We start from the raw sequence: 72,089 nt of genomic DNA, 5'->3' as shown, positions 1-72,089 counted from the left end.
CTCTTTCAGAGAGCAATAATGGGCTCCTCTTCTTCTTCTTCATGAGAGAGACCCAAGAAATTTCGGACCCTCCCCTTCTAACCTAGAGCAGCACCATTTATGGCTCTGAATCTTCACAAAAGAAGACCAAAAAGTAGAAGTCATTCCTCACTTTCCTTTCATTTTTTTAATCACTAGAGTCAATCTCTGATTTGAGGTTAGAAGACAAAAACAAAACTCCCAAAAAACAAAAGAAAAATTTTAAAAAGTAAAAAATAAAAGGAAGAATCCAAAGCTGGTTTTGGGTTTTCATTCAATTGTTGCACGTTTCTGGGATTTCTCAAAGCGGTTTGAGCTGTGGAAGTTGATGAATTTGTTGAATCTACCTGTTTCTGGATTTGCTGGACTTCACCTTCTATTTTCGGACAATCGTTTGATCATTTTCTGATATTTTCTTGCTAATTAGATATGTGTACACACACCTTTTATTCCCGTTTGAATTCTACATGAAAATCCATCTATTCATCTTTTAATGCGGTTCAATTGTTTGGATCTATCGTACGCAACTGTTGAGTCTGTTTGGAATGGTTTTCTCTGTTAAACTATAAAATTGTCACTCTCTAATCATATTCAGATGTTGAGATCTAGCATGTACAATTGCTGAATTGTTTTTAGAAAAATACTATCTCTGTTAAGCTTTGAAAGTATCAGTGGATTAAAGTTAGATATTCGAATTGCTAGATCTTAAGAGATAATGTGATGTTTACTGTTGATAGTCATTCGAATTCCAAGTTAATGAAATCCTGTTATCCATGTCTGATTAGTAGAATGTATAATTGATTACCAGTTTCTTTTAGTTGTGTACATAACTGAAACAATAAACTACATTTGTTTGTATTCTGATTTTGACATTTATGGGCTTTTTGGGAAGCCCCGGATCTGCTAAAGCCTTGAAGATGGACTCAACTTGTTATGAGTCTAGTCGGGTCTGGTACGACTAATTGATTAAGCCTATCCTCATTTAGCCCTGTTAGATTTTTCTTTAATACTTTTCTTAATTAATTTGAGCTTTCAACACCATTTTCCAAGTAGTAATCAATGACAGGTTAAGAATTATTAGTCAAAGTCATCTTGCTAATTACATGTGCTTTAGACGTGAGTTCCAAATGAACTTCAGTACCCTATGTTTTTTTCCAATTTAAGGTCCACACTTTTTCTTATTTCATGTTTAATATCCAACTGAGTAATTTCCCTAACTCTGGTCTCTTCCACTAACAATCTTTTACTTCAGATCAATAACCACTCATGAACACTGTAGTTTGCTTTAGGCACGTAATTAAATCATTACAACTACGGGTATGGTTTCCATGGCGTAGTTGTGATACCTAATTTCAAATTAGATTAAAGTAGGAGCATCTTTAATTTGCCTAAAAAAAATATACAAATCTTTTCTATTAAAAATAATTTGAGGTGTGCCATACACAAATAAAATCCATAATCTATGGCCCTCACATTAATAATAACTTAGTATAGAAAACCCCCTTTGTAAACATCCGTAGTTTACTTTAGGTGCGTTTATAATAAAATCACCATAGCTAAGGGTACGGTTCCCATGACGTAGTCATGGTACCTAATTCTCAAATTCGGGGGTACATTTATGTGACCCGGTCATAACTTTTAATAACTTTAATAAATTAAACAAGTTGTAGATTGTGGGTATGGTTCCCGTGACATGATTCGCAATATATAACAATAATTAATTAAAAGCGGTTATAAAGTTAAAAATACACAATAGGTTTAAAACGTGTAGTAAATCATATAATATGTCAATTATTAATAGTTTAAGTGACCGTGCTAGAACCACGGAACCCGGGAATACCTAACACCTTTTCCCGGGTTAACAGAATTCCTTACTTAGAATTTCTAGTTTGCAGACTTTTAAGTAAAGTCAAAAAATTTCCTCGATTTGGGATTTAAAAATAAACCGGTGAGTTGGAACACCAAATAAACTATTCCAAGTGGCGACTCTGATTAAATAAATAAAATAATCTCATTTCGATTAATGTCACTTTAATTGGAAAAACTCCTTTATATACCCTCTCGGGTGGTAAAAAGAAGGTGTGACAACTGGCGATCCTGTCTATCAATAATGGCAACTGACTCCTCCTCATAACTCAGACTCTCATCCAGCTGAATAGTACTGAAGTCTAACACATGGGACAAGTCGGCATGATACCTCCAAAGCATAGACACATGAAAAACTGGATGAGCTCCCAATAAATTGGGGGGTAAGGCAAGCTCGTAAGCAACCTCCCCAACTCGCCTCAACACCTCAAATGGGCCAATAAACCTTGGGCTCAGCTTGCCCTTCTTCCCAAACCTCATAACACCCTTCATTGGCGAGACTTTCAAGAGGACCTTCTCGCCAACCATGAATGATACATCATGCGCCTTCTGATCCGCGTAACTCTTCTGTCTGGACTGAGCTGTGCGAAGCCTCTCCTGAATCAACTCTACCTTGTCTAAGGCATCTTGCACCAAGTCTGTAAAGTATAACTTAGCCTCACCAAGATCAAACCACCCAATAGGAGAACGACATCGCCGACCATACAAAGCCTTGAATGGAGCCATCTCTATGCTGGACTGATTGCTGTTGTTGTAAGAAAACTCTACCAAGGGCAAGAACTGATCCCACTGTACTCCAAAATCAATCACACATGCTCTAAGCATGTCCTCCAAGATCTGAACTGTCCGCTCCGACTGCCCGTCGGTCTGAGGATGGAATGTTGTGCTAAGCTCTACACGGGTCCCCAATTCACTCTGAATGGCTCTCCGGAAATGGGAAGTGAACTAAGGGCCTCTATCTGATATGATGGAAACAAGCACACCGTGCAACCGGACTATCTACCGAATGTAAATCTGAGCCAATCTCTCTGAAGTGTAAGTAGTCACAACCAAAATAAAGTGTGCCAACTTGGTCAACCTGCCAATTATGACCCACACTGCATCAAACTTCTGCAAAGTCCGGGGCAACCCAACTACGAGGTCTATAGTAATGTGCTCCCACTTTCACTCTGGTATAGGCACCTGCTGAAGTAGGACACCCGGCCTCTGGTGCTCATACTTAACCTGCTGACAATTCAAACACCTAGCCACATACTTCACTATGTCCTTCTTCATCCTTCGCCACCAATAATGTTGTCTCAAGTCACGATACATCTTCGTCGAAACTGAATGAATGGAATACCGCAAACTGTGTTCCTTCTCTAGTATCCTCTCCCTCAGACCATTAACATTAGGAACACATAGGCAACCCTGGAGTCGCAAAACACCATCCTCGCCAATAGAAATCTCCTTGGCACCTCTCTGCAGCACTGTCTCTCTGAGAACCGCCAAATATGGATCATCAAACTACCAGGCCTTGATCTGCCCCAATAATGAAGACTGAGCAACCATGTACACAAGAACTCGGCTGGGCTCTGAAATATCCAACCTCACAAGTTTGTTATCCAAGGACTGAATGTCCAAAGCTAGTGGTCTCTCCTTTGCTGGAATGAATGCCAAGCTACCCATACTCTCTGCTTTCCTGCTTAAGGCATCCGCGACCACATTTGCCTTGCCCGGATGATAAAGAATGGTGATGTCATAATCCTTCAGTAACTCAAGCCATCTATGATGCCTCAAATTGAGATCCATCTGCTTGAACAAATGCTATAAGCTACGATGATCAGTATAAACCTCACATGACACCCTATACAGATAATGCCTCAATATCTTAAGAGCATAAACAATCGCGGCCAACTCTAGATCGTGCGCAGGGTAATTCTTCTCATGAATCTTCAGCTGACGTGAAGCATATGAAATAACTTGCCCCTCCTGCATCAATACACATCCCAATCCAACGCGCGAAGAGACATAATATACCGTATACATCCATGAACCGGAAGGCAACACAAGAACTGGTGTTGTAGTCAGAGCTGTCTTAAGCTTCTGAAAGCTCGCCTCACAATTATCGGACCAACGGAAAGGAGCACCCTTCTAGGTCAATCTAGTCAGAGGTGATTCAATAGATGAAAAGCCATGTACGAATCGTCTGTAATAACCTGCTAACCCTAGGAAACTCCTGATCTCGGACACTCAAGTAGGACGTGGACAACTCTGAACTGCCTCAATTTTCTTAGGATCCACCTTAATACCCTCTCCTGACACAACATGCCCCAAGAATGCCACTAACTCTAGCCAAAACTCACACTTGGAAAACTTAGCATATTGCTTCTGCTCTCGCAAGTTCTGAAGCACTACTCTCAAATGCTGCTCGTGCTCCCCTAGGCTACATGAGTAATCAAGATGTCGTCAATGAAGATGATGACAAAGGAATCAATATAAGGCTTGAACACCCTATTCATCAAGTCCACAAATGTTGCTCGGGCATTAGTCAAGCCAAAGAACATTACCAAAAACTCATAATGGTCATATCTAGTCCGGAATGCAGTCTTTGGGACATCCGAATCCCGAATCTTCAACTGATGATACCCTGACCTCAAATCAATCTTAGAGAACACCCTAACACCCTGCAACTGGTCAAAAAAATCATCGATATGAGGCAACAGATACTTGTTCTTGATGGTGACTTTGTTCAACTGGCGGTAATCAATGCACATCCACATAGTCTCATCCTTCTTCTTCACAAATAACACTGGTGAACCCCAAGGTGATACACTGGGTCTAACAAACCCCTTTGCTAACAACTCCTCAAGCTGCTCCTTCAATTACTTCAGCTCTTTCAGAGCCATATGGTACGGTGGGATAGATATAGGCCAGGTGCTAGAGCCAAATCAATACAGAAATCAACACGATCCGGTGGCATGCCGGGAAGATCAGAAGGAAACACATCGGCAAACTCCCGGACTACTGGAACTGAATCAATCGTCGAAGACTCTACTGTGGTGTCCCGAACATAAGCCAAATAAGCCAAACAACCCTTCTCAACCATATGCCGAGCCTTCAGGAAAGAGACAACCCGATTAGATATATCAACTGTGGAACCCTTCCACTCCAACCTTGGCAAACCTGGCATTGCTAATGTAACAGTCTTGGCATCGCAATCTAGGACGACATGATATGGAGATAACCAATCCATGCCCAGGATGATCTCAAAGTCGATCATATCAAGCAACAGGAGATCCGCTCTAGTCCTGAAATCACAGAATGTGACCACACAGGACCGGTAGATCTGATCCACAACCACAGAATCTCCCATAGGAGTGGACACACGAATAGGGGTGCCTAAGGGCTCAGGAGAAATAACCAGGAAACGAGCAAATAGAAATGATACATATGAATATGTATACCCTGGATCAAATAATACTGAAGCATCTCTACCGGAAACAGAAATAATACCAGTGATGACGGCATCTGAGGCCAATGCATCTGGCCTAGCTGGAGCGCCAGCTGACTGGCCTCCACCTGACTGAGCAGTAGCTAGCTAGCCTCTACCTATCTGGCCTCCACCTCTAGGACGGCCTCTACCAGTCTGCCCCCACCTCTAGACGACTGGGCAACTGGTGCTGAAATCATAGGCTGCTGACCTTGTTGTACTACCTTGCCCCGAAGCCTGGGGCAAGTCCTCTTCATGTGACCCGGATCTCCACACTCATAGCAACCTCTTGGCACCATAGCCTGCTGCCATGAAGTCTGAGCCTGCAGACCCGAATATCCATTAGAAGAACCCTGAATGGCTGGTGGGCGATATGAACTCTCTGGCATGACACTAAAGTAAGTACTGGAAGAACCCCGATGACCAGAATACCCGCCGGAGGAACCCTGAATAGCTGGTGGACGGTAAGAACTCTCCGGCATCGCACTGAAATATGGCCTCACTGGAACACCTCGGGAAGGTGGTGATGGTGCTGCATACGGGGGCCTGCTGGGATGACCCCTCCCAAAGTGCCCCTACCTCTACCTGGGGCACCTCTGAACTCTCCAGAAAACCGGGCCCTCTTGTCCTACTGAATCTGCTCTCTACCTCTCTGGCAATAACCCTCAATCCTGCGAGCAATCTTCACCACTAGATGATACTTAGTACCCATCTCCACCTCGCGGGCCATGCTAGCTCGAATACCCTGGGTGCAACCCTACAACAAATCTCTGCACTCTCTCTGCATCCGTGGGAAGTATCATGAGTACATGGCGAGACAACTCAAAAAACCTCGCCTCATAATCGGTCACGGACATCTGACCCTGCTCAAGCTTCTCAAACTGATACTGCAGCTCTTCCCTCTCAGAGGGTGGAATATACCTGTCGAAGAATAACTGTGTGAACTGACCCTAAGTGATAGGAGGAGAACCTGTTGGCCTGCCAAGAACATAAGACTGTCACCATCTACGGGCCCTGCCCTCCAGCTGAAAAGTAGTGAAGTCAACCCCATGCAACTCTAATATCCTCATGTTGTGCAGTTTGTCCCTGCACCTATCTATGAAGTCCTGGGCATCCTCATGATGCTCGCCCCCGAATATAGGAGGGTGAAGTCTAGTCCATCTATCCAATAACTTCTGCGAATCACCATCCGCAACTGGTCTGGGCTCGGGCACCACTACAGCAACTGGCTGAGCCCCATCTACGGGTAGTGCACCCGGAGTCTGATACACTGCAGTTGCATGACCAGGAGCCTGAGCAGTAGGGATCTGTGCTCCCCCTCCTGCCTGTGATGTAGCTGGATCCGCTAGAAATAAACCAGCCTGAGTCATGGTGTCCATGAACCGCAACATACAGCCCATGACCTCCTGGAAACCCGGTGCTGTCATAAAGTCCGCCGAGGTAGGCTCAGCTACGGGCACCTCTCCCTGCTCCTCAATTATAGGATCTCCCAGAGGATCTGCTAGTGGTGCTACTAGGACAACTCTGGGATGCCCTCGTCCCCTACCTCGGGCCGGTGCTCTCCCCCAGTCTCTGCCTCGGCCTCTAGCAACAGGGGGAGCAGCTCCTCCAGGGTCTGGAACATCAGCCGTGCATGTCCTCACCAACTGTGAGAGAATAGAAGAAGGAAATTTAGTATACCAACCACTACACGATAGGAAATGAATAAAGAGTAGTTTTCCTAACACCTTATAGCCTCTTGAAGATAAATACAGACGTCTCCGTATCAATCCGCAAGACTCTATTAGGTTTTCCCAGGACTTGTGAGACCTACGTAAACCTAGTGCTCTGATACCATGGTATCACGATCCAATTCCATTATAGGTCATGATGGCGCCCAACACCCTTGTCAGGAAAGCCAACGCGGAAGTATTAATAAGTTCTCGTTTTCACTTTACTAAAACAAGTACAGAAATTTCTAAATTTGAAGTTAAAAGCATGTGATAATTAGTAACGTACAAGAATAGTTATACAATCCCCAAAAGAATAGTCTACCAATGTGTATGCCAAGACCTGGTGTCACAAGTTTATGGGCAACTAGTAGAATATACAAAAGAATAAATCTATCTTACTATCTGAAATAGAATAGACAACCAAAATAAAGAGAGACTCTATCATGCTACTGAACGGCATAGGAAGGGAGCAGCTCACCGTGGAAGTCTCGGACACTGATCAAGAATGCGCACCAGACTGGTAACCAGATGTACCTGTCTCAGATCCTGTACAATTAAGTGCAGAAGTGTAGTATGAGTACATAAACAATATGTACCCAATAAGTATGAACCCAATCTCGAAGAAGTAGAGACGAGGGGTCGACTTGACACTTACTAGGGTCAAATAATATGAGAAATGAATTATACTAAGCATAGATAGTACAAATAATTAACAGTTTATAGCAAGAAATAACATGTCCTTTCCTAGGTAATATCACATTTGGCCACTTACATTTCAGGGCATATAAAAAGGCTCAATCACAAAAAAATACTGAGTAAAAGCATGTGCAAGTAATGCCGAGGTCGTATGACCCGATCCAACATAAAAGTAAATTGTGCACTGCCGAGGGTCGAACGGTGCGAACCATAGATGAATCTATTACCCCGCTCTTGAATCAGACATGCGACGCGGTCAAATGTAATTAAACACAACAACAAGCAGACAAGAATATATATCTGGGGAGCAATTACTCACAAAAATATCAACTTCTCTTTAAAAGGCAAAGAAAGATAATGTTCTTCTTAATAGTCTCATTTACCATAATCAACATGTTTTAAATAATCCAAATTAAACATAAAGTTACAAAAATATCACATACAACATGTTTTTGGGTCCTAGACTACCCGGACTTAGCATAATAGTAGCTACGCACGGACTCTCATCACCTAGTGCGTAAGTAGCGCCCGCATGTAATGGCAAATTATTTAATTATATCACCTATGGGGACAGTTCCCTCTTACAAGGTTATATAGGAGACTCACCTCACTCCAAAGTGTACTTTCAATACCAAGAACGTGCTCAAAACCCTCAATTTGAAGTTGAACTATCCAAAACTAATTAAACGAGGTAGGAACTAGTCAATACAAGCTTAAAAGTTGGCATTTTAATTACGAAAGTAATTTCCCAACCTTAAACACAAGTATCCTAAAATCCGACCACAGGCCCACGTGCCGGATTCCGAAATTTTTCGAAAAAAGTTGTTCTTTATAACCTAAGTATCAATAATATATGATTTCTACTTCATTTCATAACAAATTTCGTGGTTAAATCCAACTTTTACCAAAACCCTAGGTTTTGCTCTAACCCCATGATTTTTTCCTTAATCTTTGTGTGTTAATCTACCCAAGACTCAAGTATTAAACTAGAAATATGTAGGATAAACTTACCTCAAGATGCTAGGTGAAAGTCCTCTCTCAAGAGCTCCAAAATCGCCCAATGGGTGAGTGAAAAATAGCCAAAATGGCTTAGAGCCCGTATTAAATGAATCTCACTACTTCAGTGATTTCCGCATCTGCGATCAGGGGATCGCATCTGCGAGGAAAGCCGCATCTGCGGAATTGGCCAAGCGAGCTGGGACCGCTTCTGCAGCTTTGGCTTGGCCTGCCTTGGCCGCATCCGCGAGAAAACGACTGCTTCTGTGGTCCCGCACCTGTGGCTGACCAACCGTAGGTGCGGTTATGACAGCAACCTGAAGCTTCAGCTCTTCTCAAATTTTCCAACTTCACTCGAGCCTTGTCTGATTGACGCTCGGGGCTCCCAGGCCCCGCCCGAATATACCGACAAGTTTGAAATCATGAAACAGACTCATTCGAACCTTCAGAATGCCCGAAACAACGCTAAATCTAAGAATCACCCCCTAAAACCAATTGAATCAAACTTATGAACTTCAGGTTCTTCAATTCACTCCTAACGCGTCGAAACATACTATACTACTCGGATTGACACTAAATTTTGCGGGCAAGTCTTAAATGTTATATTGGACCTGTACTAGGCTCCGGAACCAACATACGAGCCCGATACCAATGTGATCAATCATTATTTAGTTTCTTTAAATCCTTAGAATTTCAATTTTAGAATTTCTAATAAAAATTCATTACTCGGGCAAGAGACCTCGAAATTCGATTTTGGGCATACGACTTGGTCCCATATTTTCCTACGGACCCTCCGGGGCTATCAAAACACATGTCTGGATCCATTTGCTAAAGATATTGACCAAAGTCAAACTTAGCCTTTTAAGAAAATCTTAGGGAATCAAGTGATCCTATTTCAAACCAAACTCTTCCAAATCCCGAACCAACTATCCCTGCAGGTCGTAAATTAGTTAAAGCAAGCGCGGGAAGTTTTATTTAGGGGGCGGGGTTCTAAAAAGCAAAACAACCAGTCGGGTCGTTACAGACAATATTTGAAGAGGTAAAGCGCGGTTCATTAAGGCGTTTTATGTTAACGTCCTTTTGAACCGCGTTTTAAGTAAACGTTCATTCAGCTTCCAGTTAAAATGCGTTTACAAAAAGCATTTTATATAAAAGGCATTAATGAACCTCGTTTTACCTTAACGTCCCAAACGGACGTTAATGTAATACGTGGTTCAAAACTGCGATTTAAATATTTTGGTCACTAAGGGTTATTTTTCACCTATTTATGTATTTTGAGTCCAAAAACACAATATTTAGGTTCTGGATCCTTTTGCCCATAAAGATAAAGGAACATGTCCTCAAACAAATTTTTTCGTTTACATAATTGAGAATTATAATGCAATGGATGGACCTTTTTTAAATAACTGTTTATATTTGGACACCATAAAAGAAGAATTTGGAAAATAAGCTCTGTGATAGAAATTTAAAACACTCTCGTCGGAATTTTGAAGTGCTAAAACTTCTAACGGTCATCCAAATTTTTAGCACCAGAATTTTGAAGCACCAGAAATTGTGACGATCATCACAACAGTAATGTATGGGATATGGCGAGCAAGGAATGAAGCATTATGGAATCAGAAAGTACCATTGCCAACAAAGATGTGGAAAAGCATAAATGAGGATGGCAAATATAGACTACAACTCATAAAAGCCAACAGAAAGAATAGGAAAGAAATAGAGTGGATCAATCAATTGTACAAATAGAGAAATAGCAATAACTATGTAATACTGTAGGACTAGCTTCTAACTAAGCATACCTACCTAGTAGGGATGCTCAAGGAGAAGAGAATAACGATATAGTTTTGATATTGAGCTAGATAGGATAGCTTATAGATTATGGATTGGAAATATCACTTGTAAGTAACTTTGTTTGGTGGGGATCAATAAAAATTTTATTTCACTAAAAAAAGAATTGTGACGATCACCAGAATTTTTACCCATGATATTTAAAAGTTCCGGTGATCCATCAAGATTTATGACAAAATCTTTACCATCACCATAACTGATGCAAACTTTAAAATTCTGTTCATCGCGCTTTAAGTTCTGGCGATCGAGAAAAATCATGTCGAGCGAACTTCAAAATTCTCACATAAGGCTTTTTTTTCTTCCAAAACGTCTGTTACTAGGGTCTAAAACTCAATAGTGGCACTGAATTATCTTGTTTCTGTCATTCGATGAGGTACTATCGATTCAATTAAGGGTCCTTTGGTATGAGGTATAAGAATGTATAAGGGTGAGATAAGTTACAAGTTATCCGGTGTTAATTTTGACACTGGGATAACTTATACTCCCTCCGTTTCAATTTATATGAACATGTTTGACTGGGCACAGAGTTTAAGAAAAAATAAAGATTTTTGGAATTTGTGGTCCTAAACAAGTCAAAAAGGGGCCCAGAGTATTTGTGTGCTTATAAAAGCTTCTCATTAAGGGTAGAATTGTAAGTTTAAGTTAAATTGTTACCAAATTTAGAAAGGGGTCATTCTTTTTGGAACGGACCAAGAAGGAAATAAGTTCACATAAACTGGAACAGAGGGAGTACCTTATAGAAGGTGGGGTAATTAGCACCGGTATAACTTATACCTTCTTAGAAATTATGCAATTGTCATTCTTAATACAATATATCAAACAATGAATAAACAATAATCCCAGCATAACTAATCTCAGCATAACTTATCCCAATATAATTTATACGGTCATAAGTTATACTGGTATAAATCATATTCCAACCAAACGACCCCTTATTTTAGATCAAAGTACTTGGTGATATTTTTAACGACGGAGAAGAGTGTTATCTTACTAAGCTCGAGATGCTTAGTTATCTCAATATTTAGAAAGAGCGTATTTAAAACTTGACATTAAATAAAATAAAAGTAGGTCACTGAATAAACTAGCGACCTACTGTTATATCCTGATGCAACAAATTACCTATACTTGGTACTCCCTCGGTTTTATTTTACGTGACAGTGTTTCCTTTTTAAGTCATTCTAAGTAGAATGATACCTTTCTAAATTTGAAAACAATTGAATTTACACTTTTCATCATTTCCCACACAAATGTTATGGATGGAATATTTAAAAACACAAGTTTCAAAAGTCTTTACATCCAAATATTTTGATATGTATAAAATCACAACTTTCAAAAGTTTCGTTTCTTTCTTAAACTTCATACCCACTCAAACTTTGCTACACAAACGAAAAAGATGAGAGTATTTATACCGAACCAAGGACTAAGTAACATATTAACATAAAGATCTACATTAAGTATATGTACGAAAATATCTTATGTTTATTAGTTTGATATAAACATTGAGTGTCACTAAATTCTTTTGCTGCAGTCTGCAGATGCTGGCTAACACATGAAAAAAGAGATAATTATCAATCGGCTTGAAATTGAACTGATATGAAAATCATAAAAGTACCGCAGGAGAAATGTAAACTTTAACAGCATTGTCATTAAAACAAGTAACAAAAAAATATCTTAAATACGTAGGACTAAGTTTTTTGGTAATAAAAACTTATAAGAAATTGATAATCTACTCGTCGAAAAGACCGAAAATAGCATCATCCTCAGATTCTTCAGCTTCATCTTCCTTCTTATCCTGTTTAGTCTCAACAACAGGACCATCACCTTGAGAAGCAGCAGATTCAGCAGCTGCTGCAATTGCAACTGTAAACTTACTAGGATCCTGCAATAGTTAAAAAGAGCTTTAGTATTTATAGAACAAATAGCAACAACTGGAAGAAAAAATGACTTAGTGGATATTAAATAACATAAAATATTGTATCATAGTCACATCAATATACGATAGGATTTGCCATTTAAGATCAGCCTCTTTAGAAAGACAAAATCAAAAAGGGTCCAAAAAGATAGACCACACTGCAACATTATTATACATTAAAATTGTCAAAGTTTTGTACTACAAGAAATATGTTACTACCTTCACTCTGATTTGTTAGAAAACTTCCAAAGGACATGTATATATACACACACTAAAAACAAGATTTCGAGAATAAATATAATATAATAATTCGTAGTAAGTTATATGTAGTATAAACTCAGCCTTTGGCTACAAAAATAGAGAACATGAACAAGATATATACAAGGGGTACTAAACAAGTTTAAAATATTCGTGCCAAAATCATATACTATGTTTTAATCTCTATAAAAACACAAATACATGTTTCCATTTCAAGACTTTATACTACAAGAAATATACTACCAGATGTTTTTTTAACGAGAGTACACCAATATAAAAAGTATTTATGTGAAAAATAGAATAAGGTCAGTTATAAGGTAACTACAAGTAAATTAATTAGTAAGCTTAATGAAAATCATACCTAATTAGCATGATATCATATGTTAAAATTTATTTACACACAAAAGTGGAGCTAGCTGGTCTATAGATAAACTGAAACACTTTTGCTTAAATATTGTATTTATACTAGTAAATTTATTAAATATGTATAAATATTTAATTCCATAAACTTCAAATTTTGGGCTGTCACTGTATAACTTGAGTTTATATAAAAAGGAGTTAAGTAATTACCTTGAGATACTCTTTCACTTGATCAGCTTGTGGATAAGAATAGTCAGTTTCAACAGCAACAGCCAAAACATTCTCGTAACCTTTGACAAACATGTAAGGAGCAGCTGCAAGTGTAGGGTAAGAAACAGCCAAAGACAAAGTAGTAACCATTGAAACTCCAGTAGCAAACTTCTCCATAAGATCATCTTCAGTCAATTCAAGAACTTCTGGGCTAAACACTGATCCATTGTCATAGACAGAAACCATAACAAGACCATAAGAGAATGGCCTTATTCCAAGCTTAGCTAGTAAAGCTGCTTCTGATGATCCAACTTTGTCACCTTTCTTGATTAGCTCCACTGGTGTCATAATTTCAACTGTTCCCTTGTTGATCTTGGTGGGAATGTTTAGAACCTATACAGTAACAAAAATTGTACAAATTATTGACATTTTATTCTTAAAAAATTGCTCTATAAGAATTTTATATATCTAATGTTACTCTTGAATCTATTGTTAATGGAGGTGCAACTAATTAATATCTTGGTTGAATATCGACGACTTTTGAATCTTGTGCTTTGCTTGTAAATATGCTACGATATTGTGTGGCTTTAAAATGTTTCACAAAGGGTAAATAGAAAACATAAAGTTAAATTGTTTTCAAATATATAAATGATGTGTCTTCTTTATGAAAGAGGCTTAAAAGGGAATAGTTTCATGTAAAATGGAACAAAAGGAGTACTATTTAATAGTTGACTATAAGCTATATTGCTCGAACTCTCCGAAAATAGTTTCGGATCTATGTCGGATGCTCCTAAAGCTGTGTATTTTGAAGAAAAAATGAACTTCTAACTACAACTTGCACGTATATATACAAGGACGGTTATTAATTCGTTTTCATCAAGTAATTTTCAAATAATACCTAACTAAAATTACATAATGAGAGCGTATGAGATAAAAAACTACCTGGAAGAAGGAAGTTTGAGAAGGATCAAGTCCAGTATTGCCAGTCGGGACAATGACATCAACTGGAGCAACTAAGCCAACACGTGCTGGAGCTCCAACCTGTTTGTAATGACAACAATTAATAAAAGGACCATAGAATAAATGCGTACTATGCAATTTAAATTTAATGGGTTGAAATTGCAAAATTTTAGATTTATACTCATACTTTCTACGGTATAAACAAAAAGATGGATCAAGGTAGAATTTTATGAAATACAAAACATCAACGTATAATCAAATCTAGACATCATGAAATTGAAAAGCTACTTATTATGATGTTTAGCATAATAATAAGTAGGAACCATAAGAAAAACATGAGGGATTGATGGGATAAATAATGTAACCTACCGCAATGATATCTGATATCACATATGAAATCAAGTCTAAATATGTAGGAACCATAAAAATACATACATAGTTAGGAGAAAACCATCAAATATAGAAGAATGTAATACCTTGTACTTTGCGACTTCTTCCTTTATTTCCTTCAGATCACCCTTTGTAAAGATCAAACCAACGTTGCCCTAATATCCGACAAACAACAAAAAGTTAATACCTTAACTATAAATCAAGAAATTCAATGGATCAGAACCAAAAGTTGATACTGGAAATAATAGAGAGCATAAAACCGAATTTGTTTCTCAGATTTAGAACATGTCATCTTCTTCTATAATTAGTACTATTAAAATCTTACTAATAAATATTAGATCTGAACCCCAAAATTTTATCACAACAATAAGTTCAATACTAAAAGTCTTAAAGTTAAAATATTAAATTTAAATCTCGAATGCGCCTTAGACTCTGTGTTAAAGAGAACTCAAGAAACAAATCATGAACTTTAGTGCAAGTTTCCAGGCACTTACAACAAGGAGAGGGATGAGATTAAGAAAACCCTCATTGCCAGTTTTTTCTGCATGAATCCTTACAGATCTTTTCATCATAGTATTTTTCCCCATAAGAACAACAGATTCTCCTCGTAAACCTTTACGAATATTCTGCAACTGTGTCGACCCAACATTATCAGCGTTAACGATCAAAATCTGGTTGTACAAATCAAGATATTTGCACAGTTTTTGGTCGTAAGCAACTTTCTTCTGCGTCTTTGTTTGTTTCACGGCCATTGCTAAAACTCTGAGAGAAAAATCCTAAAGAAACTTTTGTAGAAGAAAAAGAAATATGGGGTTCCTTGAGGATGGAACCCTAATATAGTAGCGCAACCGTGAAGTATGGAAACCCTAAAACTATATGTGAGTTTATATAATATTTTGGTTGGGGGTGGGGAGGGGGATAGGGGACGTAACCGCCCTAAAGAATACTTTCAATGCTTTTTCTTTCTTTTTTCTACGACTTGTCAATTCTTTCTTTAGTAAGTTTTTTCTCTCCTTATTTTTTGGCAATTTGTACAAGTCATTGCAGTTACAAAATAGGATTCTCAATTAAAAAGTCAAATAAATGAAATCCTTTTTCCTCTTTTACTCGGAATGCTCTTCTCCTTCAATAATTTTTATTTTGTTTCGGAAAAGAGGTAGGTTTATTAGCTTGATTTGTATTATTAGCATAAAATATGGAGTATTTCTCATGTTAGGAAAACATATATAAAACATAAATGGTCTTAATTGTATATAATGGTAACAATAAGTATTATAAAAGGATTCGATTTTTTAAATTTATGGTAATCATCTAATACCTTTCCCATATCAAATAGAACTCTAATAAATCTACAAGGTCTAAATTAGGCAAATTTTTGTTCTCTAAACATATATATCTCGGGTAAAATAGTGTGGCTTATTCCACCGAGAATTAAACAAAAAAAAATCATAAATTGCACTAGCTTTCACCCTACTATATATGTAAGTTATATTCATTTTTTTTCAAATAATTTAACTTACATCTAGTGCTGGCAAACTGAAGACAAAAAAGTTCATCCTCTTCTTCTCCTCCTAATTTTACTTAATTCCTAAGAGTTCATCCATGGTCGGGTATGTGAAATCAATTGTATTTCATCAATCCTTAATTCGTTTAATTTATTATTTCTGATTTGTGATTCTTAATTTTTTTTATTCCTACTGTTTAGGCTGAGGGTAATAATATTGCTTGTGTCTCAGTAGATGTGTTTTACGAGCAAGTTTTCCTTATAGAATAAATTAAAGTAGTAATTACAACAATTATTTTGAACCAATGTCTGAAGTTGGAGCTCAAACTTCAACTTTAGAAGTTGTTAGACATAGAAGGACGAGAGCTGTGCTATTCTTAAGGAAACCTCGTCCTCCATTCAAGAATGATCCTCCGCTTGAATTCCCAAAGTTGAATCTGCAGCTGAAGAATAACGTGATCACAAATACTACAGAATCTACAGCTACTGAATTTAGTAGCGCCGATGATGATGAACGTGTCTTGTTCAATTTTGGGAATGATTATGGATTTCAACAAGTCCTTCAAATATTGGATCAAAAGATTCCATCACATTGTCCATATAGAGACTCGTTACAAGAAGATATGACCAATGAGTTTCTGCAAAACAACCTTTTTGATTAATTCTTGATACCTATAAGCTAGTATCAGAAATTAATTGTTTATGTTTTCAATTTTATTATGAATGTACATGAGTTATTCCTTTTTCATAATTCCTAGATGCTTTATAAAATGTTGGAAAGACTGCAATCAAGATACACAAGCGAAGTTAGTCTTTGTCATGTCCTTCATACCGATATGGTGAACTTTTTCGCGAGTTGATTTTAAAGTAGCTAAACTTGCAAAAAAAATTCAAATTCTGGTTATGTCTTAATAAAGGTCCCAAAAACTAGTGTGGTGCACTTGCCCCCACAGATGAGAAAATAGTAAAGACTAAAGAGAGACTTTATAATTATAAGCTTGTCTTTCCTTGATTTTTTATTTTTTTTTATAAAAAGGGAAATAAAATTGATAGGCAATCAATTTTTTTCAGTTTATATATTATAATCTGCTAGGCCAAATTTTTAGAAAATTAAAACTCCTTTTTGAAGAAAAAAAACTTGCTTATTTGAAGAATAAGTATTTTTGAGTAGTAGCTTGTTATTATGAGAAGGCTGAACTTAAAGTGATAATTATGCAATCACAGAATTAAAGTTAGATAGAACAAAATAACCAAAAGAAGGAGAAGGAAAGAGAAAGAAATTCAGTTCTTTGATTAAACAGTTCACATTACAAATTTCATTATTTGCAAGATGAAATAGCAAAATAGAGCAAATACATTCATTAAAAACAAAATAAATTCAACCCCAAGAAACAAAATAAACAATTATAGTACTTAAAATCTTCCCACAATATAAGCCCAGCCCACTAAGTAGCAACACTGTGAAGGACAACAGTCTCAACTGTAAGCCCAGGCCCAAATCCAAAAAGCACACCCCATTCAAGCCCTTCACCAGTAGTTCCTAAACCTTCTTTTGCAGAGGCTTTCCTCATTTCATCCAAAATAAACAACACACAAGCACTTGACATATTGCCATAGTTACTTAATACATTTCTTGTAGCCTTAAGTTTCTCTTGCTTTAGGCCCAATTTTAGTTCAACTTGGTCCAAAATGGCAGGCCCACCAGGGTGAGCAATCCAAAATAAAGAGTTCCAATCAGAAATTCCCAAAGGTTGGAATGCTTCCACAAGGCTTTTCTCAATGTTTTTCGAGATAAGCCCAGGAACATCTTTGAGTAAGTGGAATGTAAGCCCAACTTCACGGAGATGACCGTCGATAGCGCCTTCGCTATCGGGGAGTAGGGTTTGGGCTGCGGAAACAAGCTCGAACAAAGGCCTCTCGACATCTGGAATTGGATCAGAACCTACAATGACCGCGGCTGCCCCATCACCAAAAAGGGCTTGCCCAACCAAACTATCCAAGTGGGTGTCATTGGGCCCACGGAACGTGACAGCGGTGATCTCTGAGCAAACAACAAGGACTCGAGCGCCCTTGTTGTTTTCGGCCAAGTCCTTAGCCATCCGGAGTACCGTCCCACCGGCAAAGCAACCTTGTTGGTACATCATGAACCGCTTGACCGAAGGACGGAGCCCGAGTAGCTTAGTGAGTTGGTAGTCACACCCGGGCATGTCTACACCACTAGTTGTACAAAAGACCAAATGACTAATTTTGGACTTGGGCTGGCCCCATTCTTTGATGGCCTTTTGGGCTGCCTCTTTGCCAAGTTTTGGCACTTCAACTACCACTATGTCTTGTCTAGCATCAAGGGAAGGTGCCATGTATGCACAAATATTAGGATTCTCTTTCAAGATTTCCTCTGTTAAGTGCATGTACCTTTTCTTAATCATTGATTTTTCACCTGCAAATTTACCGAAAGATACGTTAGCAAATCACTAAATCATAAACTCAAAGGTTATACGAATCAAACTTCGAAAAAAAAAATAAAGGGCAAATATTCACCGAAATTATTTACATTGCAAAAGTGTATAAAATTTATACATTTTTTGTGTATAATATATATATATATATATATATATATATATATATATATATATATATATAGAACGGCAATACAATTTCATTTTCCCAAGGTAAACCGTAGAACGTGTCCAGTTTCAAATTATCCATCCTAACAGATTATTTTCTCCCAGCCACGTATTGTCTTTTGTTTCGAATATATTAAAACTTTGCTAGGCTTCCAGGTGTTTTAAAGTACTCGAATTGAATACTCTGTGCTGATTCTAGTGAAAGCGTTCTCCTTTTTGGCTGAAAGTTAATGCTAACTGAAGTCCAAAGTTGGATACTCATCCCTATATTTAAGTTAAGGTAACTAATCCTGTAGAAAAGCAAAATTTATGCCAAATTATCATGCCCTTGTTTTTATCAAGGTCAGTTTCCCTCTTGTTGGAGGGAGAAAAAGGAAATAGATAAGAAACTAGGCATAAAATATATCAGAAATTCCAAACCATTTGGACAAATTATATTTAAAATTGTCTATATAAGCTCAATGTTAAGAAAGATTAACATGCATGTGTTGTATCTCAACTTAAAGGAAAAGTAACATAGTAGAATTTAGTCAAATATCCTGGAAAGCATCTCACATGGGATGCTATATTTAAGGAACCTACTAACAAATCCGAAATAGAGAACAAAAGGTTGAGTTAATAATATTTCCTGAACATTATCTAAAACTACCTCTAGTTATCAAAATTCAATCTAGGATAGAGTTGAAACAATTAGTCTACAACTCCAACATAAAAGTAAGTAATACTGATGAAAGAAATGAAAAAAAGATCGAGTATTGTCAAATTTCAATTAAGTAGGAAAAAATTCAACATAAAATTGAATGAATAATGAAAGGCAAGAGAACTTTATATCTTACACATGCGCTTAAATTTCTCCTTAAGCTCAGTCTTATGCTCGCTATTAGTGATACGAAAATAGTAATCGGGGTAAGTGCTTTGATCAACACAGTTGGAAGGTGTGGCTGTTCCGATGGCCATGACCGTGGCCGGACCCTCGGCACGTTGTGCCCTACGAAACTCCTCGACCGTCACCATTTTCGCCGGAAAAAATGGTGGATTTACTAGGGTTTTTTCAAGTGATAAGCTTAAAGATAGTAGTACGTGACTAGTGATAAGTGTCTATGGTTTGCATGGGGGTTGTTAACTTGTGTCATTTATTTATATGAGAAGCTCAAGAGGAGAAGGGTAGATAGAGATCACGTGCGTCAACAATAAGAGCACGTGACCATCCTTTTTTTTTTTTTTTTTTTTTTTGCCTTTTCAACTCCTCTTAGCAAACCTTCTACACAAATAATGGTGGTTTTTTCCAGTCAAAAAAAAAAAGGTGGTTTTTTGAATTAGTTAGCTACCTACTTCTCAAGATCAAAGGTCTTAGATTGTTTGTCGATCTATGGAATCAAATGAACGGTGTTGATCATTCTTACGTAAGATTTCTGTTACTTGTAACCATATGTAGAAATTGAAGCTTTGGACAGAAGTTTGACACGTAACACAAAATCAAGAGCTTAGGTTAAAACATTGATATTTGAGAAATCAAATATATCTTCTTATTACGATTTTTAAAAGTATAAAATATTTATGTATAACAACATACAATACATTTTAGAGTACTTTTGGAGATACATATAAATTATCTTAGAACAAATTAAATAGTCAATATTTAAATTTACACTATAACTAATTAGATGTATTGCTCTTCGTCGTACTTTAAACTAACTCACATTCTTTTTAGTACTGAAAGATAGTGACACAAAGTGTCAAAACAATGAATGCATCACGAGCGTCATATTATGTGTTTTAACATTTTTAGTCATACATTCTTTCTACGCAAATTTAAACCAGAGAGTTCTTTCCTTTTCCTTTTTGTAAAGCTTTTGGTCTTAGAGATGAGGTAGGGATTGGGGTTAGGATGGTAGCCACGTACACAAAAAGGGGTATTATTAGCAGCAATGTTAGATGCATGAATAAAATTAAATTTGATGAATGTATGTGGAATGCTAAAGGTTCATCTACCTTAATAAGAGGTTTTGGATTTGAGCTCTGAGAATGGAATTTTCTATGGCGTTTATTTGAATTAGTTGGGTCAGTGAGTTTCGAACCCCGAATAATTATATAATTTTTTATTTAAATTAAAAAAATATTTGAGGAAGGTGGGTGTTTGGTAAAAGGAAAGGTAGTTAAGATGGCAAACAGCTAATGAGATTTGAGTCTAAAGATTGTTCTTTAGGGAAAAGGGATTGTTTTGATTGTTAAGTAGGTAAAATGTGTGGTGTGGGAAGATCGGCTTAACGTGTGGAGGACAAGACTATAACGTCGAACCCATTCCTCTTCAATTTTAGTAATTTTCCTTTTTTCTGGACAGACACAGAAATAAATATATAATTTACTATACATGTGATCCTCCTATTTATAAGGTCTTCATATTTGCGTAAATTCATTAATTGTTTTATAATATTTTCAGTAACTTTGATTTGTACACGTACGTGATCTTGCATGCATAACGGAGAATAGTTATAGTAGGTTGACTATATACAAACAATCAAATTATGATAAACTCTTTTTAACACTAAATTTTATAGGGATATGTTTATTACATATTACGTTGAAATAAACGAACTGAGTCCTAATAGAGACTCACAAATACAAATCATATAGTCGTGGTGTAAGATTAAAGCAAGTTGATTGATTGATACGGTTCGGTAATTTTATCATGTAAACTAAGTTATTTACGAAGCAGATTGTGACGACGCGGCCGGTCGTCTTAAGAATTAACGCCCCGATCTCCTATTAACTACTTTCCCCGAGTCTATTTCTGCTATTTTGATTCGCCGGGATGTCCGGTTTTGAGTTTCGGAGAGTTTTGGGACACTTAGTCCCTAAATGAGAGCTTAAGTGTTGGAAAGTTGACCGTAGTCGGAACAGTGTGAAGACGGCCTCGGAATGGAAATCTGATGGTTCTGTTAGCTCCGTAGGATGATTTTGGGTTTAGGAGCGTGTTCGGATTGTGTTTTGGAGGTCCGTAGCTAATTTAGGTTTGAAATGCCGAAAGTTGAATTTTTGAAGTTTCCGGTCCGATAGTGAGATTTTGATCCGAGGGTCGGAATGGAATTCCGGAAGTTGGAGTAGTTCCGTAGTGTTGAATGTGACGTGTGTGCAAATTTTAGGTCATTCGGACGAGGTTTGGTAGACTTTTTGATCGAAAGCGTATTTTGAGAATTTTGGAGTTCTTAGGCTTGAATCCATGGTTAATTCGAGGTTTCGATGTTGTTTTAGGTGTTCTAAGGATTGGTACAAGTTTGGATAGTTGTTTGTGACTTGTTGGTGCCTTTGGTTGAGGTCCCGGAGGCCTCGGGATGATTTCGGATGATTAACGGAGAGTTTGAAATTTTTGAGGAAAGCTTCAGATTTTCTGCTTCTGGTGTTTCCGCACCTGCGGATTGGGGACTGCAGGTGCGATGCCGTAGATGCGGGGAAAAGGAGCGCAGAAGCGGAAAGGGCCTGGGAAGGCTGGAACCGCAGAACCGGCTTAGGGGTCGCATCTGCGATGCCGCACATGCGGAAAAATGGATCGCAGAAGCGAAAATTGGGACTTAAGTGAAAAACCGCAGATGCGGTTCAAGGACCGCAAATGCGGTACCACAGAAGCGTAAATTGGGCCGCAGATGCGAAAATGCCTGGGCCAGAACATATAAATAGTTGCCTTCGCAAACTTGAGCTATTCTTTCATTATTTTCATCTGGGTTTGAAGCTTTTGAGAGAAATTTTTGAGGAAAACAAAGGGTAATCACTTGGAGGTAACATCCTTGACTTCATAACTCGTTTTTATGTGATTACAGATCTAATTAGTGGTGAATAATTTGGGAAAAATGGGTAATTAGGGCTTGAGTTTAAGAGACTTTTAAATGAGGATTTGAGGGGCCATTTGGACTCCGATTTCAGTGTTCTTATTATGTATAGACTCGTGAGAGTACGAAATTTCTGAAAATGTAAATTTTACTCGATTCCGAGACGTGAGCCCGAGGGGCATTTTGGTCATTTTATATAATTTCGCGTATTAGCTTAGACTTTAATTGTAGAATCAGATACTTGAAGTGTTATTTACATTATGCAATTGAATTGAATAGATTTGGGTATTTGGAGTCGAGTACTCGTGGCAAGAACGTGGTTTCGGGTTGATTTTTGAGACGATTCAAGGTAAGTGGCTTGTCTAACCTTGTGTGGGGGACCTTCCCCTTAGGATTGGTATATTTGGTAATTGAAATGCCTTGTATGTGAGGTGACGAGTGCGTACTTGTGCTAAGTGTTGGAAATCCGGTTTTCTTTAAGTAATTACTAGCATGTTTCCTTTCATGTTTCTATTGCTTGCACTATTAAGCCTGTTGTTAGCTTAGGAAAGTATTTCTAAGTGACTTAATTGCTTTATTTGTTCAACCTGCCTTACTTGAATTCTATGCAGCATGCTAGGCTAGAATCACTTGTTGCCTTAATATGAAATATTGCCATTTCTGTATATTTTCCTGTTGCTGATGTGTATTTATTTTGGGACTACGATGTGGGATTCGGGTAGATCCCCCTTGTCTGTTTATTTTGGGACTACAGATGTGGGATTCCGGTAGCTCTCCCTTTCCTGTTTATTTTGGGACTACGGATGTGGGATTCCGGTAGATCCCCCTGCATAGTTATATGGAACTACGGAAATGCACCCGGTAGATTCCTCCAGTACTGGGTATTTATATTTGGGACTATGGAACGGGATTCCGGTAGATCCCCGCGCACTATGAGTTGGACTACGGGACGGGATCCTGGGAGATCCATTGGATGTGTACATATAGGACTATAGGACGGTATCCTGGGAGATCCCCGATCGTTATCATTGGTGCTGAGCTGTATTTCCTTTCCGTGTTTACCTTGTTTCTGTATGGTCGTTGTTGTCATGTACATCCTGTGTTATTTCACTGCTGTACTTATTTATACTGCAGACCTTATTATTTTATTTAACCTCAGTAGGGCCCTGACCTTCCTCGTCGCTATCCAACCGAGGTTAGGCTTGGCATTTACTGAATACCGCTATGGTGTACTCATGCCTCTCCTGCGCATGTTTTTCATGTGCAGATCCAGGTATCGCTACTCTGGACGCATTCTCCGTACCATGCAGGATCGAGCAGGGTTTATTTCACTACCTTCCCGCTTCAAGGAGCTGCCTATGAGTGGTGGCGCACATATGAGTTAGACAGTCCGTATGAGGCTGCTTCACTGACTTGGACTCAGTTTTCAGATTTGTTCCTGAGAGAGTATGTTCCTCAGAGCCTTAGGGACACATGGCGCACAGAGTTTGAGTATTTGCACCAGGGTGCTATGACTGTCTCAGAGTATGCTGTTTGTTACACCAGTTTTGCTAGGCATGCACCAGCCTTGGTTTCTACTGTTCGTGAGAGGGTTCGCCGGTTTATTAAGGGCCTTATTCCCAGCATCAGATCTAGCATAGCTCGTGAGTTGGAGATGGATATTTCTTATCAGCAGGCGGTGAGCATTGCTAAGAGGATTGAGGGCATGCATGCTAGGGAGAGAGAGGAGAGGGGGGCCAAGAGGTCTCAAGGCCAAGAGAATTGACGGCCATTATTCTGGTGCCCGTACCCCAGCTGCAGGTCATCATGGTAGGGGTTATATGAGTCGCTCTGTTCATTCAGCTCTTCCAGCAGCCAGTAGTGCTCCAGCTCCTCCTAGGCCTCAGGAGCCTTATTATGCACCTCCGGTTTCTAGTGTGCCTCTTGCGCGGGGTGCTTTCAGAGGTCAGTCCAGCAGACCTGGCCCGAGCCAGTCACACCCACCACGTCCTCCAAGAGCTTGTTTTGAGTGTGGTGACACGCGTCATATGGTGAGGGATTGCCCCAGACTTGGGAGGGGTGCACCTCCATAGACTTCTTAGCCACAGCGTGCCCCGCAGAGTTCTTAGGCTATGGTTACAGCTCCAGTTGCTACCCCACCTGCTCAGCTAGCTAGAGGTGGAGGTTAGGGAGGTAAAGGTTGCCCTAAAGGGGGAGGCCAGGCAAGATACTATGCCCTTCCTACCCATACTGAGGTTGTTGCCTCTGATTCAGTCATCACAGGTATTATACTGGTTTGTTACAGAGATGCATCGGTTCTATTCGATCTCGGCTCCACTTACTCTTATGTGTCTTCTTATTTTCCTCCGCATTTGGGGGTACCTCGGGATTCTTTGAGTTTCCCTATTTATGTTTCTACTCCTGTGGGAGATTCTCTTATTGTGGACCGCGTCTATCGGTCGTGTTTGGTTGCTCTTAGTGGTTTTGAGACCAGAGCTGATTTATTGTTGCTCAGCATGGTAGATTTTGAGATTATCTTGGGCATGGACTAGTTGTCGCCCCATTATGCTATTCTTGATTGTCACGCCAAAACCGTGACACTGGCTATGCCAGGTATACCGCGTGTTGAGTGGAGGGGTACTTTAGATCACACTCCCAGTAGAGTTATTTCTTTTCTTAAAGCTCAGCATATATTTGAGAAGGGGTGTGACGCGTACTTAGCTTATGTGAGAGATATCAGTATTGATACCCCTTCAGTTGATTCAGTCCCAGTAGTACGGGATTTTCCCGATGTGTTTCTAGCTGATCTTCCAAGTATGTCGCCTGATAGAGATATTGATTTTGGCATTGATCTATTGCCGGGCACTCAGCCCATTTCTATTCCCCCGTATCGTATGGCTCCTCCTGAGTTGAAGGAGTTGAAGGATCAATTACAGGAATTACTTGATAAGAGTTTTATTTGACCCAGTATATCACCTGGGGTGCTTATGTCTTGTTTGTGAAGAAAAAAGATGGTTCCATGCGTATGTGCATTGATTATGCCAGTTGAACAAGGTTACAATGAAGAACTGTTATCCTTTGCCTCGTATTGATGATCTGTTTAACCAGCTTCAGGGCGCAAGGGTGTTTTCTAAGATTGATTTGCACCCAAGTTACCATCAGTTGAAGATTTGGGAGCCAGATATCCCAAAGACTACTTTCAGGACTCGGTATGGTCATTATAAGTTCCATGTTATGTCATTTGGGTTGACCAATGCCCCAGCAGCCTTTATGCATTTGATGCACAGTGTGTTCCGGCCGTATCTTGACGCGTTCGTCATTGTCTTTATTGATGATATTGTGGTGTATTCCCGGAGTCGGAAAGATCATGAGCAGCACCTGAGGACTGTGCTTCAGACTCTAAGAGAGAAGAAGTTATATGTTAAGTTCTCGAAATGTGAGTTTTAGTTGGATTCAGTGGCATTCTTAAGCCACGTGGTATTGAGTGAGGGTATTCAGGTGGATTCGAAGAAGATAGAGGTCGTGCAGAGTTGGACCAGACCATCCTCAGCAATCGAGATCCGCAGTTTCCTTGGTTTAGAGGGCTACTACCGTCGTTTTGTGGAGGGGTTTTCATCAATTGCAGCCCCTATGACCAGGTTGACCCAGAAGGGTGCTTTGTTCCAGTGGACGGAGGAGTGTGAGGTAAGCTTTCAGGAGCTCAAGACAACTTTGACCACAGCCCCAATTTTGATATTGCCTATAGGTTTGGGGTCTTATACGGTCTATTGTGATGCCTCGAGGGTTGGACTCGGAGCGGTGTTGATGCAGGACGGTAGGGTGATTGCCTACGCATCCAGACAATTGAAGATACATGAGAAAAACTACCATGTTCATGACCTTGAGTTAGCTGTCATTGTTCACGCCCTGAAGATTTGTCGCCGTTACTTATAAGGTGTTCCTTGTGAGATTTATACTGACCATCGGAGCTTGCAGCACCTGTTCAAGCAAAAGGATCTAAATTTGCACCAGATGAGGTGGTTGGAGTTGTTGAAGGACTATGACATCACTATTCTATATCACCTAGGCAAGGCCAATGTGGTGGCCGATGCCTTGAGTCGCCGGGCGGAGAGTTTGGGAGTTTGGCATATTTACCAGCATCGGAGAGGCCTATGGCAATGGATGTTCAAGCCTTAGCCAGCCAGTTTGTGAGATTGGATCTTTTAGAGCCCAGTCGGGTTCTAGCTTGCGTGGTTTCTCGGTCTTCCTTATTTGATCATATCAGGGAGCGGCAATATGATGACCCTCATTTGCTTGTCCTTAAGGACAAGGTTCAGCATGGTGACGCCAGAGATATAACTATTGGTAATGATGGGGTATTGAGGATGTAGAGTCGGATTTGTGTACCCAATGTTGATGGGCTGCGAGAGTTGGTTCTAAAGGAGGCCCATAGTTTGCGGTATTCCATCCATCTGGGTGCCGCGAAGATGTATCAGGATTTGAGGCAGCACTATTGGTGGAGGCGGATGAAGAAAGATATAGTTGGATTCGTAGCTTGGTGTCTCAGTTGTCAACAGGTAAATATGAGCACCAGAAACCGGGTGGGTTGCTTCAGCAGATAGAGATTCTAGAGTGGAAGTGGGAGCGAATCACCATGGACTTTGTAGTTGGACTCCCACAGACTTTAAGGAAGTTTGATGCTATTTGGGTGATTGTGGATCGGCTGACAAAGTTCGCTCATTTCATTCCTGTGTGTACTACTTATTTTTCGGAGCGGTTGGCGGAGATTTATATCTGGGAGATTGTTCGCCTGCATGGTATTTCAGTGTCCATCATTTCAGATAGAGGTACTGAGTTCACATCACGATTCTGGAGGGTCGTTCAGCATAAGTTGGGTACTCATGTGGAGTTGAGTACAACATTTTACCCCCAGATGGACGGGTAGTCCGAGCGCACTATTCAGATTCTTGAGGATATGCTTCGTACGTGTGTGATTCAGTTTAGAGGGTCTTGGGATTAGTTCTTGCCATTGGCGGAGTTTGCTTACAACAACAGCTATCAGTACATCATTCAGATGGCACCATATGAGGCTCTATATGGGAGATGGTGTAGATCCCCGGTGGGTTGGTTTGAGCTGGGTGAGGTCAGATAATTGGGCACAGACTTAGTTCAGGATGCTTTGGAGAAGGTTAAGGTGATTCAGGATAGACTCCGCATAGCCCAGTCCCGACAGAAGAGTTACACAGATCGGAAGGTTCGTGATGTTTCCTATATGGTTGGAGAGCGGGTTCTGCTTCGGATTTCGCCTATGAAGGGCGTTATGAGATTTGGGAAGAAAGGGAAGTTGAGTCTGAGGTTTATTAGCCTTTTTGAGATATTGAGGCATGTTGGGGAGGTTTCTTATGAGCTTGCTTTACCTCCCAGCTTGGCAGGGGTTCATCCGGTATTTCATGTTTCGATGCTCCAGAGGTACCACGGTGACTCGTCGCACGTGTTGGATTTTAGTTCAGTCCAGTTGGACAAGGATCTATCTTATGTTGAGGAGCCAGTGGCAATATTGGACATGAAGGTCCGAAAGCTGAGGTCAAAGAACATTGCATCAGTGAAGGTTCAGTGGCGGGGTCAGCCGGTCGAGGAGGTGACCTGGGAGACCGAGCAGGATATGCGCAATCGTTACCCTCATCTTTTCACTACTTCAGGTATGTCTCTATGGTCGTTCGAGGACGAACGAATGTTTAAGTGTCGGAGGATGTGATGACCCGGCCGGTCGTCTTAAGAATTAACACCCCAATCCCCTATTAACTACTTTCTCCGAGTCTATTTCTGCTATTTTGTTTCGCCGGGATGTCCGGTTTTGAGTTTCGGAGAGTTTTGGAACACTTAGTCCCTAAATGAGAGCTTAAGTGTTGGAAAGTTGACCGTAGTCAAAACAATGTGAAGATGGCCTCAGAATGGAAATTTGATGGCTTCGTTATCTCCATTGGGTGATTTTGGGTTTAGGAGCGTGTTCGGATTGTGTTTTGGAGGTCCGTAGCTAATTTAGGTTTGAAATGCCAAAAGTTGAATTTTTGAAGTTTCCCGTCCGATAGTGAGATTTTGATCTGGGGGTCGGAATGGAATTTCGAAAGTTGGAGTAGTTCCGTAGTGTTGAATGTGATGTGTGTGCAAAATTTCATATTATTCGGACGAGGTTTGGTAGACTTTTTGATTAAAAGCGTATTTTGAGAATTTTGGAGTTCTTAGGCTTGAATTCATGGTTAATTCGAGGTTTCGATGTTGTTTTAGGTGTTCTAAGGATTGGTACAAGTTTGGATAGTTGTTTGTGACTTGTTGGTGCCTTTGGTTGAGGTCCCGGAGGCCTCGGGATGATTTCAGATGGTTAACGGAGAGTTTGGAATTTTTGAAGAAAGCTTCAGATTTTCTGCTTCTGGTGTTTCCGCACCTGCGGATTAGGGACCGCAGGTGCAATGCCGCAGATGCGGGGAAAAAGAGCGCAGAAGCGGAAAGGGCCTGAGAAGGCTGGAACCGCAGAAGCGGCTTAGGGGTCGCATCTGCGATGCCGCAGATGCGGAAAAAGGGATCGCAGAAGCGAAAATTAGGACTTAAGTGAAAAACTGCAGATGCGGTACAAGGACTGCAAATGCGGCACCGCAGAAGTGGAAATTGGGCCGCAGATGCGAAAATGCCTGGGCCAGAACATATAAATAGTTGCCTTCGCGAATTTGAGCTATTCTTTCACCATTTTCATCCGGGTTTGAAGCTTTTGAGAGAGATTCTTGAGGAAAACAAAGGGTAATCACTTGGAGGTAACATCCTTGACTTCATAACTTGTTTTTATGTGATTACAGACCTAATTAGTGGTGAAAAATGGGTAATTAGGACTTGAGTTTAAGCGACATTTAAATGAGGATTTGAGGGGCCATTTGGACTCTGATTTCAGTGTTCTTGTTATGTATAGACTCGTGAGAGTACGAGGTTTCTGAAAATGTAAATTTCACCTGATTCCGATACATGAGCCCGATGGGCATTTTGGTCATTTTAAATAATATCGCGTATTAGCTTAGACTTTAATTGTAGAATCAGATACTTGAAGTGTTATTTACATTATACAATTGAATTGAATAGATTTGGGCCATTTGGAGTCAAGTACTCGTGGCAAGAACGTGGTCTCGGGTTGATTTTTGAGCCGGTTCGAGGTAAGTGGCTTGCATAACCTTGTGGGGGGGACCTTCCCCTTAGGATTGGTATATTTGGTAATTGAAATGCCTTGTACGTGAGGTGTTGAGGTTGTACTTGTGCTAATTATTGAAAATTCGATTTTCTTTAAGTAATTACTAGCATGTTTCCTTTCCTGTTTCTGTTACTTGCACTATTAAGTCTGTTGTTAGCTTAGGAAAGCATGTCTAAGTGACTTAATTGCTTTATTTGTTCAACCTGCCTTACTTGAATTCTTTGCAACATGCTAGGCTAGAATCACTTGTTGCCTTAATATGAAATATTGCCATTTCTATATATTTTCCTGTTGCTGCTGTGTATTTATTTTGGAACTACGGATGTGGGATTCCGGTAGCTCCCCCTTGTCTATTTATTTTAGGACTACGGATGTGGGATTCCGGTAGCCCCCCCTTGCCTGTTTATTTTGGGACTACGGATGTGGGATTCCGGTAGATCCCCCTGCACAGTTATATGGAACTACGGGAATGCACCCGGTAGATTCCCCCAGTACTGGATATTTATATTTGGGACTACGGGACGTGATTCCGGTAGATTCCTGCGCACTATGAGTTGGACTACGGGACGGGATCCCGGGATATCCATTGGATATGTACATATGGGACTACAGGACGGTATCCTGGGACATCCCCGATCGTTATCATTGGTGCTCAGCTGTATTTCCTTTCCATGTTTACCTTGTTTCTGTATGGTCGTTGCTGTCATGTACATCCTGTGTTATTTCACTGTTGTACTTATTTATATTGTTTTGTTTTATACTGTGTACCTTATTAATTTATTTAACCTCAGTAGGGCCCTGACCTTCCTCGTCGCTACCCAACCGAGGTTAGGCTTGACACTTACTAAGTACCGATGTGGCGTACTCATGCCTCTCTTGCGCATGTTTTTCATGTGCATCCATGTATCGCTACTCAGGCCTATCATCCTTGAGGAGGCGACTGCTCTAGAGACTTCTAGGTATATTTACCGCGTCCGCAGACAGAGAAGTCCATTTCTATTCCTGCTTTTTGTATTTAGCCCTTCTGTATTTTTCTGTTCTTATTAGAGATTCTAGAGTTAGAGCTATGTAGTATTGATCTTAGCTTGTGATTCGTGGATTTCCGGGTCTTGGATTTACGTATTGGTATTGAGAGTTAAATATGGTGCATGCCGAGTGACACATTTAAACACTGTTACTACTTTATTTTTGTTTTAAATTATTTTACTTCCACAAATTTTGGGTTTTTCTTCCGCAAATTAGGCTTACCTAGTCGTAGAGACTAGGTGCCGTCATGATGGTTCACGGAGGGCGAACCGAGGTTGTGACACAAATTCAGAGATACCTCATTACTATAAAGTCAAGTTTAGTAAGATATATTTCATACAGTATAAGATGTTAAAGATTCTTTTTAAAAGTTATGGAGTAGGTAGCAACACGCATTTAACTTGTACCGTCTTTGTTTAAGTTACACATACTAGACGGTCAAGAGGGGTTGCTCTGATGGTAAGCAACCCCCACTTCCAACCGAGAGGTTGTGAGTTCGAGTCTCCCCAAGAGCAAGGTGGGAAGTTCTTGGAGGGAAGGATGTCGGGGGTCTATTTGGAAACAGTCTCTCTACCCTAGGGTAGGGGTAAGGTCTGCGTACACACTACCCTCCCCAGACCCCACTAAGTGGGATTATACTAGGTTGTTGTTGTTGTTGTATACTAGACGGTCAACAGAAAGCTGAAATGATGAACAAATTACATGAGCAAGAGAGCCTACGACAAACGAAAAATGAATTGGTAATAAACTGTAGAAGTGTAGAACGTGTAAGCAAAGGAAAAATCAAGCTGGATTGTAGCTTATTTCCTGTGCAGGATAACTACTAACTCTTCCGATTAATTAAGATATAGGGTCAGGAAAGGTCTAACGCGTCAAAGTAAAGTCGGGTTAAACAATCGACATAACTAGTTCAAATACCAAAAACTAGGTTATAAAAGGTAGATTAGATCAATAATCTTAAGTAGTGAAGTCGGCCCTTTGCCGAAATACGATATGTCAACTAATCGCTAGCTTTTTCTAGACTAATATTGTAAAGTTGGAGGGGAAGAAGAATACTATCATTATGGGTGTCAAAGGGGAGGGCGGGTTAAAATGGTCTGGGTCAGTAAATGGGCGGGTCAATGACCCACCAAAAGTTACTTGGGCTGAGATGGGTTGGGTCAAGATATATGGTAAAAATTGCATGGGGCGCCCTATTTGGTCGCCCCCATTTAACCTATACCCATTTTTTTTAAAACTTTTAACTTGTACCCACTTTTTAAATAATTTCAGCCCCCTTTCTCCTCCTCCTTCTCCTCCTTCGTTTTCTTCTTTCTTCTTCTACAACGATGAGTTCAACATTTCTTTCTTTGATTAATGAAGCTAAAGCAAATATACTGAGGACTTCTACTTGGATTATTATAACATTAAAAATCCCAAACCAAGAGACAATAAAAGTTCTTTGAAATTTCACTGTCTCCCACTTGAGTTGCTTTTGAATGATTCTGCCTCATGACTTCTTTTGAGACCACCAGTGTGCCACCTTTTCCAGTAATTTAGTTTGGGCCTCTGAATATATTTAGTACGATTGGATCAGATAGCATAAAATATGAGAGCCTAAAACATGCTGAAGTTAATCAAATATAGAACAAAAACTTCAGTTCTAGAGCTGAGTTCCCCAGTTACAAAGATAAAAACTTTAGCTCTAGAGATGAAGTTCCCCAGTTACAAAACAAAAACTTCAGCTCTAGAGCTGAAGTTTCCCAATTACAAATTAAACAAAAACTTCAGCTCTGGAGCTGAAGTTCGCCAGTTACAAAACAAAAACTTCAGATTTAGAGCTGAAGTTCGCCAGTTACAAAACAAAAACTTCAGCTCTAGAGCTGAACTTCAGGCCCGGCTACTAGAATGCTGAAGTTTAGCATGATTGTCTTTGCTACTTCAGCCCTGTATGCTGAAGTTATGCGAAAAAAGCGGGTACGCTTGCAATTTTTATTGCAGAGGGGCACAAGTTAAAATATGACACAAAAAGCGGGTGCCCCAGATATATGAGCTAAATATGGGTTATAACCAATTTATAGCCAATCCCCCCCTCCCCAACTCTTATTAAGCTTTAATTAAGGTATGTTATTTTCTTATGACTTATTTAATTATCAAATAAGACTTTTTTTTTATCAAACAAAAAGAATTATTTTTAAAGATATTTTAGCAAAGGTATTTATGGATCAATTTGGGCTAGAAATTAGCCCAACTTTAAATATGCTGGTCAAGATGGACTAAGTTAAATAAATGGGCGAGTCAATGACCAATCCAATCTTGGGCGGGTTAAATGATTAGGGTCCAAATTTCTACCCCTAACTATCATAAAACGATCAAAAACTTGAAGAGTTAGGCCGTTAGGAAACTCCTTTAGCTCAATAATGAAAGTTAAGATGGATCGGAATTCGGAGGAGGCTTTACCTCTTAGATGGCCAAAGCACTGCAATTTTTTTGCTTGCTTGGTGCTCAACAAAATTATTAGTTACCAAAAAATAATTTAAATTTGAACACGTGAGGAACTTATAAGAAGCGGTTTCCTAGCATTAGCAAGAGGGAAATGTTGCATCTCAAGGGGGAATCTTTCCAAGGTCTTGAAAAATTGCAAGACATTAATGCTTAAAAATTGGACTAATTAATTACGCAGTTGTATCAAATAAGTGTTAGAATTATTTTAATTTGATGTTAATGAATTAATTTGTATCCTTTTAATTAGTGTTAGATGATGCAAATTTACAGCTTGTTTGGATTGTTGTTACTTATTGTATCGTATTATATTGTTATTCCAAAACAACAATTGTTTTGATTGTTTCATTAAAATTGGTTGTATTGTATTGTTAAATCCGTTGTTCTCGAACAATGAAAAGTCTCTTTTTTTTAAACAACCGATTTGATGTGATGGGATTGTTTTCTATTTTTCTTTCCAATTATGTCCTAACTTATTACTCTATAATTCTATTTTATCCTTTACCTTTTTTTATGTTAACTCCAAATCTCCCATCTATAGCCTACTTTATCTTCATCCCTTTTTTTCCCAGAACTTCTGCCGCTTTCAACTCCAACGTAAAATTGCTAATTGTGTTAGAATTTGTATGAATTTAATTACTTAATCTATTTATAAAACATATTTGGTGATAAATTAGTAGAAAAGGGTTCTCTTAAATTATTTTATGTGTAATTCTTGATAAATTTAATATTTAAACAATTGAGGGTGTTTTAATAAACTTATATGTTATAGTACAGTACGATATAATCAAACCAAACAGTAAAATATTATTTAACAACAACAAACAATACAATCTATCCAAACGTTATATTTATAAAACGATACAATATAATATAACACAATACAATGCATTATAAAATGATAGGTAATTCTTTTAGAAAAGGAGAATGATGGAATTTGAGAGAATAAGAACTCCATACCGAAAATGTTAAAGAAATTCATGACAATATCTTATGCCTGTTATGTTTAGAATTTTAATAATGTTCAATAATCCTAAAGAAGCTTTGACTAATGATATATTCTTGTATGCAGATTCTCGTGAGCAACAATGTTGCTAAAAGGAAAGAAGATGCACTCAACTGCTATGTATTTTAAACCTTGTTTTACATGAAAAATAAATCAATTAGCCTAAGAACAAAGAAGGAAATCCAATCAATCAGCATTGTCCAAGATCTTTAAGTGTGCAAGAATGGGAAGAGAGCAAATCATGGCCAGCGATCAAATCTAGAAGATTCTGCAGAAGCTCAAGTCAAGAAGGAATGAAGGAAGCAATCCGCCAAGATTATCTCAAATCAAGGAAGAATGAAGGAAGCAATTCATCAAGAATAAGGATGAATCTAGCTACCATTTCAAGCTGGATTCATGAGACTATCCTTGGGTATTTTACTTAGATGTATATGCCTCACAAGGAAAGGACTCCTAGAATAGCTGCAATACAATCCTAAAAGACAAGGAAGCAGAAAACTCATAAAGCTATAAAGGAAGAAGTAGAAGAACATTGAAAGGCGTGCAACTACATCATCTGTTTCTAAGCCTTTCTATTTCTTAGTACAAACATTGTGTTCTTGAGTCTACAAGTGTCACAAAAGATAGGAAGAATTAGAACACAAATGAGAGTTGTGTCAACGTCGCAAAAATCACTGTTGTTGTATATCTTTAGTTGTAAACGTACTAAAACCATCACTGTTGTAAACATTTATCCAAGATCTAAGAGAACCCTTGTGACCCAAAGGAACTGGACATAGGTACCATACCGGTAATGAACCAGTATAAAAATTATTGTGTATTCTTTACTTTTCTGCTCTTTCAGTTCACTTCCACTGAAATCATTCACCGTGCAAAGTCTAGATGACTAAACTTACATTTAGTCAACTAAGATTTTTAAATCGATTACAATTCACTTCCTCTTGTGCTTTTAATTGCTATCTGACACGGCTCACAAACTTTGCTTAACAGCAAGTGAGAGAAAGATCATGGGATCAAATATAGTTGTTGGAACATTATTTCAAGAAGGAACCTCTCATGTATGACCCCCATACTTCAACGGTCAGCACTTTTCTCACTGGTAAGTGCGCATAGAGACCCATACCATGTCATATGACATTAAAGTTTGGCACATGATCAAAAAGGAAAATCTTCCAATTCCGCCAAAGAAAGATGAAAATAGTCAAGTCATAGTATCATCTGATCCTCTTAATTTAGATGACTACACTGAATAACAATTAGCTGTTATAACAGTGAATGCTATGGCAAAAAATATGGTGTATAATGCTATTAATAGAGAAGAATATGAGAAGATATCAAGCCGTGAAACTGCAAAGGAAATGTGGGATAAATTAGAGGTCACATATGAAGGAACCAACAAAGTGAAAGAAACAAGGATTAATCTCCTAGTTCGAGACTATGAATTATTTCAAATGAAGGATGGAGAATCAATAGAGGAAATGTTCTCCAGGTTCAAAAAAATCCTTGGAGACTTAAAATCTTTTGGTAGACAAATCAAAAGCGGAGAACAAGTCAGAAAAATTTTGAGAGGTCTTCCCACAATTTGGCAACCCAAAGTCATTGTCTTGGAATGTCAGGATCTTGACAAAATATCAAATGATGAACTTAGAGGTGATCTAATTGTATTTGAGAAAACACGCTTAGACAGGCAGATTCAACAAGAAAAGAAGAAGACATTTGATTTCAAAGCAACTATGACCAAACCAGAAAATGAGGAAGAAGAGGAAAGAGGAGAACAAGATGAAAACATAGCTATGCTCTCAAAAGTTGTAACAAATATGATGAGGAAGAAGAGAAATAGCAGGAGAGGTAAATCAAACTTTAGAAAAAGTAGGATGAACAATGATAATGATAAAAATGATGGAAGTTTCTATGAATGTGGAAAACATAGACACACTCAAGCCGAATGCCCTGAACTGAAGAAGAAACTAAGTAAGAATTTTCAAAAGAAGAAGTCCTTTGGAGCTTGGAGTGATGAAGAAGAATATGATCATCAAGAAATTACAAATATGTATTTCATGGCCATAAAAGAAGACAACAATGAGGACTTATGGGATCTTGGACTCATGGCAGACGAAGGAATAGGTGAGGAAGAGGACTTAGGTGAACTTGGTCTTATGACAGACGAAGGAACTAGTGAGGTACGTCTTCCTACATGTCTTAATTATTATGAACTCCAAGAATTTGTTGATATTGCTCTCGTAGATATTCAGAGAGTTCTAAATGAACCCAAAAAAATCAAAAGAGAAAAGACAGACTGGGCTTTGAAGTTGGAAATCTGTGAAATTGAGCGAGATATGCTTCAAGATAAAATTGATGAACTTCAACTTCAATTGAAAGGATTGCGAAAATCCACCAGTCATAGTTCTATTAGATCAAATCAGATTACTCCTCATACACCTTTGATTAGAACTAGAAATTCTACTACATGTACTTCTTGTGATAAAATAATTACAACACTAACCAATGCAGGAATAGAATCAGAGCAGAAAAAGACTCTGAAAATCCCAATAATCTTTCTTGTTTTTATTGTGGACAACTTGGCCACACTTCTAACCATTGCAGGTTCAAGAACAACAGGAGATGGGTTTGGCGACCTAAATCTTCTAGTTAAGATAATACTCAGAGCTCTAACCATTCAGGACCCAAGCAGACTTGGGTTGGGTACATAAAAATAAGTAGTCCTTTTTTGCAGGAACACCGCAAGAAGAATCGAAAAGAAAAATAGTATCTTGACAATGCGTGTTCCAGACATATGATTGGTGATGAACAATTATTCAAAACAGTCACCAAACTAGATGGAGGAATAGTTACCTTTGGAGATAAATCAAAAGGAAATGTAAATGGAGTTGGAAGGGTTCCTCTTACCTCAACATATGATGTAGATGAAGTGTATCTGGTTGATGAACTTGATTACAATCTTCTCAGTATCAGTCAACTATGTAATAATGACTACGAGGTTCATTTCAAAAAATATGGTTGGTTTACTGAAAATGAATCAGGTAAAGTTATTCTCTCTAGAAATAGGGATAGAAATGTCTATACTATCAGTAACTTAGATAGTTTTGGTAATCAAATCTGTCTAGCTTCTATAATTGATGACCTTTGGGTATGGCATAGAAAACTTGGTCATGCCAGCATGCATACTATTCATAAACGTTTCAAAAATGATCTTGTCATTGGTCTTCCAAAAGTAGATTTTTCAAAAGATCAAATTTGTGATGCATGTCAACTAGGAAAACAAACCAGGTCCTCTTTTAAAGCCAAAGATATTGTTTCTACTACAAAGCCTCTTCAAATCCTGCATATGGATCTTTTTGGGCCTACTAGAACTGCTAGCATAGGTTGTAGAAAGTATGCCTTCGTTAGAGTAGATGATTTTTCTCGATTCATCAGAGTTATTTTTCTAAGTCACAAGGATGAGGCATTAAGGAACTTTGAAGTCTTCAGCAAGAAAGTGCAGTTAGAAAAGGTTACTACATATCCTCCATAAAAAGTGATCATAGAGGAGAATTTGAAAGCAAAGCATTTGAGAACTTCTGCAATGATCAAGGGATCTCTCATAATTTTTCATCTCCAAAATCACCACAACAAAAGAGTACGGTGCAATCTTCGACAAGAATATTATACAAAGTTTTCCCTACTCCAGGTATGTTAAGGTAATCCCTTCTTTCTTTTGGCACGGTCCAAATTATATAGAAGAAACGAGCAAATGCGCAGTTTCCATAAATTATTATATCCATAGAAATACTAGGGGTATCTATATTCTTGATTCCCCATGTGAATTATTATTATCTTCTGCCCATGGGTCTCAAAATAATACGTAGTTTAAAGTTTATCCGGAAGGAACATTGAGATTTTTATGTATTTTTCATGCATTTCACCCATTTATACATGTGTATTGACCTATGACCAGATGGAGTTATATACACACACACACATATATATATATATATATATATAAATATATGTATATGGGATATGGGAAAAGGTTACGGTGTTATATAAGCACCACCACCTGATCAGTTGGTATATGTTGATAATGTTGCCCATAGTGGACGAAATGATATGATGGGATGCCCTCAAGTGGCTTGATGATATTATGTACGCCCATACCTATGCATGACATGACATTTATACGCACGTGCATGATATTATAAATGTTTCAAAATTTACAAAGTTATTCAGATTTACAGATGGATTTCTTTTATTCCATGTTTCTTCTATGTCTTTTACGTAGTAATTTTCATACCTTACATACTCAGTACATTATTCATACTGATGCCTTATTTTACAGGGTCTGCGTTTCATGCTCACAGGTGCAGGTAAGCAAGCTGACGTTCCCCCTTCTTAGGATCCTTGCTCAGCGAGAGTTGGTGTGCTCCACTTGATCCGGAGCTGCTTTTGATTTTGGTACGATATGTTTGTATATATATAGGTATGATGTGGCTCAACCCCGTATTTGTACAATTATATTTCTATTAGAGGTCTATAGATAGTATGTGTAGTTGGGTTGTATGTGGCCTTGTCGGCTTTCAGTTTTGGGTGTATAGTTGTCTATATCAGCCTTGCCGGCTCGCCCACTATATTCTACATGTATACGTACATATGTCTTTCTGGCAGGTTTCCTTCATGTATGTTATTTTCGTAATTCAACAGATGTTATTCAGGTTTATATCTTAAGATGCATGCTTAGGGGTGTTTGACAGGTAGGACTCAAGCACCCTGTAGACGCCCTCTTTTTCTATGGGTCGAAATTGGGTATACGACATTGGGAGGACAACTCTATTCCCTTTCGATAATTGGGTCTTAGAAGTTGAAGATTCGCCACCTAATGATTATAGTGCATTAAGACACTTTTAAGAAAGGTTTGAGATGAAGAGACCAGAGATTAGGGTAAGGGCTAGAAATTATCCCGAGGGAAAGGTGTTAGGCACCCCTCAGGATCCACAAGTGTGGTTCCCGGCCATGCTACAATTGTGACTTTAAGAAGACAAGTAGAAAAATAAAGTAAAGGGCTTCACATAGTTTTGCAAACAAGTTTAAGAGTTGAAGAAGTAGAGAGTTTAGAAAATTAGTTTACAAGAAAACTTAAAAAAATTAACAAGTAAAAGGGAAAGGGGTCCTAGGTTTACCGATAATATAGATCACATCAATGCAATATCCAGCAATCACTCCTTAGAAGAGGGGTCGCACGTGATATTAGCGCACCGGTCATCATATCCATATTTTACCCTTCCCACCCCGTTAAGGTATTAAAGCACAGAAAGTTTCGTTACTTATTTCATGCTAGTACCCATCCCAATCCTATCAGTCCCGGAGGCATTTAGGACTACTAATCCTAAAGGGAAAGGGATTTGGGGCCTTTTGAGAGTTTCAAAGGATAAAATACAAAGGCGTCAACCAAAAACACATAATACAAGTAGAGGGGAAAGCAAATAAGCGGGTAAGGCTCAAGTAAACCTCCATAAATCAGATAAGCCATGGAGTTTAGCATGTCTTGCATGTACTGGTTTGGTCTTTAAAAATTAAAGCAATAAGCGGACTGATTCAACACATATTTTTAGACAGGAAGTCCGCATTAGGCTCACTCGAATGCAGTTGTCAAACACTGAGCCACTTTAATTAGTCAACTTTACCTTAAGTGTGAGACAGAACTACTGATTGTAAAGGAGTTGTAGAATAATATAAGTTTCAAAAAAGATTGCAGACTTAATACAAAGAAAATGGTTTAAAACGAGGTTCAGAAAACATACTTGTTTAAGAAAAAGAGTTGCCGAGTTTTAACAAAAGAACTGAATTGCAGACTGATTCAAAAGGTTTATCAGATAAGTATAAAGAAGTGAATTCAGATTGATTTGAAAAAATGTTTGTCAAATTATCAGGAAAGCAGTAAGTTTTCAGAAAATATGCATTGATTTGAGAATATTTATCAAGAAGGAAAAAGATGCACTGATTTGGTTGCAAGAAAAGTTTTAAGGGTTCAGAAAACGTGCAGAAAGTCGCTTGTTTTAGCAAAAAGGGTCAGTACTATTTTAGACGAGTGGAGCAATTCTGATTTGAAGTTCCTATAGGCATGATCTCTACGAGTTACTGATTTTAATACCTTTCAAATGTTAATAGCCTTATAAACATGATATCTATATGCTGATTTATCATTAAACCTAACGGTTTGTCTAATGTCATTATAAATGCAGAAATGCAAATCCCTATAGGCATGGTATCTATATGCATAGTTGCAGAAATCAGAAAGTTAGATCCTATAGGCATGGTTTCTACTTGTGAGATTGCATAGATTAACAGTAAAAGTCCTATAGGCATGGTTTCTACCCTTTTGTGCATAAAAGTAAATTCCCTCCCCTTTTCACTAGATCCCCGAGTTTATACAAATTATTACAGACCAGAAAAATAAGACAGAAATAAAAATACATAAGAAATTACAGCTACATCCGAGCAGCCTAATTCAGACTTAGTATCTAACAATATGAGATTGAACCACTTCCGAGATCCAGATTTCCAAAGCCTTCTCTTATCTAGGGTGTTTCAGAGATCCAAGGAGTTTCAAGAACTCCAGGCAGTGCTTACACCCAAGATATTAATTAGAAAGAGTTATAGTGCAGTGTGGAAGGGCCAGCCGTCAGGTGTCCAAGTTCAGAGGGAGCTCCGGGGGTCCCAAGGCAAGGCTCACAAGAAAGGGGCAGAATTTAGTTTCTAAGAATGAGTGTAAGTGCAAGAGGGGGTTAGGGAGTGCCATGGCAGGCTGGTGGTCATGCCTAGCCATAGGATAGGCTGGCACACCCTTGACCAAGCCTGTTCAGCCAACAAATAAGAGCACATACCTATTGAAGGTCAGACTATGGCCTGGGCAGTGATTAGGACACTGCCAGACCAAGGTCTCAAGCTTAGAATACATATAAGGGGGAAAAGGAATGGGAATTGAAAGAGTTTAGGACTCAGGGAGTCCAGTCCATATACATGAACAACAATATCAAGTGTTGTCATGTTTTCTGAACCATAACTCAACATACAAAGGGTTTAGGGATGGGGATTCATATAGGAGCAGGAATAAACAAACTTGCAAAAAGCAGTAAAATAAACAAAGAGAAGACTGAAGCATAAACACATAAGATAGAGGCAGAATTTAAACAAGAAGAGACATACCAGTTGCAGAAAAGTAAGCAGGAAGAAAAATGGAATACTTGTAGCCAAAGCACAATCAGAGAAGAGGACTCTAGCTTATGAGTTCAGAGAAAAACTCGAATGCTTTTAAGAAAAACTAAGAGTATTTGAGAGAAAAAGTAGTGACTTATGCTGTGTGTGTTCGTGATATGCAATGTGTTGGTGAGTGTCATGCAAAAGAGAATGGGGGGTACATATAGTACTGAAGACGAGTAAAGAATAAGGTAACAAGTATAGCTTTAACACAAATATGGGCATGATCACAATCAGAATCAATTAACACAAGACTTCCCTTTAATCAAGGGATTATTGTTCAAACGGATACTAACAGGATCAAAAATAAGGAAAGAAAATCAGTCTGTAAGCAGAATGGTTTTTGCCATAAAAGGAGCAGTAAAATCATACAATAGGTATTTAAGTCCAAGTATAGGATTGTACTTATTTTTGGAAAGGGTTTAGTAAGGCAAAACCAAGAAAGAGAATCAATCAACCCTTAACAGGCGAGTAAGAGGAAAAAGTTTTGAAATCAGTTTTGAGTTTGAAAATCAATCACATAAGGGATTCAGTATATAAAGGAATGCACAAGTAATAGACATGTGAGGCCAAGCTATGGCAAAAGAAACAACATACAGTAGTAGCATAGAGCAAGCATTCGAAGCATGATAGTCAGGTTTCAGTGGTTTAGTAATAGAGAAAAGGATCAGAGGCATGCAAAGAGTCGAGTGAAAATCATGGTCGAGTTTGACAGGTAGCAAGAACTCAGAACCAAAAGAGTCACATAAAGAAAAAAGAGAGTTGAAGTAAAGGAATCTCATTGAGCAATTTCAACAGACGAAGAACTTCAGGAACTCAAATAGACCCCCAAAGAACTAGGGTTTTCAAAATCAGTCAGGTTTAGAGGCGATAAACAAGTGAAACTAGCAAACAAATTCAAAATCTCGAATAAAACCCAAAATATTAGGGTTTTCAATATGCTAACTCAGATAGAAAAACAAGGTAAACGAATGTTAACAAACAGACTAAGAAACTCAAACAAAATCTCAAGAATTAGGGTTTTAAAATGCTAACTCAGATAGAAAATAACAGAAGCAAAACACAGTAAACATGTCGAGAATTAGAGAAGAGACTCGAAATACCTTAACATAAAACCCTAATTAAAGAATAAAGAGTTTTGAAAGCAAAAAATTAAAGAAACTTTAAGAAAGATGCTTAGAAAGTTCAAACACATATAGATCCGGGGCAGATCTGAAATAAAATCGAAGGAACCTTAGAGATTAGGATTTCATAAAAAAACCAAGCGATGAGAAAGGCTTTGAAAACCATCAATCTAAGCAGGAAAGTCGAAGATCGAACTCGAATAGCCATGGCTGGCCTGGACAAAGGTTGAAGACGACCGGAGAACAGTCATCAAGCAAAGGCTTGGTCGAAACCCCTTCAAGATCTAGTCATAGGACCTCAAAGATGAGCATGTAGAGGCCATGAGAGGCTGGTACAGGTCTCCAATGAGCCTGGGAAGCCATGGATTAGGGTTTCAGTGAGAGGCGGCGGCTAGGGTTTGAGGTGGGTTGAGAGAGAGTTGAGAGAAAGAAGGGATTCAAAGGAGGCGTCTCTGAAGGAATGGGGTAGGTTTAGGGGTCCTTTGAAATTAAAAAGGAAAGAATCAATGGTGGCCGTTGATCTAAGTGATCAACGATCGAGATTGAACGAGGTTATGGGCTGGGTCGGTTGAGTAGGTGCTGGGTCGGGTAAAAGGTAATTGGGCTGGGTAGTTTGGGCTCGAATTTGGGGCTGAGTTGGGTTAATTAGGCGTGCCAAATTGGTTGAAATTGAAATACAATTGAGGCTAGATTGTAAATAGCCACTTTTCCCATTTTGTTTTATAAAAAATAGCAATAACGATTTTAAGAACAAATTAAAGGTATCGGGTAAACAAATATCATATAAATATTAATTAAAAAAATGTTGGGGTTAATTTTATAATTATAAGATGCTATCAATTACAAAATAGGCTATAATTGTAATTATATGCATTTTAACTTAAAATACCAAATAAATTTGTAAAAATATGCAAAAATAACCTTAATTATATTTTAGTGTAAATATGAGGATAAAATAAGTTATTCACCAAAATTGATGATTTTGGAAATAATTATGGATTTTGTACTGCTAAAATAGATAATAAATTGATTTTAAAAATCTTTAAGAATTAGGAAAAATACCAAAACTCTTGGGGCATGCTTATATATGCATGTACATGTTGAAAGTATTTTGTATAGAAATACATAGGGAAAAATTGGGTATCAACAGCTGCCCCTCTTTACCCGAGGAGGATGAAAGAGTTGTCTGGTAAAGATATGATGGCCAATTTTGACCGAAAGTGGCGATTTGAAAGGAGTTTTGACCGAGCTCTGGTCTCTGAGCTGCCTACATATCCCTGGTCTTATAGGAATCAGGCTATATGTAGTTCAGGAACCATTGACGGAATATGCCGATGGAGATTTGAAACGAACGCGATGTTTATATTGAGAGAGGTTTCTGAAAATTGATAGGCTGCGGGAATCGGAGCGAGATCGCTCCTGATGAGACGGTCGTTGCTAGCCAATTTACCTGCAAATGAGCAATACGAACATATATTGTGCATATTTAAACGTGATGCAAATTCCCATTGAACCATGAATGCTGTCTTTGGGCGGTTAGGATGACGTCCTTGGACCATGACGTCCCGGGCTATGAAGAGCGTAAATAAAAATTCACAGGCCATGAAATGATGTTCTCAGACCATGTAGATGATGCCTTCGAACTATGATGCCTTTGAATAATGATATGCAAAAGACAAAATGGGGTCCTCAGGCCATGGCATGGCGTTCTCGGGCTATGCAAATGGTGCCTCCGAACAATGACACCTTTGGACAATTTGGTGATCTTTCAGCCCATGAAATGCAGAAGGTGGCGATCTTTCAGCCCATGAAATGTAGGATTTGGCGATATTTCAGCCGATGCAAGACGTAAATAAAAGGTGGCGATATTTCAGCCATGCGAGAGAGATAAGGTGGCGATCTTTCAGCCGATGCAAGAAAATAGAGTGGCGATATTTCAGGCATGAAGGATGGAGACAGAGCTTAGTCTCAGAAGGCAGAAAGGTAGCCTTATGCAATGCAGGAAATGCAGATGGAGGTAGAACTTAACCTCAGAAGGCAGAAAGGTAGCCTTGTGCAAAATGCAGATGGAGACAGAGCTTAACCTCGGAAGGTAGAAAGGTAGCCTTATGCAAAATGCAGATGGAGACAGAGCTTAGTCTCGAAAGGCAAATAAGTAGCCTTATGCAGATGATGATGGAGGTAGAGCTTAACCTCGGAAGGCAGAAAAGTAGCCTTATGCAAAATGCAGATGGAGACAGGGCTTAGTCTCGAAAGGCTGATAAGGTAGCCTTATGCAATGCAAGGAAATACGAGATGGAGACAATGATTAGTCTCGGAAGGCAGAAAGGTAGCCTTATGCAATGCAGAGAAATGCAGGATGGAGACAATGCTTAGTCTCGGAAGGCAGAAAGGAAGCCTTATGCAAATGATAATGGAGGTAGAGCTTAACCTCGGAAGGCAGAAAAGTAGCCTTATGCAATGCAAAGATATGCAGATGGAGGTAGAGCTTAACCTCGAAAGGCAGAAAAGTAGCCTTATGCAGTGCAAGAATGTAAAAGGACGATTAGTAGTAAGATCTCTTAGCTGATAGTCGATTATAACAATATGACTGCTGGGAAGATTGTGTACGGATAGCAATTGCGGGCACGTGATGGTTCTGAGAGGTTGCATTCTTGGGAAAGTGTGAGTGCATAAATATATCTAATGATATTGCGAATTGAGTGCCTGCATCCAAAGAAAAATCGTGAGTTATAAAAGGGGAAAAGGTTAGTTCGTCTTCCCTGGGCTCTTGACGTTGTGTGTCATTGGGGTAGCGTCGCTAAACAACAGCAATCCGTATAATAGTTATGCATGATTTAGTAAATATAACGTAAGTATATAATCGAAAATAGTTTTCTTTAGATGAACCAATGGCTGCGACATGGTTTAAGACATTGCAACCTCTTTCGCTCTGGAATTTTGAGGGTCCTCCTCAAATTTCTGCCCCAGTTTGCTGAGCGGACATTTCTGACGGCTGTGCTGAATGACTAAAAAAAATCGTCTTCGGAATTTTAAGGGTACTCCTCAAAATTCTGCCCCAGTTTACTGGGCTGGCGCTTCTGGCGATGCATGGACTAAAATCAACTTCTGAATTTTGAGGGTCCTCCTCAAAATTCTGCCCCAGTTCCAATAGCGGGGAAAAATTGAATTTTTATTAAATTGTGACCGAACCCATAGGGCTGCCTACGTATCCCCTCTTAAACGGGAATCAGGTCAGGCGTAGTTCAAATTACATCATAAAGGGAATCATAAGTGGTTACACATAGTATCGTTTCACTGCATCTGAATTGATTGGCTTCGGCCAGACTTCTCCATCCATTTCTGCAAGAATAAGGGCTCCTCCAGTTAGAACCCGGTGAACCATGTACGGACCCTGCCAATTGGGAGAGAACTTCCCCTTTGCTTCATCTTGATGTGAGAATATTTTCTTCAACACCAGCTGCCCCGGTGTAAACTTCCCTGGTTTAACTCTTTTGTTGAAGGCTCTGGACATTCTGTTCTGATACAACTGACCATGGCAAGCTGCATTCATACTTTTCCCATCTATATGGGCTAACTGCTCGTAGCGACCTTTTACCCATTCTGCATCATCCAACTCTGCTTCTTGTATGATCCTTAAGTAGGGAATTTCTACCTCGGCGGGGATGACCGCCTCTGTACCATAGACCAACATGTAGGGAGTTGCTCCGGTCGATGTGCGGACTGTGGTGCGGTATCCCAATAAGACGAATGATAATTTCTCATGCCATTGTTTGTGCCTTTCGACCATCTTCCTTAGTATCTTCTTGATATTCTTGTTGGCTGCCTCTACAGCTCCATTCATCTGAGGCTTGTAGGTTGTAGAGTTCTTGTGTTTGATCTTGAATGTTTCACACATTGATTTCATCAAGTTGCTGTTGAGATTGGAACCATTATCGGTGATGATTGATTCCGGAATTCCGAACCGACAAACAATGCGGTCGCGTACGAAATCTGCCACAACCTTCTTAGTGACCGCCTTGTATGATGCTGCTTCGACCCATTTGGTAAAATAATCGATTGCCACTAAGATGAACCTATGCCCATTTGATTCGGCAGGCTCGATAGGTCCGATAACATCCATTCCCCAAGTGGCGAATGGCCATGGTGAGCTTGTTGCAGTAAGCTCGTTTGGAGGCACCTTTATCATATCTGCATGTATCTGACAGCGATGGCATTTGTGAACATACTGGATACAGTTTATTTCCATAGTCATCTAAAAATACCCTGCTCGGAGTATCTTCTTTGCTAAGACAGAGCCATTCATGTGCGGCCCGCAGGTTCCTGCATGCACTTTGTCTAATAGCCTGGATGCTTCTTTTGCTTCGACACACCTTAGTAAACCCAACTCAGGAGTCCTCCTGTACAGGATTCCTCCACTGTGAAAGAAGTTGCCGGATAACCTACGAAGTGTGCGCTTTTGAGTAGTGTTGGCAAGTTCTGGATATTCCCTTATTGTCAAGTACTCCTTTATGTCATGGAACCATGACTTTCCATCCGTTTCTTCCTCAACGTGGGCGCAAGAAGTTGGCTGATCATGAATCTTTACTGGGATGGGATCAATGAAATTTGTATCTAGATGCTGAATCATGGATGATAAAGTAGCTAATGCATCAGCAAACTCGTTCTGGACTCTGGGGACGTGCTGAAATTCTGTCTTTGTGAACCTTTTCCTCAACTCCTGTATGTGATGCAAGTAGGGAAGTATCTTAGAGTTCTTGGTTGCCTACTCTTCTCGAACCTAATTTATGAGCAAGTCTGAGTCCCCGATCACTAGCAACTCCTGAACGTTCATGTCAATGACCATTTTGAGCCCCAAGATGCAGGCTTCATATTCGGCCAGATTATTGGTGAAAGGGAACCTGAGCTTGGTAGATACCAGGTAGTGCTGGCCGGTTTTTGATACTAGGACTGCTCCTATGCCAACTCCTTTAAAATTCGCAGCTCCGTCGAAAAGCAACCTCCAACCATCATAGGATTCTACAATATCTTCTCCTATGAAAGATACCTCTTCATCGGGAAAATACATTTTTAGGGGCTCGTATTCTCCGTCCATGGGATTCTCGGTGAGATGATCCGCCAAGGATTGCCCTTTGATTGCTTTCTGGATCACATAAACAATGTCGAATTCCTTAGCAGGATTTGCCACTTGGCGAGCTTGCTAGTGGGCATGGGTTTCTGGAAGATATACTTCAAAGGGTCCATTCTGGATATGAGATAAGTAGTGTAAGCACAGAAGTAATGCCTCAACTTCTGTGCGACCCAAGTCTGAGCACAACAAGTACGTTCTAAAAGAGAATACCGTGCCTCGTACGGTGTGAACTTCTTACTGAGATAGTAGATGGACTGCTCCTTTCTCCTTGTTTCATCATGTTGTCCCAGAACACAACCGAATGCTCCATCCAATACCACAAGGTAAAGCAATAGGGGTCTTTCTGGCTTAGGCGAAACCAAGACTGGTGGCGTTGACAGGTATTCCTTGATTCTGTCGAAGGCTTTCTGACAATCATCAGTCCACTTGGTAGAAGCATCCTTTTTCAACATTTTGAAGATAGGTTCACAAATGACAGTGGACTGAGCTATGAACCGGCTGATATAGTTGAGTCTCCCTAGGAAACTCATCACGTCCTTCTTGTTCTTTGGCGGCAGCAATTCTTGGATAGCTTTGACCTTTGATGGATCCAATTCAATTCCTCGACGACTCACGATGAAACCCAATAATTTTCCAGCAGGAACCCCGAATGCACACTTGGCGGGATTCAGTTTCAGATTGTACCTCCTCAGTCTATTGAAGAACTTTCTTAGGTCTTCCATGTGATCCCTAGCTTTCTTGGATTTGATGATGACATCATCCACATATACCTCAATCTCCTTGTGTATCATGTCATGAAAGATGGTAGTCATGGCTCTCATGTAGGTGGCACCAGCATTCTTCAAACCGAATGGCATCATTTTGTAACAGTACATTCCCCATGGCGTAATGAAAGCCATTTTCTCTGCATCTTCCTCATCCATCCATATCTGATGATACCCAGCAAAACAATCAACAAAAGACTATAACTCATGCTTGGCGCAATTGTCGATAAGAATGTGTATGTTAGGCAAGGGGAAGTCGTTTTTGGGACTGGCCCGATTAAGATCCCGGTAGTCAACACAAACTCTAACTTTCCCATCCTTTTTTGGCACTGGCACGATGTTGGCTAACCATGTCGGATACTCTACTACCTTGAGAACCTTGGCTTTGACTTGCTTGGTAACCTCTTCTTTGATTTTCAAACTCATGTCGGGTTTGAATTTCCTGAGCTTCTGCTTTACCGGCGGACATGTTGGATCTGTTGGCAGTTTGTGAGCTACAATGGATGTGCTGAGACCAGTCATATCATCGTATGACCAGGCGAATATGTCTTCATATTCTTTTAGGAACTCCGTGTACTCTTTCTTTTCTGATGGTGACAGGTGAATATTGATGCGCGTTTCTTTGACATTCTCTGTATCTCCCAGATTAACGACCTCAGTTTCGTCCAAGTTAGACTTAGGTCTATTCTCAAAATTCTCAACCTCTCTAACGACCTCTTCTGGTATATCATCCTCTTCTGAATCCGTATCCGTTTGTTGCATTGTCTCGTTGCAAGTCACAATCGTTGGTTCATCGTCAAGGCAAGTAATAGTAATGTTGTGTAAAATAAAGTGAATGATAGAAAAAAAATAAGAGAGAGATATATAATAAACTTAAATGCTTCGATTGAGTTCATAATTGTTTTGAATATCAGAGCTCTTTTCAAAATTAAAAGACAGTGCGGAAATAAAATCAGGTAGTAAAAGGTAAAAATGTGATGCATAGTGCTTTTGTTTAGCCTTGCTACCCCGAAGTTTTTCGGGCCCTGGTGGTTCTGATTGACCAATTGTTGAGGCATTCTCCTCGGTTCACAACTTGTATAGAAGGGCCTTCCTCCCCTTCCTCCTCGAAAATAACACAGCAGTCCATATCATCATCCTCCAGGAACAGATTCTTCACGGCTGCCAATGCTTCATCTTCCTCCGACCCATATATAGTATCTACCGGCTCGAAAGTCTGCTCCAGGTGAGGTATTGTATGCTCCAGTGGGTAGTAGGGACTGCGCCATGGTGGTGACCAGTGATTGAACTCCTCCCAAGTGTACTCATACCCCAAACCAAATGTAGTACCATGTTTCTTTAGCTTGATGGGTTTGGCGATTCCGTGGAGGTTTTTGCCGAGTCCCCTTCCAGGTTCATATCCACACCAATTCAGGATACTTTCAATCTTGTTATCCCACCATTATCTTTGTCTACAGTGTTGACTTTTTCAATGTGGTGGTATGTTTCTCCGCCTATTCTCTTTTTGCCTCCAATCATCGGGATGGTCCGGCGACTATATATGGGGTTGCTACCATTGCCATGAATAATCACCTCTTGGTGATTCTATTCGAACTTCACTATTTGATGCAGGGTCGATGCTACAGCTCCAGCGGCGTGGATCCATGGTCATCCCAATAGAAAATTGTAGGATGCTGGGACATCTATCACTTGAAAGTCAACGTCGAACCAGGTTGGCCCCATTTGCAAGCATAGGCTGATCTCTCCGATAGTAGACCTTTGGGACCCATCGAAGGCTTTGACATTGATGGCCCCATCTTTGATCTCGTGCAGGCTCTTTCCCAATGTTCTGAGAGTTATCAACGGACAAATATTGAGGCTGGAGCCTCCATCGATCAAGACTCTAGTGATGAAGTAATCCTCGCATTGCATGGTGATGTGCATGGCCATGTTCCGGCGGCAGCTCATCTTCGTGGAAGGTGATTTTGTGGCTTTCCAGTATTTGTCCTACCATATTTGCCATTTCGCCTCCAGTTATGTTGCTGGGCACATAAGCTTCGCTCAATATCTTCATCAAGGCATTTTTGTGTGCGTCAGAGCTCTATAGAAGAGCTAGGATGGAGATCTGCGCTGGTGTTTTGTTCAACTGCTCAACGACCGAATACTCCTTAGCTTGTATTTTTCTCCAAAGATCATCAGGCCCAGTTTCAATAGTCCGTCCAGAGGCTTGCTTACTAGACTCGGCTAGGTGCTCTGGAGTGTAAACCCTACCTGTTCTGGTCATACCCTGCGCAACAATTGCTTCTCCTGTCTTAGTCTTCCCTTTCCTCCTTGCTTCAGCTGTGTAATCCCATGGTATGGCATTTGAGTGCAACGGTGTTATGTCTGACATTGCTACAGGAATAGGTAACCTTGGTGGTAACATAGCAACTTCGAAAGGTGTCGGTGCCTTCGGGACTCCAAACTCAACTTCAATTGGTCCGGCCACCTTCGCAGAAGAAGGTGTTTCAAATTCGAGAGGTATAGACATGTTTACTTCATCGCCCGGGGAGGGCTGATTCTGCACAATAATTAGGTTAAGCGTGACTGCCAGTTTCTTTGGCTCATCATCCTCAGCAATCAATCCTATCGACCCCTTGGGGTCCCAGTCATCTTCGATCTCGATCATGTGAATGTCTCCACCGTTGTGGTCAGGCAGAGGGTTGTTGTGGACATTAGGAGCAGGTTACTCTGCTACGATGACCTTATTGTCGATCAGGGTTTGAATCTTGTCCTTCAATGAGCGGTATTCATCAATGGTGTGACCTTTCATGCCGGAGTGGGACACACAGGTCTTAGTAGGGTTGACCCACTGGGAAGGATTTTCTGGAGTTATGGCAGGGATAGGGGAGACGTAACTAGCAGCTTTAAGTTTCTCATACAGCTGGTCAATTGGCTCAACGATGGTTGTATATTGTCTGGGAGGTCTGCGATCAAAATTTGGTCTGGGTCTAGGGAAATTTTGGCGAGTGGGAGGTGATTGGTAGTGAGAGGGTTGGGCATTATAAGCTTGGTAAACAGGTGCAGGTTGAGAGTATCTGGGTGAAGTGGGTTGATATGTGGGAGGTGGAGATGATTGGTAAACGGGTGGTGGATTTTGGTGAGAGGGTGAAGGTGCTTGGTAATTCGGGATAGGCTGATATGTAAGTGGAGGTGACGGGTAAGTGTGGTATTTTAGTGGTGATTTGGCTCCCTATGCGACCATCACGACACTGACATCCTTCTTCTTGGACGTGCCACCAGAGTGTAAAGCCTTGTTGGTAGCCTGCAATGCTTCAAGATTAGTAACCATACCATTCTTAATGCCTTCCTCAATTCTTTCTCTCAGCTTGATGATATCGGGGAATTTCTGGCCCTCGATCAGCATCAACCTCTCATAATATTGTGGATCCTGAGCCTGGACAAAGAATCTGTTCATCTGTTCCTCTTCTAAGGCCGGCCTGACCTTAGTAACCTCTGATCTCCAACGAGTAGCATACTCGTGGAATGTCTTGGTAGGCTTCTTCTTCAAATTCTGGATGTAGAATACATCTGGTGCATTCTCTGTATTGAATCGAAACCTATCCATGAAATCCGATGCCATACCTACCCAACTTGTCCATTTCTTGGGGTCCTGACTGATGTACTAGGATAAAGCATCCCCCTTCAGACTTCTCATGAAGAGTTTCATACGGATTTTCTCATCCCTTCCGACTCCAACCAACTTATCACAATATGTCCTCAAATGGACTCTGGCATCTCCCGTGGCATCGAACATTTCGAACTTGGGAGGTTTGTACCCCTCCGGAAGTTCAACATCTGGCTGAATGCAGAGGTCCTCATAATTCAGCCCCTCTATACCTTTGTTTCCTTCCATGCCCTGGACTCGGCTGGTCAACTTCTTGAGTTCTGCTACCAGGTTTCTGATAAGAGAGTCCTTGTCATCAGACTCAGGTGCACTTGAGATTGGTTGAGTGTAGCGGGGTACGGTATCTACGGAGATGGGAGTGTTGTGGAGGTGGTCGTTTGTGGTGTTCAATGGTTCAGGAATGAGTAGTGGAGTGTTGTTTGGAGTGTGGCATGTGTTGCAGTGTTGAGCATGATTGGGTTGCATTTGTGGTTGTGGGGTGTTCTGTGGAGGTGTGGGATTTTGAGCATTTGGAAAGTTGACATCAGGAGCGGTGAGAGAGAATGATAAATTTGCCAAATTCTGAACTTGATCCAGTTCTTCTCGGAATTTCAATAATTTCTGCTCAAGTTGGGCAGCAGTTTCCTTAGCAATCGGGGTACCCTGAGGAATCTCAATTCTTTCAATTTCCTTTCTGGCGCTTAAATCTCCCATCCTGCCTTTGTTCTTATTCCGGATAGGACTCGGAGGAGGAGGAGGTAGAGGGCCCTTGGATCTCTTACTGTACGATAATGGTGCCAGAATGCACGAACTAACCTTTGGGGAGGAGAATAAAAATAAAAGAAAAACAAAAAACAAGGTAACAAGTTAGTGCGGGTTATGAGAAGAAAATGTTGCAATATTTAAACACATTGTGCAAGAATATAAATCGCGTCCTAATTTGGGTGCCTCGTTGTGCCCGAGGTAGGTCTAGCGACAAATTAATTTGGAGAACTTATAATGCTAAATGCCTCATTTTAGTGATAAAAATAAGACGAATCCAAAACGATGCCAAATAAAAGAAAGTAAAATGTCACTAGTGGCCATTGGCCTTATTACATCATTAAAGCAAAATAAAAGACTCCTAACTACTTGGTCCCAGAAGGACCTTCTTTAGGTTGAATGTTCTCGTTGATCAAGTGTCACGCCCCATAAGGACCTTCTTTAGGTTGTAAGATCTTTAAGAGGTTCTCCATTAAGTCCAAATGAACTATTGGGTTCTCGTAGCATCACATTTAGTTTTCCCACTCGTCCGCCTTTCTTAACGTCTTGGAACTTTGGTTAAATCGCAAATCTATGATTAACCCATTCTAAAAACTCGCAACCTTCCACATTTGACCTATAGTACTTCCTTAGGTTCCATTGTTCTTGACCCTCTAACAAATATAAAATCCCTTTACAAACATATTCTTAGTTTCTAGGGTCGTTGACCCTATCATTCACAATGCCATGTATGAGGAATTTACCTTCCTTAACCTTCCACCTTTTTGGGGGTACTAGCGGTCTATCATTAGCATATCTTTTCAGATAATCACGTCATCCATTATCACTTTTCTAAACTGTGCAAATCTTCAACAAAATATTCAAACATCATATCTATATGGTCTTACTCTTGTTTCGTTGTATTTAAGTGGCCTTACTATGGCCCTTCCTCCCCCACTTAGGGAGAATGTCCCGGATTTTGACACAAGTCTTGAATTCAGCAACTTTATGGACATATGTCTCGTTTCTCTATACCTCACATATATGTTCGACTATTAGAGAGATTGAAGTCACAATGGTATTAACCTCATAAGTTCTCTACTCTTATTCAGCCACACAGCTTTGGGATTCCAATTCCTCATGTCAATATCCTTTAGGAGTGTAATATCACTTTGTACACTTCTGGATTTTTATAAAGTTCGTTGTATATGGGTCTTCTCATTGTGGGTTCAATTGACTCTCCTTTCATAACTTCTTGTCTCCCGTAAGAGACCTACATGTTTTTCATTACTCTCTTAGTCATGCCTTACATATATCACATGCTTATCTAACAAATTTTCTTTTACACCTTAGGATCATATACATACTTCCCACACTATCCACATGTGTCGTATAAGCTCGCATCTCATTTATCAAGTCAATGTCGCTTTGGAGGTGGTAATCATTTTTAACAATTTTCTTGAATAAAGTATGCTTCTGGTACTATGTACGTATCTCATATATTCGTACCATTCGTTCATCACGATACATGTGCCATCTCCTTAATATTCAGGCCTTTGCCCATTTGTCATGTCATATGACAACATTACTTCGAATAGACGAAAGATCGTTTAAAATTACCTTGAAACGTAAAGCACGTGTTAGAAGACAATCTCATAGTCAAGATCTATCGCACGATCTGGAGTGTTGAAGAAGAGTAACATTCCTAAAATATCCATGTAGCCTCCAACTTATAGATGTGGTTGACAACACACCGATAAGAAGGACTCTACTAGACACGGCTCCGAGACATCCTAGGACACTTTAAAACCTTAGGCTCTGATACCAAGTTTGTCACGCCCCAAAACCTAGGGGCGCGACCGGCGCTCGACCGGGCAGCCCCAGCCAAAAGGACCTGGGTGCCTTTCCTATTCCACGTGTTACCCCGCTTTTCCATTTCTCATTAACCAAGTGAAATAGCCATTTATAAATTTAAACACATTCTTACGAGATTTACATGGCATACATAGTTACTTAGCGTGGTTTACAAGTTATACTGCCCAAAATACATAAGTACATAACCCATATTTCCTGTCTACGGAGCCTCTAGGGATAGAAAAGAGTGATACAATACTTGCCGGTAACAAGGCTCCGGCTATACCTTACACCAAAAAACAAAACAAGACTCTGAAATAAAAAGCGGTATGAGCCACGCAAGGCCCCGGGAGGAAAAGGGCTCACCAATGCTTCTGGCGGAAAGTGAAGGGGATCTACGGTTGGTGGACTGGAGTACCTTCTATGGATCCACCTACAATCATAACACGAATGTAGCGCCCCCGGCAAAAGGGACGTCAGCACATTTGAATTGTACCGGTATGTATGAACAAACTTGCCCTAAGTAAACTCAAACCATACACAAGTAACAAGTAGTCATGGAACCAACAATCAAATACACATGAAAGAAAACCATCAAGCCAAACAAGTTACAATCTCTCCATTTCCCCTTCAACATTTTCACATCAATGATTTCACAACTTTCTCATATTTTCATTTCAATAGTGATTTCGATCACTTTTCCACTCTTATTACCTCGGCCACCCTTATTACCACAACCCACACCTTATTACTTCGTGTTGCGGTGCGCAACCCGATCTCACTGAACAATCACAATTCACAAACAACACAACAACAATTCACAAAGAACAACAACAACAATTCTCAAAGAATTTCTATAGCCATCAATACTATTTCCATCATATTCAACAACTCATATGCATTTTATGTCACCGTGATAATTGCCAATACAAGCCATATATGTTCTTACCACAGTTGTTCCAACTACATCATTTACGATTTCCTTCCATCATTTGTTTCTCAACTCTTACCACATAACACATTCACAATCACACATTTGGTTTATTGCCAATTACGTACACCATTATATCAGGGGACTTAACCACGATCAATCAAATCATACCAATCACAAGAATTCCACAAATAATCCACGTAGATATCACATACCAAATATTCGTACACCAAACAAAGTGACTTTACAAAGGTCAAAGTTAGCCATACATACCTTTCTTGATCTTTCCTTTAATTACTACGATATTCCGGAAATTCTAGCAACTTCAATCTATTTTGAGACATAACAAAATTTGAACACAAATTAGGAAGATATTCATAATTCTAGCTCATTTGAGAATTTTATCAATTACTAGTTGTGCATCTTGATTTCAAATCTCTTTTACAAGATTCCCTTCATTTCCCAACCCAATCTTTACTTGTTTATATTCAACAATCTTCCCACAAACCTAATTTGTACATGCATGAATAATGAATACTCTCACATCCAAGTATCATCTTACTAAATACCCATTTCTAGTTAGATTTCAAAGTTGAAGAATTGGGGAAAAGAAATTCTTACCTCTTTGAAGCTTTAGCAACCCTTTGATGCGATTTCAAGGTGTGATTCAAGGAAGAGTAGTGAAATCTTTTGTTTTCCCCTTTCCTCTCTCTAGAATCTCTCTCCCTTCACTCTAGAATACCAGAAATTTCCCCAAAAATAAACCTCAATCGAGTTTAATGAAATGGGGTTCGGGTCTTAAAAACCCATTTTTTTGTATTGCCGCGGCGCATGGGGCACCGCGGGGCACGGGGCTTCTGTGCAAAAATGTGTTTGGAAATGAAATTTTGGACCATACTGGAATTACTACTGGCGCGCCGGGCGCCGCATGGGGCGCCGCGGTAGTTTAAATTTCTGCGCTGCTTTGGTAATTTGGTCATAACTTTGTGTAGGAATGTCCGAATGACGAACAGTTTGAAGCATTGGAAACTAGACTCAAAGACCTTTTATTTGATAGGCTCTGCATAACACAAATCCTTATATAACTAGAGATATAATTGTCCAAAGTGAGGTCTTGTGCGCACTCATATGCAACTTTCGTCTATTATGAAATTTTATAACTTGACTTAGACTTAGGCCTCTCCTTAGACCCCAATTCACTTCTAATATGACTTATACACTTATTAATATATCCAATTGATATCCATAATATCCTAAATCCTCATTTGTACGCAAGATAAAATATTTAGCCTACCTTGGCACCACGAAGTCTTAAATTACTAAACGAAATTTTCTGGGGCTTTACATCAAGTCCTCCAGCTTAGTCATCAATGAGGATCAAGTTTCATTCATTAGTCATCCTTATGTAACTTCTGCTTTTCACATTATGAAATATATCATCAGCCCTGAATTTGGCTAACTCCTTAAATTTTCGAAAATTTCGCCAGAGTTTCCTTTCTAACTAGGACTATCTACCAGTTAGAGGGCCCCAGATACATATCCTAACAACATATACATGTTCCATAGACATAACATAACTTGTTCAACACCAACCATGGCCGCATAGGCAACATACATAATCAAAATGGAATAGTTTAACATAGATCAAATCAAAAGATAAGAGTTTATAGGAACCAAATGCATGAAAGCTATTATATAACTATTCAAACAAATATGGGTACTTCTTTCTCATTTCTTCCTCGGCTTCCCAAGTGGCTTCCTCAACTTGCTGGTTCCGCCATAATACTTTCACGGGTGCAATTTCTTATTTCTCAATTTTCGAACTTGCCTATCAAGAATGGCAACCGGGACTTCTTCATATGATAGCTCTTCATTCACCTCAATAGTCTCGACTGGCACGATGGTGGATGGATCCCCTACTACCTTCCTTAACATAGACACATGAAAGACCGGGTGTACCAATGACATCTCGGGTGGCAGCTCGAGTTTGTATGCCACCTAACCAATTCTCTGAATGATTTTGTATGGTTCGACATACCTCAGACTTAATTTTTCCTTCCTTCCAAATCTCATGATACCTTTCATTGGGGAAACTTTCAAGAATACCCAATCATCTTCTTTGAACTCCAAATCTCTGCTACGCACATCCAAATAGGATTTTTGGCGACTTTGAGCAGTTTTCAACCTTTCTTTAATAAGCTTGACTTTCTCCATGGCCTGATACACGAGGTCCGGCCCTATCAATTCCCCTTCTCCAACCTCAAACCATCCGATGGGAGACTTGCATCTCCTACCATACAATGCTTCGAACGGTGCCATTTGGATACTAGCATGGAAGCTGTTGTTGTAAGCAAATTCTATGAGCGGAGAATGGCCATCCCAACTACCCTTGAAATCAATAGTACAAGCACGTACCATGCCTTCAAGCGTCTGAATAGTCCGCTCTGCTTGCCCATCGGTTTGTAGATGAAAAGTTGTGGTAAGGTTTACCTGCGTACCCAAACCTTGCTGAAACTTCTTCCAAAAGTGGGCTGTAAACTGAGCCCCGCGATCTGAAATGATTGAGACTAGAGTACCATGCAACCTGACTATTTCTTTGATATACAACTGAGCATACTGTTTCGCTGTGTCGGTAGATTTAACTAGCAAGAAATGCGCTGATTTCATGAGTCGATCCACGATCACCCAAATTGAGTCGAATTTGCGCGGAGTGCATGACAACCCTACCACAAAATCCATGTTAATCATCTCCCATTTCCACGTTGGAATTTCTATGAATTGAGCCAATCCACCGGGCCTTTGATGTTCGGCCTTCACTTGTTGACAATTCGGACATATCGCCACAAACTCCGCCACATCCCTCTTCATGTTGTTCTACCAATAAATTTCCTTGAGATCATGATACAGTTTTGTAGAACCTGGGTACACAGAATACCTAGAAGTGTGAGCCTCTGCCATGATCCTTTCCCGAAGATCGTCGATATCAGGAACACACAGGTGGTCTGGTACCGTAGGGTACCATCATTCATGCCAACGGAAAAAGCTGTGGTCTTGTGTTTATGAATCCCCTCCTTCAGTTGTGCTAACAACAGATCGTTAAATTGCTTCTCTTTCACCTCTGCCACGAGCGATGATTCAGCCCCATTCTGTACAATTACTCCTCCTTCATTAGAGTCTGCAAGGCGAACTCCCAAATTGGCCAATTGGTGAACCTTCGTGGCTAACAGTCTCTGATATGCCTCCAAATGAGTCAAACTTCCCATGTATTTTCGACTAAGAGCGCCTGCCACAACATTAGCCTTCCTCGGGTGATAGAGAATATCAATGTCATAGTCCTTGAGTAATTCTAGCCATCTTCGTTGCCTTAGATTCAACTCCTTCTTCTTGAAAATATATTGAAGGCTCTTGTGGTCCGTGAATACATCCACATGGACCCCGTATAGATAATGTCGCCAAATCTTTAGTGCGAACACCACCGCTGCAAGCTTTAAGTCATGAGTTGGATAGTTCTTTTCATGATTCTTGGGTTGCCTAGAGGCATAAACTATCACCTTAATATGTTGCATCATTAGTGAACATCTTTATCACATTTCTCTTACATAAGACCTCCCATGAATCGAGTTCTACCATAATTTCCCTGATATGGTTACAATGTCATGTGAATACTTGCAACTAACTCTTCCAAATTCTCAACAAAAGACATTACTAAATGAGTTTTCTTATAGAACCCTCTATTTCAAAGGAATAACATCTTCTAGCCTACGCACACACCTTAATATCATTAACATGCACGACATTGCATCAAATCTAGTGTAACATTGTGCTCAGACCTTTCCTGGTCATCCTCTTTCCTCCTTGTGTGCTTATAGGATTTAAGAAGTCACTCCACTTTCCCTTGTGAACATTCTCATGATCTCTCTTTAATGTTCAACACTTCCCAAAACACATATCAACACCCTTCATACATATCTAATTCAGAAAGCGCCACTAGCCCAAACAATATGTTGGTACCATCTTTTCTTTCTAACTGGAATACTCATTCCCATTCTATTTTGCTCACAGTGCATAACTGATAGCCTCATTGTGCCCCGCACTTGTCTACCTCCCATGAACTTGTAATATTATTGTGGCTGGTTTAATGAGTTTATCATACCACAACTTCACCTCCAGTAGACTTTCCATTGTATGTAGACATGAACTGTCTCTAGATCCTTTAGTTTATATTCGGTGTCACCCAAGTCGGGTGCATTATGGTTAGTCCTTTATAACTTTTATTAACACTTATGCTCTAAGCGAGTCCATCATTCTGATACAAGATATTTTGTAATAACCATGACCATCTCAATTTATAGGTTTTTCTCCCCATTTCTTCTTGCCTCATTCTTCCTAGTTAAGGAATAGCTATGCATTCCTCCATATGTTACGTGGTCCTTTCACCTGAGTTAGGAATTCATCTTGCTCGTCTCTCAACACTTATTGGGACACCCGTGGGAAAGTATTTTAATCCGTGTATCATTTATCACTTACTTTCTTGTAAGATCTTTAAGAGGCTATCCATTAATTCCAAATGAACTATTGGGTTCTCGTAGGATCACATTTAGTTTTCCCACTCGTCCACCTTTCTTAACGTCTTGGAACTTTGGTTAAATCGCAAATCTATGATTAACCCATTCTAAAAACTCGCAACCTTCTACATTTGACCTATAGTACTTCCTTAGGTTCCATTGTTCCTGACCCTCTAAAAAATATAAAATCCCTTTACAAACATATTCTTAGTTTCTAGGGTCGTTGACCCTATCATTCACAATACCATGTATGAGGAAGTTACCTTCCTTAACCTTCCACCTTTTGGGGGGTACTAGCGGTCTATCATTAGCATATCCTTTCAGATAATCACATCATCCATTATCACTTTTCTAAATTGTGCATGTCTTCAACAAAATATTCAAACATCATATTTATATGGTCTTACTCTTGTTTCGTTGTTTTTAAGTGGCCTTACTATGGCCCTTCCTTCCCCACTTAGGGAGAATGTCCCGGATTTTGACACAAGTCTTGAATTTAGCAACTTTATGGACATATGTCTCGTTTCTCTATCCCTCACATATATGTTCGACTATTAGGGAGATTGAAGTCACTATGGTATTAACCTCATAAGTTCTCTACTCTTATTCAGCCACACGGCTTTGGGATTCCAATTCCTCATGTCAATATCCTTTAGGGGTGTAATATCACTTCGTACACTTCTGGATTTTTATAAAGTTCGTTGTATATGGGTCTTCTCATCGTGGGTTCAATTGACTCTCCTTTCATAACTTCTTGTCTCCCGTAAGAGACCTACATGTTTTTCATTACTCTCTTAGTCATGCCTTACATATATCACATGCTTATCTAACAAATTTTCTTTTACACCTTAGGATCATATACATACTTCCCACACTATCCACATGTGCCGTATATTCTCGTGTCTCATTTATCAAGTCAATGTCGCTTTGGAGGTGGTAATCATTTTTAACAATTTTCTTGAATAAAGTATGCTTCTGATACTATGTATGTATCTCATATATTCGTACCATTCGGTCATCACGATACATGTGTCATCTCCTTAATATTCAGGCCTTTGCCCATTTGTCATGTCATATGACAACATTACTTCGAATAGACGAAAGATCATTTAAACTTACATTGAAACGTAAAGCACGTGTTAGAAGACAATCTCATAGTCAAGCTCTATCGCACGATCTGGAGTGTTGAAGAAGAGTAACATTCCTAAAATGTCCATGTAGCCTCCAACTTATAGATGTGGTCGACAACACACCGATAAGAAGGACTCTACTAGACACGGCTTCAAGACATCCTAGGACACTTTAAAATCTTAGGCTCTGATACCAAGTTTGTCACGCCCCAAAACCGAGGGGCGCGACCGGCGCTCGACCGAGCAGCCCCAGCCAAGCGGACCTGGGTGCCTTTCCTATTCCACGTGTTACCCCGCTTTTCCATTTCTCATTAACCAAGTGAAATAGCCATTTATAAATTTAAACACATTCTTACGAGATTTACATGGAATACATAGTAACTTAGCGTGGTTTACAAGTTATACTGCCCAAAATACATAAGTACATAACTCATATTTCCTGTCTACGGAGCCTCTAGGGATATAAAAGAGTGATACAATACTTGTCGGTAACAAGGTTCCGGCTATACCTTACACCAAAAACCAAAACAAGACTCCGAAATAAAAAGAGGCATGAGCCACGCAAGGCCCCGGGAGGAAAAGGGCTCACCAATGCTTCTGGCGGAAAGTGAAGGGGAGCTACGGTCGGTGGACTGGAGTACCTGCTATGGATCCACCTACAATCATAACACGAATGTAGCGCCCCCGGCAAAAGGGACGTCAGCACATTTGATAATTGAAGCTTTTTTTGCCTGCAAATTCTTGGTTTTTCTTAAGGTTGTATCTCGATCGCTGTAATAGCAATCTGGTTTGTTCTCTTTTCCCACTCTATTTCTTCTGCTTTGAGTTTTACGATTGAAAATTTGATTTTGACTTGATTTGACTTGCGGATTAGATGTACTTTTAGCACAACAAGTGGTTAGAATTGCAAATTTGGCTATAGAGTTGAACGGATGATGCTTCAATTGAGATTTCCTTGTTTGCTTTGACACGAATGTAGCGCCCCTGGCAAAAGGGACGTCAGCACATTTGAATTGTACTGGTATGTATGAACAAACTTGCCCTAAGTAAACTCAAACCATACACAAGTAACAAGTAGTCATGGAACCAACAATCAAATACACATGAAAGAAAACCATCAAGCCAAACAAGTTACAATCTCTCTATTTCCCCTTCAACATTTTCACATCAATGATTTCACAACTTTCTCATATTTTCATTTCAATAGTGATTTCGATGACTTTTCCACCCTTATTACCTCGGCAACCCTTATCACCACAACTCACACCTTATTACTTCGTGTTACGGCACGCAACTCGATCCCACCGAACAATCACAATTCACAAACAACACAACAACAACAACAACAACAACAACAATTCACAAAGAACAACAACAACAATTCTCAAAGAATTTCTATAGCCATCAATACTATTTCCATCATATTCAACAACTCATATGCATTTTATGTCACCGCGATAATTGCCAATACAAGCCATATATGTTATTACCACAGTTGTTCCAACTGCATCATTTACGATTTCCTTCCATCATTTGTTTCTCAACTCTTACCACATAACACATTCACAATCACACATTTGGTTTATTGCCAATTACGTACACCATTATATCGGGAGACTTAACCACGATCAATCAAATCATACCAATCACAAGAATTCCACAAATAATCCACGTAGATATCACATACCAAATATTCGTACACCAAACAAAAAGATTTTACAAAGGTCAAAGTTAGCCATATATACCTTTCTTGATCTTTCCTTTAATTACTACGATATTCCGGAAATTCTAGCAACTTCAATCTATTTTGAGACATAACAAAATTTGAACACAAATTAGGAAGATATTCATAATTCTAGCTCATTTGAGAATTTTATCAATTACTAGTTGTGCATCTTGATTTCAAATCTCTTTTACAAGATTCCCTTCATTTCCCAACCCAATCTTTACTTGTTTATATTCAACAATCTTCCCACAAACCTAATTTGTACATGCATGAATAATGAATACTCTCACATCCAAGAATCATCTTACTAATTACCCATTTCTAGTTAGATTTCAAAGTTGAAGAATTGGGGAAAAGAAATTCTTACCTCTTTAAAGCCTTAGCAACCCTTTGATGCGATTCCAAGGTGTGATTTAAGGAAAAGTAGTGAAATCTTTAGTTTTTCCCTTTCCTCTCTCTAGAATCGCTCTCCCTTCACTCTAGAATACCAGAAATTTCCCCAAAAATAAACCTCAATCGAGTTAAATAAAATGGGGTTCGGGTCTTAAAAACTAGTTTTTTGTACTGCCGCGCCGCGTGGAGCACCGCGGGGCACGGGGCGTCTGTGCAAAAATGTGTCTGGAAATGAAATTTCGGACCATACTGGAATTACTACTGGCGCGGCGCGCCGGGCGCCGCATGGGGCGCTGTGGTAGTTCAAATTTCTGTGTTGCTTTGATAATTTGGTCATAACTTTGTGTAGGAATGTCCGAATGATGAACGGTTCGAAGAGTTGGAAACTAGACTGAAAGACTTTTATTTGATAGGCTGTGCATTACACAAATCTTTATATAACTGGATATATAATTGTCCAAAGTGAGGTCTTGTGCGCACTCATTTGCAACTTTCGTCTATTATAAAATTTTATAACTTGGCTTAGACTTAGGCCTCTCCTTAGACCCCAATTAACTTCTAATATGACTTATACACTTAATAATATATCCAATTGATATCCATAATATCCTAAATCCTCATTTGTACGCAAGATAAAATATTTAGCCTACCTTGGCACCTCGAAGTCTTAAATTACTAAACAAAATTTTCTGGGGCTTTACATCAAATCCTCCAGCTCGCGCAGATTTTCTAGTAAAAATGCTATCGCCAGACGTTCTCCTTTGCCTTCCTCAGCATTTTGACAGTCGATGGCTCTTTTCCTCACTTTCCCTTCCAATTCCATCAAGCTGTACTCCAGGTGTTCTAGCTTCTCACTAGCCTTGGTGACTCTCTCTTTCCATTCGTTGATTTGGTCGCTCGATGGGAGGTTTCTCCACCAAGTCCGCAATAGTGAAGGTATGTTTACCATACCGAAGTCAGGAACTTTGTCATTCATTTTCTGCAAAACAAAAGGGTTAAGACCTCACCCCCACCGGACTCGACTATTTAATACCAATAATCAGCATAACAAGCATTTAGTTCTCCAAACAAATGCGCAGAACATGTAGGTGTCCGTTTGGGTTTCAGGGAAACCCAGTGGACTTTGGACAAGGTTATCTTAATGAGTCATTATGCGGACAACATAACTGACTCGGCTAGGTTTGACCATGATGCACATACAATTAAACAGAGTAAGGTTTCTATTGGGGTATTAGACAGGTACCCTTGAGCGGACAACTCAAGAGGGAAAGGCACGGAACCGTCGACTGCACCACTGATCGACTTGTTTTACCGCAAATATGCCTTTGCCGAATTTAAAGGGTGATAATATTGGAAGAGCGCAACCACTCATTATAAGTGTTGCTATGGTATTTATTTGGCACGAGTGGAATATGATGTTGAAGATGCAGTTTACAATGAAACAAATTGACATGTATTTCCACGTTCATAAGATAAATGATTACAATAATTGCAGTAATTACAACAGTATTGAAATAAAACAGTAAAGGAAAGCAGTTAAAGGAAAGAAAAGACATGAAGAGCCAAGTCAGTTTCGTAGTGAAAGAATAAAAGACAGTAAATAAAGCAATTAATGAGATAGTAAAGTCACAAGCAGCATGCAGTGGTAAAATCCTAAAGAATCCCCACTGTCGACGCCCCCTTTTTCTATGGGTCGAAATCGGGTATACGACATTGGGAGGACAACTCTATTCCCTTTCAAGAATTGGGTCTTAGAAGTTGAAGAGTCGCCACCTAATGATTATAGTGCATTAGGACACTTTTAAGAAAGGTTTGAGATGAAGAGACCAGAGATTAGGGTAAGAGCTAGAAAGTATCCCGAGGGGAAGGTGTTAGGCACCCCTAAGGATCCACAAGTGTGGTTCCCGGCCATGCTACAATTGTGACTTTAAGAAGACAAGTAGAAAAATAAAGCAAAGGGCTTCACATAGTTTTGCAAACAAGTTTAAGAGTTTATAAAATTAGTTTACAAGAAAACTTAAAAAAATTAACAAGTAAAAGGGAAAGGGGTCCTAGGTTTACCGATAATATGGATCACATCAATGCAATATCCAGCAATCACTCCTCAGAAGAGGGGTCACACGTGATATTAGCGCACCGGTAATCATATCCATATTCTACCCTTCCCACCCTGTTAAGGTATTAAAGCGCGGAAAGTTTCATTACTTATTGCATGCTAGTACCCGTCTCAATCCTATTAGTCCCGGAGGCATTTAGGACTACTAATCCTAAAGGGAAAGGGATTTGGGGCCTTTTGAGAGTTTCAAAGGACAAAATACTAAGGTGTCAATCAAAAACACATAATACAAGTAGAGGGGAAAGCAAATAAGCGGGTAAGGCTCAAGTAAACCTCCTTAAATCAGATAAGCCATGGAGTTTAGCATGTCTTGCATGTGCTGGTTTGGTCTTTAAAAATTAAAGCGATAAGAGGACTGATTCAACACATACTTTTAGACAGGAAGTATGCATTAGGCTCACTCGAATGCAGTTGTCAAAGACTGAGCCACTTTAATTAGTCAACTTCACCTTAAGTGTGGAACAGAACTACTGATTGTAAAGGAGTTGCAGAATAAGATAAGTTTCAGAAAAGATTGCAGACTTAATACAAAGAAAATGGTTTAAAACGAGTTTCAGAAAACATACTTGTTTAAGAAAAAGAGTTGCTGAGTTTTAACAAAAGAATTGAATTGCAGGCTGATTCAAAAGGTTTATCAGATAAGTATAAAGAAGTGAATTCAGATTGATTTGAAAAAATGTTTGTCAAATTATCAGGAAAGCAGTAAGTTTTCAGAAAATATGCACTGAATTTGAGAATATTTATCAAGAAGGAAAAAGATGCACTGATTTGGTTGCAAGAAAAGTTTTAAGGGCTCAGAAAACGTGCAAAAAGTCGCTTGTTTTAGCAAAAAGGGTCAGTACTGTTTTAGACGAGTGAAGCAATTCTGATTTGAAGTTCCTATAGGCATGATCTCTACGAGCTACTGATTTTAATACCTTTCAAATAATAACAGCCTTATAAACATGATATCTATATGTTGATTTATCATTAAACCTAATGGTTTGCCTAATGTCATTATAAATGCAGAAATGCAAATCCCTATAGGCATGGTATCTATATGCATAGTTGCAGAAATCAGAAAGTTAGATCCTATAGGCATGGTTTCTACTTGTGAGATTGCATAGATTAACAGTAAAAGTCCTATAGGCATGGTTTCTACCCTTTTGTGCATAAAAGTAAATTCCCTCCCCTTTTCACTAGATCCCCGAGTTTATACAAATTATTACAGACCAGAAAAATAAGACAGAAATAAAAATACATCAGAAATTACAGCTACATCCGAACAACCTAATTCAGACTTAGTATCTAACAATATGAGATTGAACTATTTCCGAGATCTAGATTTCCAAAACCTTCTCTTATCTAGGGTGTTTTAGAGATCCAATGAGTTTTAAGAACTCCAGGCAGTGCTTACACCCAAGATATTAATTAGAAAGAGTTATAGTGCAGTGTGGAAGGGCCAGCCCTCAGGTGTCCAAGTTTAGAGGGAGCTACGGGGGTCCCAAGATAAGGCTCACAAGAGAGGGGTAGAACTTAGTTTCTAAGAATGAGTGTAAGTGCAAGAGGGGGGTTAGGGAGTGTCATGGCAGGCTGGTGGTCATGCCTAGCCATAGGATAGGCTGGCACACCCTTGACCAAGCCTGTTCAGCCAACAAATAAGAGCACAGACCTATTGAAGGTCAGACTATGGTCTGGGCAGTGATTAGGACACTGCCAGACCAAGGTCTCAAGCTCAGAATACATATAAGGGGGAAAAGGAATGGGAATTGAAAGAGTTTAGGACTCAGGGAGTCTAGTCCATATACATGAACAACAATATCAAGTGTTGTCATGTTTTCTGAACCATAACTCAACATACAAAGGGTTTAGGGATGGGGATTCATATAGGAGCAGGAATAAACAAACTTGCAAAAAGCAGTAAAATAAACAAAAAGAAGACTGAAGCATAAACACATAAGAGAGAGACAGAATTTAAACAAGAAGAGACATACCAGTTGCAGATAAGTAAGCAGGAAGAAAAGCAGAATACTTGTAGCCAAAGCACAATCAGAGAAGAGGACTCTAGCCTATGAGTTCAGAGAAAAACTCGAATGCTTTTAAGAAAAACTAAGAGTATTTGAGAGAAGAAGTAGTGACTTATGTTGTGTGTGTTCGTGATATGCAATGTGTTGGTGAGTGTCATGCAAAAGAGAATGTGGGGTACTTATAATACTGAAGACGAGTAAAGAATAAGGTAACAAGTATAGCTTTAATACAAATATGGGCATGATCACAATCAGAATCAATTAACACAAGACTTCCCTTTAATCAAGGGATTATTGTTCAAACGGATACTAACAGGATCAAAAATAAGGAAAAAAAATTAGTCTGTAAGTAGAATGGTTGTTGCCATAAAAGGAGCAGTAAAATCATACAATAGGTATTTAAGTCCAAGTACAGGATTGTACTTATTTTTGGAAAGGGTTTAGTAAGGCCAAACTAAGAAAGAGAATCAATCAACCCTTAACAAGCGAGTAAGAGGGAAAAGTTTTGAAATCAGTTATGAGTTTGAAAATCAATCACAGAAGGGACTCAGTATATAAAGGAATGCACAAGTAATAGACATGTGAGGCCAAGCTATGGCAAAAGAAACAACATATAGTAGTAGCATAGAGCAAGCATTCGAAGCATGATAGTCAGGTTTCAGTGGTTTAGTAATAGAGAAAAGGATCAGAGGCATGCAAAGAGTCGAGTGAAAATCATAGTCGAGTTTGACAGGTAGCAAGAACTCAGAACCAAAAGAGTCACATAAAGAAAAAAGAGAGTTGAAGTAAAGGAATCTCATTGAGCAATTTCAACAGACGAAGAACTTCAGGAACTCAAATAGACCCTCAAAGAACTAGGGTTTTCAAAATCAGTCAGGTTTAGAGGCGATAAACAAGTGAAACAAGCAAACAAATTCAGAATCTCAAATAAACCCCAAAAAATTAGGGTTTTCAACATGCTAACTCAGATAGAAAAACAAGGTAAATGAATGTTAACAAACAGACTAAGAAACTCAAACAAAATCTCAAGAGTTAGGGTTTTAAACATGCTAACTCAAATAGAAAACAACACAAGCAAAACACAAAGCTTCTTTGCTAGCCTCTTCCCCGTTGAGACAGATCACATCTGTGCTTTGGTTAATAGAGTGGACATCGTGTTCGACGTGAAGTTGCTTGGAGAGATTCTTAAAGTTCCTACAACTGGTGTGTCCAGTGTAAAGGATGTGTGTCAGTTTAACTTCAAAAATGTCATGGTAAATGACAATGCAAACCAGAAGGTGGACCAGATCCATAAGAAAGCGTTACTCCTGTCTATCAGCTGCTGTTCAAATTGGTAAACAAAGTTCTATTGCCTCGAGCTGAGAGGAGGTCAGTGACTTCTAAGTCTGACATGTTCTTGATGGAGCAACTGGATAGCTTTACTCATGTGAGTCCGCCTGCTATTATGATTGAACACATGCAAAAGGTTGCCACCTTTAAATATGGTAATCATGGCCTTCTCTACGGGTTCTTGCTTACGCAAGTGTTTAAATTCTTTGAAGTGCCACTAGGGCCAGGCAAGGAGGGGACTAAGAAGCAGACTTTTTCACAGACAACTTTGGAAGAATGTGAGTGCATAGAAAAGAATGGGGGGTAGGAAGTACATCAACCATCTCAAAGCTTATTAATGCTCAGAATAGTGCAGTAGAGGAAATTCGTCGATTAAAGGCCAGGAATGCTATCCTGGAAGGTCAGCAAGCCCAAGGGTTCTGGCGTCAAATGATGAAGTAGCTCGTTTGACAAAGGAGAATATTGATCTCAGGGCGCCGGTAGAGAACCTAAAAGTAGAACTGCTCAATGAGCAAAAGTCGGCCAATGCCCGAATAGACCTTGTTCTCCAAACACTTGCTGCAGCTTCCAAGCCCTTTACTCCTAGTGCTCCCTAAGTACCCCTTCAGTGACCAGTTTCTAGAAATATTTTTTTTTGTTTTTTCTTGTTTGACAGATGTTTTCTTTTCTTTTTTTGATGTGGTTGGGATGAAAAAGTGTTTCTCCCGTCTTAACAGTCCAATGTTTCCCTTGCTTTTTGAGCAACGGCATATAAATTTTTTATCAATATCAAATCTATCCTCTTTTATTATCTAATTGCTTAAATTCTATGTTTCTATTCTCTATCATGTTTGTGTGCACATATGTGGCAAGAGTTAGCTTGGCTAGACTTCTTTGTACCGTTCTTCTGTTTGTGACTTTGTAATGATGCCAAAAGGGGGAAAAATAAATAGCATAAATATGATATAAAGTCAGGGGGAACATGTGTAAGAAAGGGCATAAAGTCAGAGGGAACTTGTGTTCTCCTATTACTTAATCTGGTTCTCTTTGCTCTAAATCCACGTTATCATTGTTAAGTTTGTCATTATCAAAAAGGGAGAAATTGATAGGTTTTCAATGTCTTTGCCTTATGCTTTGATGATCTAACAAACTTACTGTCAAGGACCAGATAGGGAACCTGACTCACTTGGACTACACTGCATTTAACGGATTCCAGCTAAATATGAACTGCTATAGCTTCAGGAGATAGGAAATCAAACAAGGACATGATACCCTTGTGGTTCCCTTATAGCAGTACAAAGTCAATTGGACACAGCTGGAAACGAAGTGACCACCTGCACTATTTCTGCCGCACTGCACTGTTTCCAACGCCCACTCAATCCTTGACCAACTAAAGTGCTCACATTATTTCAAGTGATGTGATCAAGGTGTACCAACGATGATTTTATATTAAAACATCACTTGAATGTTTCAGTTTCTCATTTTAAGCCTTTTGCAAAAATAGAGAAATCAATTCTCACGAGCTTGAAGAACAAAGTTGAATGCTACTACGGACCAGTTCCTAAAGTCAGTATTCTGTTGTCCTTAGTTAATTTGTAACTTTGTTATTGTACTTATTGAATCTCCTAAATTGCTTAGCTAGAAGTTGAATGCTCTTTGAGTTTATGTTGTGACTAGGTTTAGTCATAAGCAAAAGCCTTTGTAACTGTAGAGTGACAAAGTGGCTTGTGGTGAGAACACCACAAGTTAGCGAAAGTCTTTATAACTAGGGAGTCACAAAGTGGCTTGTGGTAAGAATATCACAAGTTAGTTGAGTTAAATTCTTTGTAATGGAGTCATTACAAAGTGGCTTGTAATCGGTTTTTACAAGTTAGTGAAGTTGAAAGCCTACAGGTGTAGGTTGTGGTTTTTGGTCCCCTTGTTTGGGATTTTTCCATGTAAAAATCCCTTGTCTCATTTATTTACAGTTTATTAGTATTCTCAGCAGAATCTCGTGAGGACCAGGTACTCTACTGTTTGGTGGACTCATACAAACTAACAACATTTTATCCCCAGACAGACGGACAGGCTGATCGTACTATTCAGACACTTAAGGATATGTTACGAGCTTGTGTGATAGACTTAAAAGGTAGCTGGGATGATCATCTGCCGCTTATTGAGTTTGCATATAATAATAGCTACCATTCCAGTATTCATATGGCTTTATATGAAGCTCTCTACGGACGAAAGTGTAGGTCACGTATATGGTGGTTTGATGTTGGAGAATTTGGTTTACATGGGCTAAACCTGGTTCAACAATCCATAGAAAAAGTGAAGCTTATCTGGGATCGACTATTGACAGCTCAGAGTCATCAGAAGTCATATTTTGACATACGACTACGAGATTTAGAGTTTGGGGTTGATGACTGGGTATTCTTAAAGGTGTATCCTATGAAAGGTGTGATGAGGTTTGGCAAGAAAGGAAAACTTATCCCACGGTATATTGGGTCTTATATGATCAATCGGAGAGTGGTCCAAGTAGCTTATGAGTTAGAATTGCCCTCAGAATTGGAGTCTGTCCATTCGGTTTTTCACGTATCTATGTTACGGAAGTGCATTGGCAATCCTACCCGAGTGGTGCCCACGGATGATGTACAGATTATAGAGGACTTGTCATATGAGAAAATTACAATTGCCATCCTAGACCGACAAATCCGCAAGCTACGAATAAGGAGGCAGCCTCCGTGAAAGTACTTTGGAGAAACAATAATGTGGAAGAAATGACTTGGGAGGCCAAAGAAGACATGAAGTCTAGATATCCTTACTTATTTCCTCCTCCAGAAAAGGGTCCGATTAGGACATCACAACCGTAAGGTACGTGTATAAATTCTTGTGTTGGCTATTGTCATTGGTCTTGTGAGGCCATTGTCGTTATCGATGATTATGGTCCTATGTGGCGTTGAGTTATTAAGCTTCTACAGGAAGAATTGGTAGTAGTGTTGTTACAAAGGCGACTCTACCAAGGTGATATAGATCCCGGGGAGTTAAATATTCGAGGACGAATATTTCTAAGGGGGAAAGGATGTTACATCT

General features: G+C 39.4%; 4 protein-coding genes across 4 annotated transcripts; 1 reads left to right on the top strand and 3 right to left on the bottom strand.

Annotated features, from left to right (window-relative positions):
• Nucleotides 1-4,762: 4,762 nt before the first annotated feature.
• LOC138869072 (uncharacterized) lies at nt 4,763-5,838 on the bottom strand. Its single transcript, XM_070146663.1, has 2 exons — nt 5,523-5,838; nt 4,763-5,445 (listed from the first exon to the last, which is right to left on the bottom strand). The coding sequence occupies exons 1-2, from the start codon at nt 5,836-5,838 to the stop codon at nt 4,763-4,765; spliced, it is 999 nt and encodes a 332-aa protein (XP_070002764.1).
• Nucleotides 5,839-12,225: 6,387 nt separating this feature from the next.
• Nucleotides 12,226-15,535, bottom strand: LOC104216564 (large ribosomal subunit protein uL10-like). Its single transcript, XM_009766637.2, has 5 exons — nt 15,193-15,535; nt 14,785-14,853; nt 14,291-14,389; nt 13,349-13,741; nt 12,226-12,487 (listed from the first exon to the last, which is right to left on the bottom strand). Exons 1-5 carry the CDS (start codon nt 15,448-15,450, stop codon nt 12,335-12,337), a joined length of 972 nt encoding a protein of 323 aa, XP_009764939.1. The 5' UTR covers nt 15,451-15,535; the 3' UTR covers nt 12,226-12,334.
• A 1,933-nt stretch (nt 15,536-17,468) lies between these two features.
• On the bottom strand, nt 17,469-19,938 carry LOC104216563 (chalcone synthase A). The gene is made up of 2 exons (XM_009766636.2): nt 19,663-19,938; nt 17,469-18,639 (listed from the first exon to the last, which is right to left on the bottom strand). The coding sequence occupies exons 1-2, from the start codon at nt 19,838-19,840 to the stop codon at nt 17,648-17,650; spliced, it is 1,170 nt and encodes a 389-aa protein (XP_009764938.1). The 5' UTR covers nt 19,841-19,938; the 3' UTR covers nt 17,469-17,647.
• A 4,222-nt stretch (nt 19,939-24,160) lies between these two features.
• On the top strand, nt 24,161-37,884 carry LOC104216565 (uncharacterized). Its single transcript, XM_009766639.2, has 4 exons — nt 24,161-24,353; nt 24,493-24,594; nt 35,625-37,055; nt 37,178-37,884. The coding sequence occupies exons 1-4, from the start codon at nt 24,161-24,163 to the stop codon at nt 37,882-37,884; spliced, it is 2,433 nt and encodes an 810-aa protein (XP_009764941.2).
• The last annotated feature ends 34,205 nt before the right edge of the window (nt 37,885-72,089 follow it).

The sequence above is a fragment of the Nicotiana sylvestris genome, chromosome 1 (assembly GCF_000393655.2).
Source record: "Nicotiana sylvestris chromosome 1, ASM39365v2, whole genome shotgun sequence".
In the NCBI taxonomy this organism is placed as follows: Eukaryota; Viridiplantae; Streptophyta; class Magnoliopsida; order Solanales; family Solanaceae; genus Nicotiana; species Nicotiana sylvestris.
The sequence above is the reverse complement of the archived record's forward strand: the minus strand, read 5'-3'. Positions and strand labels throughout refer to the sequence as shown.

Coding starts and splice junctions, on each gene's coding strand:
- LOC138869072 (XM_070146663.1), bottom strand. CDS start 5,838: ATGCCGGAGAGTTCTTACCGTCCACCAGCTATTCAGGGTTCCTCCGGC. Junction 5,446..5,522: donor AGTTGCCCAGTCGTCTAGAG/GTGGGGGCAGAC, acceptor CTGCTCAGTCAG/GTGGAGGCCAGTCAGCTGGC.
- LOC104216564 (XM_009766637.2), bottom strand. CDS start 15,450: ATGGCCGTGAAACAAACAAAGACGCAGAAGAAAGTTGCTTACGACCAA. Junction 13,742..14,290: donor CTCAAACTTCCTTCTTCCAG/GTAGTTTTTTAT, acceptor GTTACTGTATAG/GTTCTAAACATTCCCACCAA. Junction 12,488..13,348: donor AAGTGAAAGAGTATCTCAAG/GTAATTACTTAA, acceptor TAACTATTGCAG/GATCCTAGTAAGTTTACAGT.
- LOC104216563 (XM_009766636.2), bottom strand. CDS start 19,840: ATGGTGACGGTCGAGGAGTTTCGTAGGGCACAACGTGCCGAGGGTCCG. Junction 18,640..19,662: donor GGAGAAATTTAAGCGCATGT/GTAAGATATAAA, acceptor GTAAATTTGCAG/GTGAAAAATCAATGATTAAG.
- LOC104216565 (XM_009766639.2), top strand. CDS start 24,161: ATGACTGTCTCAGAGTATGCTGTTTGTTACACCAGTTTTGCTAGGCAT. Junction 24,595..35,624: donor TGCGCGGGGTGCTTTCAGAG/GTCAGTCCAGCA, acceptor CTGTTATAACAG/TGAATGCTATGGCAAAAAAT. Junction 37,056..37,177: donor CCCAAGCAGACTTGGGTTGG/GTACATAAAAAT, acceptor TATTCAAAACAG/TCACCAAACTAGATGGAGGA.